Consider the following 72,089-nt stretch of genomic DNA (forward strand, 5'->3'; position numbering starts at 1 on the left):
CTGTTTATCTTCCCTATCTACCCTTTTAGTAGTCGCCTTGTTTATTTTTTCTATCTGAATATATTCGTTATATCCTCCCCTTTCATTTGCTATGTCGCATGTTAGGATTCAATCAGTTGTTTATTTTGTACTCAACCTGAGGCATTTTTTAAGTCAACAAATCAAAATTTGTGTTATGGTAAATCTATTTTTATCCGTAGTGCCCTATCCTATCTCGTATGTCGCTATACGTTTATTAATATTGAAAATACTGTGTAGTGCCCTTTCATTTAAAGCATTTTTTCTGTCTCAACAGCTTTTTTACAGCTTTTACTTAATTATATTTAATTTTGGTAGATGTTGGTAGTTCAGATTTCTTTCCAAGGTCTTTATATCGATAGATTCTTCCAATTGTAAATGTATGTAAAAATTTGAGTTTAACTAACTACGTTGTGAACGTAGTGATCCTACAGTGGGATATTTAGGCTATATGACAATTTTTCATTTCATTATTTTGTTATTAATAAGTTGTGATTGTGGAAATATATATATATATATATATATATATATATATATATATATATATATATATATATATATATATATATATATATATATATATTCTATTCTAACTTGTATTCATAGTTCGCTACTTGTGTTTTTATAATCTTGTTTTTATTATCTGCTATCGTAAAATTGAAATCCTCAAAATATAATTTATAATTCGAATGTATTATTATTTTTTCATCTATAGAAATTAGTTTCCTCATTAGCTCTTCGTTTTATGAGATTTCTCACCAGTAACAGTGAATACAGCGTGATTTTCTAATGAATACAAACAATTAAATATTCGATTAATCCAAACTGTTGGATTCAACATAATACATTTTGAAGGACAATCAGTAATCATTATTTGTGAAACTATCGATAATTGTCGAAAACGTTAAATTAAGGAAAGTATTCATTATTCCGAAAATCTCATTAAATTTTAGGTCGCCACAAGTCACACTTTTCCTATTTATTTTCGAGCAGTGTATTAAAAATTATATTGAGCAGTGTAACAAAAACTGGAATTTATCTGCGCGTGGATCTCATGCGCGTGAAAAAAATGGAACATGAAGAACAAAGGACTGGCGGCAGAGTGAACCTACTGATTCATTTTAAGCAATATACTGTGGTACAACCATCAAATACGTCACTGGAAATCCTGACGACTCTGACTTAGACTTATTAAAATCACACATAATATCTATAAAAAATAAACAAAATAAAATTATTAACAAATTTAATAACCAAATATTTTATAGAAACTCTATTAACACGAGATTGGATGAACTTTTAGAAAAACTAAATTCTGATAATTCAATTCTCATATCTGCTCGTCTTAACAAATTATCAGCTAATTTTGACAGCTGTATCATTCTACACAATGAGATAATAAACTCCAAAATATAAACGAATTTCTAATGAAACTTATTAGAACCATTACTTTATCTTAGCTAAATATCTCTAATATGGAATTATTCACTTTAAAGGAAATAATAGATCTTAAAGAAAACCTTTTTAAAATTTATCCCAGAAATTCAATCCCCAATAGTAATGAACATCCTTATGAACTTATAGAGTCAACAAAAACTTTAGTTTGTGTAACTTTAAATGCAATGATCACAATAATTAAAATTCCCATACTCCATGAAATTCCCTACACTACCTATATATATATATATATATATATATATATATATATATATATATATATATATATATATATATATATATATATATGTATATATCTACCCTATTCCAAACAAAGATCATGTTATGATTTTGCCACCTGCAAGCTACTATACAAATAATAAATGGTTCGACACTTGTATAGGACAACGCGACAACATAGTCTGTTTCAACCATGTACAATCCCAATGTAACATACCCAATGTAGATAATTGCATAAAAACATTAATCACAGAGAACTTTTTCCAAGAGACCAGCAAAGTCATATTGCTAGGAATAGTCCACCGGATGAGAATCCAGCAGATACAAATCAGTTCAACCAGCCTCTTGAAGACAGATATACCAAAAATGATTGAAGGTATCCAATTTAATAAAAAGACGTCACAAGACTATTCCATCTCAAAAAATGTTCCAATAAAATTAATACCTAACCATGAGATGAAAATCGAAAAATTAACAATCCCATAGACACATGGTCAAATCCAACCACTAGATACCATAGACGTACTACCCCGATTATCAATAGGAATAAGCACCACTTCTGTTGTAATATTTTTAACCATTTTAGCTTTCCTAATAATCTTCCTAATTAGGTTTCAAAAATCCTATTTGGAGAAAAATTACATCCTGCCCAGATCCAGATATTGGACGAGCTGATAGCTGAAGTAACCAAAACTTCGAGGACGAAGTCCCAACCAATGGAGGGAGGAGAAATGTAGCCATAAGCTCCCCTACTATTGAGACTCAGCAGATTCCGATGTCCGAAGTTATATAAAGGAAGAAATCAATATTTTTATTATTATTGTAATTATTGTTTCAATAGTCAATTTTAAATCTTTAAATGTAGTAGTTTGTAGTATTTTCAAAATTGTAACTTTTAATTTTCGAAATAAAGATTTTTTTTGGGAAACTTAACGTTGAAGAAACATTTCTATATATATATATATATATATATATATATATATATATATATATATATATATTGGCTCTTATCGACACATTGTTTGATAAATCTCTTGCCTTAATATTTCCTTTTTGTATTCTTGCTTTATATTAATAATGTTAAAACATAAATGCCACGTCATTGAGTGAAAGTCGATGCCAATTAGCGAAAGTTGCTGGTTTTCTTAAACTGCTAATCACTGACATGTAGTCTACTAAAGTTACGACTTCTTTACTTGCTCTATATATACTTAAAGGTATTTATTATTCTCAAAAATATTTACCCGAAATAAAATTTGTGACCTAGAAGTCAACTCTCACTATCTATAAATTTTATAAGCATTTATAACATTTTATAAGCATTTCTAACCTTCCATAACTTCTGTTGACACAACATATATATCTCACATTTCAAAGACTTGAAACCGGTCAAAAAATAAAGAAAATATAATGAAGACCATTTCCAGAGTTGTTATTTATTGTCAGACCTGTTATTTGTGATGGTAACATAGATCACTCTGCCTTGAGGGTAAACAACTTACTTTATTATAAGCTATCGTTAGATGATTATTCTGTCTCCGTTTTTATTTCTTTTGTTTCGTATATTTTAAGATATTGAGAAAATGTTTCTTAGTCGGTTCATTAAAATTATTGTTTTATGATATATGGCATTAATGCACGTTTTTAATAAATAAATTTAAATACATACATAAAAAGGTCGATCCTTTCAGGCCAGTTATAACTAGGGCAAAACAGTTTTTTATGTCTCAGTTCTTTTTTCTAAAAAAAAAATAAATATGTTTCTATACTTTTACTTAAATTTTTAGAATGACATTTTCTAAAAAAATTACATTTTCTTTTCATATAGCCACAAAAAATAAAATAACACATTTTGGTTTATTTACTAACAAACAGGTTAAAAAATTACTACCAGAATGAATGCTCTTATAAAGAATCTCAACGACTATGTCTTGAAAAAGGAATAAAACCATTCCGAAAGCTAGACAAAAAGTCATAAGAGTGTTTCATTAACATCCCGGCCAATTTTCTGACTGCAACCCTAATAAACTGTGTTGTTTGTATATATATATATATATATATATATATATATATATATATATATATATATATATATATATATATATATATATAATTTGTGCATTTTTAAGATCTCAATTGTAGGTTGTAATTATAGGTGATTTACCTGTATGTAAGGTAAAGTCTATGCGTCGGTGATCTATACTTGACAACTTTTTCGAGACATGCCAGTTAACAATTTTGTTGCTAATTTGTTCTAGTGGGGCTTTGGGAGGAGAGAAAGAGGGTAAAATCTCTTAATTCTCTATTAAGGCCCGCCGCCGACCACCTTATCCAATTCCAAGTAAAGGTAACGCACTGTGATAAAAGGTCGCTGGAGTAGTAGCGGCCTTAGCGCTTCCCTGGGGATACTAGGCGAAACTCCTTTGTGAATAGCTTTACTCGATCATGCGGTGCTCTGGCCGGGTGGATCTGTTACAGCCTTAGCTACTGGTGGGACTTAAAATAACAAGGAACCATATATCGAAAACAAAAGCAAACCCTTCCTCTCAGGTGTGTGGCTCTCCCAGAGGCCCCGCTATATCTGAGCCTGCGGTAGGCCCACTATAAAAATCTCCTCCTCACTACCATCAAAGAGTTCCCCATGGGGGCCTCCGCTCCCACCATCATCGAAGAGCTTTTTTATGAGAGCATTCGTGTCCCGAGTATTAGAGAATGGCCATCCTACAGGGGTTTCCTTATCCCATCCCTCCGTACTACCCTGAAGAGCTCTCTCTTAATACCTTCGACACCGCCTCTTCGTAGAGTCTTATTACAGCCCTTCTGGGAGCTGTAACGACGCTATCTTTCATCTGGTTTCTCGACCCGCTGCTGGAGGGCCTCTCCTTAAAAGGTGCCCCTTCTATCGGCAGCGATGTCTCGGAGGTAGGAGATGCAGGCAATTATCTCTCAGACCTAAAAACGGGTGTTAACATGTTCACATGTATGTTCTATACTCATCGTTTTATCAATAATGTCCTGATTTTTCTTGTTGATAAAGGTAGGTGCATTGCCTTCATTTTTAAATATAATTGCTTTTTCTAGAAATTAGTTAAAAATATACTTTAATCCGTCATCGGTCTTTTTATACGGTCACATACCATGTGATGTGAGTTGGAATTACAGCCGATGATCACCTGTAGTTGATTCCTCCCACAATAATCGATTACTTTTTGAACCGCCAGAGGAGAAGATCTGTTACAGCTAAATCACCGTCCCTTCTAAACAAAATAAAAAATTTTATCGGCTACTTCTTATTAATCATATTTAAACTGTATATTGATGGGTTTGAGATATTTGTCCTATCTTCTAATACAAATATATTACCTAGAAGCTGTTGATAAAATTATTTTTGTAATTTGTAAAAACACAAATTATTAAAACAGTCTGTATATAATCGTAATTAAAGTTTATTTGCAAATAAAATAACATCAAAATGGTTCCGCTTGTAAACATGAAAAATAATTTTCTTAACGTCCAATAAGATTTTCGGTCGGCTGGTCCGTTTCCGCTTTGAACCAGAAGTCGCGCGAACCGAACCGGATATAACAAACTGTAGTAGAGACAGTCGCAACTACAAAGAGATTCTTGAAATCTTGTACTGTTTATATTAAGGATGAATTTTAATCTTATACTCAAAAAATAATCGATACTACTAATAAAATTTAGTTTAATAATAATATTAAAAATTTAAAGACGGATTATGTATGTATTATTATTGGTCAGCTGCTTATATTTATTATTATTATTATTATTGATATAATATCTTTTCTATTTGAATATTAGGCTTTGGTTTTGATAGATATTTTTAAAAGTAATTTATGTAATATTGTATAAAGCCCTCGAAAACATTTTAGTGAATGTATTTTAAAAGTAAACAGGAGTAAATTTTGGGAACACTAATCTCCTAGCCCCAAAATACATAGGCGTGCATAATATTCAAACGCTACGTTTTATTTCATTGACTATATCACTGAAATGTTTTTTTTATTAATACATATATATTTTGACATTTCATTGGTATAGAAACTTAATTTTAAACTGTACATATATGTGAGATGAATATACTTTATTTTTTTTTAATGGGGTTATCCAATTATAAACAATTAAATTTAAATTTTCTCTTTATAACAATTAATAACTAATTAGGAATTCAATCAGGTTGTACATAATATATATTATATTAATACTTCATTTTTTTACAGCTTAAGAAATTACTCAGACAACTCTTACAGCACCATAAGATTATTTGATACTTCCCTGCCGCCAACAAACATTCATTAGTAAGTTCCTAATTTCTATCTGTTTTTGCATTAATTTCTAGTCAACTCTCTTTTACGAGCATGCAAATTGGCCGAATCCTTCCTTGAGTGTCAATTAGTTACTCTCGGGCATAGCCTGCTAGCCAAATTTCAATAACTCCCACAAATTTTGTATTGTGGTCATATTTCTTAATTTTTGTTGCATTGGCGACTACATCAGCCAACTCCATATTTTTGTGACATTGATGCATACCAAAACGCCCACTTTTATAGTATTTTGTTAAAGACTTTGGCATCTCGTTCGTTACAAAACAAATTACCAGATTAACAGGTTCAATGCGTACCTAATCTAATAGGAATATGCCAGGTGCTAGTAACTTTGTTTCAACAAACAGTGATAAGAGTTGGTTGTTGGTATTTTATATGATGTTTTAGACGTTATATGCCATATTTGGGAGCAAATGTTAGAAGGACGCGGATCCTCTCCGTTAGAACCACACTTTAAATTTTCACACCAAATGATAACGGATGTGGATCCGCGTCTTATTTTTAACGTCTAAAGGTTACAAAAAAATTATTCTTATCCTATCGGGGGATTCTTATCTTCTCTTCCCACTTAAGGGGTGTCCGGTACTGAGGGTCGTTTGTTTTGGATTTTCAGCCATTGTGGTGTCCTGGGGATATCCTTTACTGCTTTCCACATCTCAATGCCGTCGGCTAATTTAGCTCTTCCGCGTTTGGAGTCAATTTCTCAGCTCCATGGCAATAAAGTGCCCTACCACATGTCAGTTCTTCTACCTGTAGCTAACGTAGTTAACGTAGGTTTTGATCTTGTACAGCGATCAATGCAGAGCTCAGACTCGAAATATTAAACTGGCATCTATGTGTACATACATGACTGTCTCCAATACTTTTAGTCCCACAGCCATACATCACAAGTTTCTAGTTTCCGGTCACTCACATTTAGAGTCTTTGGAGTAATCGAAAAACAAAAACGATATTTTATAGACATTTTTTTGCCAGGCGATTGGGTGAAAGTTATATCCAGTATTAAAAAGAATAATAAATTTCAGGTATTTAAAATTACGTCTGAAAATTTTAAGTATTGTTACGTAAAAAAATGAGTCATATTAAAAACCTGTAAACATGTTTATTTCCTAATATGTTCTAGATTCTACGACCCTTCGACCAGCAGAAATTCCAAGTAATAAAAAACCGGTTCATTCGAAGGTTCCGGAAGTAGGCCCGTATATTCGAGGCAAAGCAGGTCAACAGCCATGGGGTTCGAGAAACAGCTGTTTTCGTATAACTATGACAGAACTTTCATTGTGAAAACAGTTAATTTTGAAGACTCGCGCTCTCGATTTAATTGTAACGTTCGTCAAATAAATTGATATAAATTACCGTGTGTTTTAATAAACTAAAATAAGAACAATATAATAAGTTATAAATTAATAAAGACAGAACAGTATACTAAAAAATTAGAGATGTTAGTTACAAACCAGAAAAAAGGAGAGCAAAATTCTTTAAAATGCAGTGGCTTATGTTCAATTCAGAAGATCCATCTAGAATTAATTTTAAATATTCTAATAACGAGAGTGTATTATTTAATTGTGTTTACGTCTCAAAAAAAAACAGACGTCTTTTGGATATAAAGAGAAGTCTTCTACTTGAATATCCTCTATCCTACTGGAATACCCATAGAGTAACTAAAATATAAAGACCTTCAAAGTCTTCTTCCTAACATTCCGTCGGCCTATCATAAATTCTACACAAACATGAAGACAAAAGTGGAGGCAATAGATCATGACATTGGATCGGAAACAGATCAATAGATCACCCAAGTGAAAGTTTTATGTTTTTTCGTACAAGCTTAATATTTGACATAGTGGACCTACTGACTTTTTTGTATAAAAAAAGATTTTTTTTGTCAATCTTTTACACATTCGACTCATTTAATGTATATGGTTCTAGGAATGATTATTTAAGTAAATAGAATATTACTGGTTAATAAAAAAACTGGTTTCATTTTTAGCTCAATTCTGTACAGATCTCAAAACATCAATTTTACACTTAGGACATTCTTTTTCTGAGCGACTCAATATTGTATACATAATATTAAAAATTAATTATAACGTAATCAAAGATTTATAAGAAATAAACATTAGGGATTTAGAGACTGATATAGACAAATTCCAAAAAAAATCAAAACATTTACAATACCCATATAAAATTATTTAAGAAAAATGTGTGCCTATCCTTTACTATACTTTTTTGTAAGAACTTGTCTAATGAAATAACACTGTATATGTGGTTTATGGTCTCATGAATCTTTGACCATTCCCTTAATGTGTCTGATGTAAGTGCGGTACTCTTAGATATTAAAGCCCTAATAGTAACACACCCTTTAGTTTGTGTGCGGTCAGAACAATTAATATTATTACCTTTTCGCCAAAAGTGGGTCTAGGAGTTTGAAAGTTTTAAGGGTCAGCTATATATTTAACCACCATGGAACTAATGAGAGGGTTCTTTGTAGGTAAAATACCTATGAAGTGTTTTAATGGATGATATTTATTTTTAATGAATAATAATAATTTCTCTTTTAAGTGTTCACACTTTATAAAAGTAATAATTTTGTTTACACAGATAAAAATTATTTTTTGGTTAATATCTTAATATCTTGGTAAAATATGATAAATAACACCCTCGAATTGTTTTTTCAAAATTTGCTTCCTTAGATATATAAAAAATAATGTCTACATCTGTAGACATAAATAGTCAATGAATTAAATTATAGAAGTTATTGAAGAATGAAAATACAGTAAAAAATAAAACAAAATGTAATTATGTAACATAAAAGGTAAGTATTTATTTTATATGGAAATTTACAAAACAGTTGCGATCTTTTTGGAAGCACAAATTCACCTTACATTTAGTGCAAGTCCATCTAGACTTGCTTTTGCAGCCAACATTCTTGCACCGTCCAGGAAGGGACACCCCAGTGTGCTCAGGTATATGGTGTTTCTTAATATTGTTCTGAAGCTATTTTCTTGTGGCATTTTAAAGTAATTACTATTTAAATGGGAATAAGCCACAATTAAAGGTTAAAGTATGTATATTGACGTTTCAATTTCCACTTCGGAAATCGTTCTCAAAATACAAACATTAGTAAATTAAACAAACTTTTTCACGAATTTTTCACTAAGTAACAGAAAAACAAAATTTGTAAATTTCCACGTAAAATAAATACTTACCTTTTATGTTACATACTTACATTTTGTTTTATTTTTTACTGTATTTTCATTATTCAATAAATTCTATAATTTAATTCATTGACTATTTATGTCTACAGTTGTAGACATTATTTTTTTATATACCTAAGGAAGCAACTTTTGAAAAAACAGATGATTAAATTGCAATATATCAAATCGAAAATATCTAATGGAACAATCACATGTGACATACAAAAGATTACAATTTTCAAAGAATACAAAAAAAAATCAACGTGATTTACACCCGTTACAACCAGTTTTCTTGGATGAGAACTGGATATAGCAAGCGAGGATTCCGCAAGAGTTGGCAAGACGGCAGTATTAATGCTGTTAGAAAGAGGACCCGGAGAAGGTGTACGATATATTGTACTCCATACGGATTTTAAAAATGGATTCATTGATAATTGCAGTCTAATTTTCAAAAGTGGAAAAAAAAACTGGAGATTATCATGATTCGATCAATGCAGAAAATTTTGAAAAATGGTTTGAATATCAACTTTTGCCAAATTTAGAAGAACTGTTGTTAATAATTATGGACAGTGCACCTTACCACTCTAGTGTAGTGGAAAAAAAACCAAATTCAAGTTGGATTAAACACTCTTTGGTAGAATGGTTAAAAGAAAGATATATACGTGTTTCAACAACCATGACGAAACTTGAATTATTGGAGATGGTAAAAAAGCATTTATCACATAAAGTTTTTAAGTATGTATTAAAAGATATTTAATAAATGTGATTATATTGTTTTATTCTACATATAAGATGTACTGGCACTTCAACATGGTCATAGAGTATTGAGATTGCCTCCATATCGTTGCCAGTTTAACCAAATTGAGCATGTTTGGTCAGATTCTAAAAGATATTATGATGCAAAAATAAGTTCTACAGGTACTGTAAATGAAAGTACTGTATTAAGTATTTGAAAAGAAGCATTAGAACAGGTATTTCAAGCCTAATAAAATTCGTAGATAATAATTGAATAATAATTGTGGTTAAATTTAAGGTTACACCAGAAAAATGGGAGGAATATGTAAGACTTGCAGAAGATATCATAAATGAATACTGTAACACAGCCAAAAAAATTTATGCCTGCCACATATCTCCTATAATTATTGATTTTAATGATCAGATACTGAATCAAATTGTGAATTCAGAAACGATATTGAGGAAATATGTTAAACTATTACCGTTATGGATATTTATGTGTATTAAAACGGTTTTTTTTTAGAATCATGACATTTTCTTGAAATGTAAGATATAATTGATGCCAGCCACATATCCCCCGTAAACATTGATTTTAATGAATCAGATTCTGAATCGAATTCTGGATTGTTTGAACTATAATATTCATTTTTGTTATTCATAAAAAAAGAAGGTAAACTTACATTCGGTATCTTGTTTTTTAACTAAACTCCATTAACATTATTTCATCTGCATACCGGAACTAGTAGATTAACTTAAAAATCAACTTCTTTACTATTTAAACTATTTACATTGTTTTTTGAACTAAACCTCAATACTCTTTTATTTGCACACCAAATCTGGTAGAATAACTCAAAAATCAACTGCTTCACTATTTAAACTATTTCCAATATTTAATGATAAATCTTCACACAATTAAATTATTGGCTGCCTCAGGAAATTATCGGAAAATTACTTATCCAAATATGACTGATTTCAATCGATGCTATTTTATCACAGGAATGTTTACCTTGATGCCTTGCAATTGCTAGTATAATTTTTTATCTCACAGTCAACGAGTCAACTCTTAAAATATTCTAGGAGAAAGCGTTATTTTAAATAAACAAACATTCCAATTCCATAGTGTTTGTAATAAATAATAATAAATCCATAAATAAATCTTAGCTAATTAAGCACTTTCCTTAGAATGTATAGAATAGGAATTATGACATTTTTCTGAAGCTATTTTCTTGTGGCATTTTAATGTAATTACTATTTAAATGGGAATAAGCCACAATTAAAGGTTAAAGTACTTTTATTGATGTTTCAATTTCCACTTCGGCAATCGTTATCAAAATACAAACATTAGTAAATTACTATTAAACATTTTACCCATCCCAATTTACTAGTGTTTGTATTTTGAAAACGATTTCCGAAGTGGAAATTGAAACGTCAATAAACGTACTTTAACCTTTAATTATGGCTTATTCCCATTTAAATAGTAATTAGGAATTATGACAAACTGGGACGGGACCTCTTATATGTAAATTAAATTTTTTTTTTGAATTGTTAAAGTTTTTATTCCATTTTTAAAAAAAATAACCTTTTCACATTTAGCCGATTACGATCCTGTAACTGTCAGATTTAACTAAAATGTCATGCCATAATTCTCGATTATCTTAAAATAATATATGACGTCAAAATTAGTGACGCACTGAAAGAAGGGTTTGGGACAGACTGTAAATAAGGTGTTCATAATAGAGTGTTTGTTAGTAATAACGAACTTAATAAGCCGTTTTCCTTTTGAAAAAATCGCAGTGCAAGCCTGGTGACTTCTGGTGTTTTTTGTCTATATTGTTCTGTCTACGACAAGGTTAGTATTTCTGGTTGCATGGATTATTATAGTTTTATACTTATTTGACTTATCCAGTTTTTGTTGGTAATTATATATAAACAATTCGTCCAATATTTTTAAAATAGTTCTTTTTTCTGATGGTTTGCCTCTTTTAATTTTTTTGCATATGCAAATTTATTCGTTTATGCTTTTATTCAGTTTTTGGTGACATTTGATAATTTTTTCTTGTTATTTATTTTGTTATAGCTGCCGATGTTCTTTTTTACGAATTCTCTAATAATTTTTCTATGTATTTTCGAAAAAGTAATCTCTAAGTTAAAACATTACTTCATCAATAAAACATACCTTTGCACATCGAGTTGGAATCTATGAAGAAGCTATGAGAATTTTAACGTGTGTATTAAAAACGGCGTCAGTAGGTGTGGCTAACGATCATACCAATATGGCGGTGGGATCAGCGCTGGACTCAATATTATTAACCCTTAAATTTGCAAAACATGAAATACGCGAAATAAAAATTTTTTCTGACATTATTTGTTGAAGTGGGTCATCAATTAATACATTTTCAGCAATAAACTTTTTTTTTAACAAATTTTGACTTTGATTTGTACGTGTGTATCTGAATGCACAACACCAAGAATCCATAAAACAATATGTGTGTATTACAATACACATTACCAATTTGAGTACTTGTGTTTTAAATCAATATTAGGTGGAAAAATGAGAGAACACCCAGGGCTGTACTGATTTATTTTGCTAACAAAAATATTACAATGATTACTTGCTCATACGAAAATCGTAAAAACAATTTCGTTTTGACACAAAACAAAGACGTGCGTCACATTTGGTACATTTTATATGTGTTTGGGTATTTACACAATTGCGGCATCGGCCCTTTGTAGAAAATTGTGGAAGGTGTCCGAAATTATCAAATCTTATATCATCTTCTGGCCGGTGTTTAAACATGGTTTTTATTCTTTTTTTTTTTGGAACAGCGATGTCCTCATTTGAAGGTCTTCCACGTTTTTTATTTTTACGGAGCAAGCTGTCGATTATGGAATAACGAAATTGTTTTAAAGTTTTTGTTCTTTTCTCCGGGTTTAGCAGTAGCATTTGTCTTTTATATAGAATCCAAGCGTTATTTACACAAATATCCAAGATTTGTGAAAATATTGATATATACCATCTGTGGGTTTTCAGTGAAGTTCTATATAGGGATACAAACATACCGGCAAGATCCATTCCACCCATATGCCGATTATACCCTTTAACTATTTTTGGGCACGTTATGTCTGTTTTTCTGTTTGATTTTGTTTTAACAAACCTTTTAATGGAAGATAACGGATATGCATCCACGTATGAACTGCAGAGTCGTACTACTCTATTGTCGAACCACTGAACAATTGCTACCCTCTGGTCATTATCGACCATTTGAAAATAAGAACCTCTACCTTCAGTTCGAAGTTCCTTTTCATCCTTAATGGGACAATGCCTCACTCTATTTATGCGTAAAGTGCCAAGTGAAAGTATTCCTTTAACATCGCGTAAATAGGATACAAGATCAGGAGAACAAAAAACGTTATCAAAATACAAAATACTACATATCGGATTTGAAATAGTTTTACTAAGAGCTATAACTACTTGCTCACTCATTCCAAAAGTCTCTACTTGTTCATCAAATGCGATATCTCGAAATGTCTGGCGAATATCATCGCCGCCATAAGGTATAAAATCGTAAACCATTCCTGAGATTCCGCAACGCAGAAACAATTTGAAGCCCCATTTCTTAGGCTTATTTTTGATATATTGGCGCCTAGAACCAGCTTTTTTTCCTTTGTAGGGAACCATCATTTTGTCGATGGACATTCGTCTTTCTTCTTGAATTTTCAGAAAATTGCGTCATACATGATCCATCACAGGTCTAATTTTATAATAGCGGTCGTCACTAATAGAATTATTATCGACGAAATGTAGATAACGACGTATTTCTTGATATTTTTTCAGTGGCATTATGTCAGCTATTTTGTCATATCTAAATTGAACACTCCAATAATCTGTGTAAGCTGGCATCTTTACAATTCCCATTGACAGCTCTATTGCCAAAAAATCCGTCAATTCGTTTTTGTTCATATCGATTGAGGTACCAGAACGTTGTTCAGAAAAAAGGTTACTTTGATATGTTATCATTTCCAATAACGCATCATCAAAGAACATTTTAAAGTAATCAATTGGAGATAAAATCTCGTCTGGAACTTGAAAATTATCCTCATCAATATCTACCGGGTAACCAAAAGGTTCCTCTGTCCAGTTGTATATTTTTTCTTTCTTGGATTTGTTTTTCTTTTGAACTTTTTGTTGTTGTTTGTTCTTCTTTAAATTGAGAGGTGTATCATCAAGCTCATCTGCTAAGGTTTCATCTACAACATACCCAATATGCTCATCTAGCTCGTTGTTTTTAGCACGTTCTGAATTTTCTACTTCTTCATTGTTTGCTTCGTTGTCCAAGATATCCTCGTTTTCGAGCAATACATTCGATAAAATAGTAAACTTAGATGAATTTTCTAATTTATCTTCATCAACACCCTCTATTACAGGATATGCTAAAGGGGCGGGCGGTAACATAATATATTCTTCATTATCACTTTCAATATCGGAGTCAATATTTCTATTGGGAACTAATATATTATACTCACAATCCTCCTCATCATTCATTTGTTGAGTTGCTAATTTTAATATTCTTTTTGTTCTGTTGGACGTCATAATCTGAAACAAAGACGAACTTGAAATTAATACCCAGCGCCCATTATTAAAACTTATTGGAATACATTTGAAAAAAATCACAAAATAAATTAATTTTATACAGTTAACAATTCAGCAAGTACTACCCTGGATACCTGCTACTCATCGTTCTTATTTAAATGGTCTAAAACCGGCAGTGTGTATTCAAATTCACATTTATTATTGTTCGTGTTATTAGCGATGTGAATTTAGATACACATGTTTTTTAGGCGAAGCTCACATTTTATCAAACATTAAAATTACGAAACTATTGACATATTACTAAAGGACAATGCTTACCTGATTCGATTTTATTCACAGAATTAAAATAACTTTACTACAAGTCACCACAAAAACTACCTTTATCTTGAGAAAAGTTGGTAAATTGAACCCGGCAAACGGTCGTTACAGAACTAACCTATAATAGTTGACAAATTTATTCCCGCCAAATATAAAAATTGCAACAGTGTAGTTATCTGTATAAAGAACAGGGGTGTATCGAAATACACATTGCTATATCTACGCAGATTTGGAGGTTTAAACTTTGTAAAAAAAATCTAAAATAGGTGTGTATTAAGATACACATTGTCATAAACATATGTCACATAAATTAATACAGTCAAATAACAAGTTGTATCTGAAAGAGATAATAATATAAATAATATTTTAAAGGGTAAAATGAATATACAGTATGAAATAAATGAAATACGTTAGTTTTACAACTTATATATTTGATAACTACAAATTAACTGACACTTAAACAAAGTTAGAAAAGTTATTATTAAAAAAACAAAAATTGAATATCTGCCGAATATCACAATGGAAATACTGTGTAGAAATAAAAATAATTATGTTGCAGTAGTTAATAAGATATTTAGGATTAAGATGTTTGAGTATTCTCAAGAATAGCACGATCTACCTTACTTATAAGATTTTTTATGAATACTATTAATTTATTCTCTGAAGTACGGGCCATTACTTTGTTTACATATTTGTATACTAACCTGTGCAACGTTATTCCTGAAGATTTTTTATTAACATTGCTTCTGCTACTGCAACTACGTTAAGAACAAGAAACCGTTATTATGCACTATCACAATGTAATATTACAGTTTTTATAAAAGTATTATAAAACTAAAAATATTTGAAAAACAACAAACGTAAACAATCATACACGATCTGTCAAAATGATTATAACAATATGGCCGAAGTGAGGTCGTTTTTTGTCACGTAATGCCCTGTCCAAAGATTCTAACTCGATGCATCTGCATTATGTTTACCACAAAACCTGTATATGCGAAGTTCATTCAATAACGTATAAGAATAATCCTAAATAGTTTTTTTTTTCTATTAAAATGATGCAACGAGATATGCCAGTTTATTAAATTTGCTATACTAGTATAATAAAGTTTGTATTATAAATACCACAATACCGGTTTATTTGTATAAGCAATAATTTTAATCGCCATATACATATATCCGGAATCCTGAGATCTAATCTCTCGGACAAAAAGGCAAAAGCCAAGAATTATAAAGCAATATTCAGCTTGTGCCACACCTAATTCGGGTGAAGTTTCAACCCAAGCCGCAAATATAAGGGACCTTGATTAGCATTGGCCTTTGTTTGTTTAATTACTTAGGGCCTGCAAAATACGGAGGTAGAAAATTAACTAGACTTACCTTCAAGTCCAGTTAACTAGATCCACTCAGATCACATCTACAGGGTACACATGGGTTAGATATTTTTCAGTAGCTCGTATTATGTGAAAGAAACAGTAACAAAAAATTGTGTTACTTATTTAGGAATACAATGGGTGTGTTATTATATTTTAAATAAGGCATATTTTAAAGTAAAGATATAAATAACAACAGCTATAAGAGATTATTAGAAAAAAATTAGTGATAAAATAAAAGAAGATAACAAAAGTAACCAAAAATCATTCTACAGAAACCTGAAAACTTTATAATAAAGTGTTGATGGAAAAATCGTATGGCCTCCATAATAATGTGTAAATGGATTGGCACTATTTCTTACGCAACTACATCTTAAGTTTGGGAAAGGATTATTAAATATATATAAAACTGTTTCTACGCATTTATTAACTACTATTGGATCTACTACTACTATACTGGATCACTTTACTAAATGATATTACTTATTTAAAGATTGACTACTAACGATCTATATATCTAATTTAATCTAACCTAATAAACCTAATTCAGTTGACCCCAATTTCTCTCTCTCCAACTCTAGACATGATCGTGCGTAGATGAATGTGTACTGGTCTTTACTATTAAAAATTACTCAAAAACTACTGTACTCAGTGGAAAACACACTCAGGGATAGTACAGACGCGTTATATTTGCAATTTAATGCCAAAGTTTACTAATAGTGAAGAGGGCGGTATCGATATAATATCTGATTAAGATTGCTGCCCCCCTTTATTGATTGGCGGTATACTTTGCTCAGGTCTGTGGATGTACCTAATGAATACAAATCTTTTAATCTTTTACCAATGGGTGCGCAAGGTGTCCCGAGCTTCCTTTACAATTAAGCAATTAATTAAATAGACATTATTTCAATTTGAATATTTTTAACCTGGTAATTATTCTGTGAAATATAACAATTCCATTGAATTTACTAAAACTCAACTTGATTTCAGTTATTTTATATTCATAAACGGGACTTACGATTCGATTTCGCTTAGCCATGTACTCAAGACTTGAATCAGAGTCAATTTTGTAAATCAGTCAAAATTTATAATTATTGGAACAAATTATTTTTATATTCTTAATATTTAAACATTTTAGCTAGCGTGAATGCGTAGCTTGTTAAATATTTTTCATCAACTGTGGCTTCTTCTTCTTCTTCTGATGGCGCTACAACCCTTTGTGAGTCTTGGCCTGCTTAACAATGTTCTTCCATTCTGCCCTGTCGGATACTTTCCTTCGCCACTGCCTGATGTTCATGGTTTTAAGATCCATCTCTACGTCGTCTATCCATCTTTTACGGGGCCTCCCTCTTGTTCTGTTTCCTTGGGGCTTCCATCTCTGGACTACTTTTACAGCTTGATTATCTGGCATTCTTTCTAGGTGAGCAAGCCAGTTCAGTCTTTGTGACTTTACAAATCTGACAATATCTGCGCTCTGCATTAGTTCATCCAGCTCGTGGTTCATTTTAATTCTCCACAAACTATCGCTGCATTGGGCTGGTCCAAACATCTTCCTTAGTATAGTCCACGTTTCACATCTATATGTGACCACTGGTCTAATTACTGTTTTGTAGATTCTCAGCTTAGGCTCACGATTCAGTAACTTACTTTTCATTAAGTCTTTGTATGCATAAAAGCACTTATTACCGCTAAGAATCCGTGCTTGTATTTCTTGACTGATGTTGTTGTTGTCATTTATTATTTAGCCTAGGTAGGGAAAAGTGGAGGCATATTTGTAGGTATGGTTGTCTACCTTCAGATTCTCATGTTCATTCGATTTTGTGCACTCCATATATTTTGTTTTGCTTTCATTTATATATAGACCAAACGTAGCAGCTTCTCGTTTCAGTTCTATAACTTTTTCGCTTAACACCTTTTTGTTGCGGCTTATTATGGCAACATCATCCGCATATGCGCATATTTGCATAGATCTTGTATTAATACAGCCGTTTATATCCAGTTTTCTAACAACAGCTTCTAAAGTTAGATTAAAAAGTGTTGTTGATAAGGCATCCCCTTGTCTAACTCCATTTTCAATATCAAAGGCCTGCGTCATATCTCCATCTATTCTTACCATAGCTTTGAAACCCTCCAGAGTCATTCGTATAATTTTAACCAACTTATTGGGTATCCCTAACATAGATAGTTGCTTCAACATTTTTTGTCGATCTACTCCATCAAACGCCTGTTTGAAATCGATATACAAGTTGTAAATAGGTATGTTATATTCAACACATTTTTCATGTATACCTCTTAACATATGTATTTGGTCTATAGTTGACCTCTTTGGTCTGAAGCCACATTGGTATTCACCAATAATCTCCTCCGAAAACGATTCCAGGCGGCTATATATAATTCCTGATAATATCTTGTAGATGACATTTAAAACTGTTATGCCCCTATAATTTTTGCAGAGTCGTTTGTCTCCCCCTTTGTACATAGGAAGTATGATTCTCACTTTCCAATCTTCTGGGATGACTTGTAGTGTCCATATGTGGTCGATTAGTTTATGGATACGTCTCCATAGCGCATGTCTACCATTCTTTATCAGTTCTGCAGTTATTCCATCTGTGCCAGGTGCTTTGTTATTTTTTAGATGTTTTATGACGTTTATCGTTTCTTCCAATGTTGGTTGCTCAACTAGTTGTTCTGCTGTGTGGTGAATTATCTCTTCATCTTCGTTTTGTTCTTTTTCTGGATTTAACAGCTCTTGAAAATGCTCCTTCCACCTTTTCATTATTTCCCCTTTCTCGCTTATAATTGCCCCATTTTTGTCCTTGCAAACTGTTGATCTTGTTGTGTATCCTAATTATTAAGGTGGTAATAAATTTCGCTTATTTGTCTCCGCTAGCTTAAGGGTCCTACAAAATCTACACAATGATAACAACAATGCCGTAATTACTAATAACAAAACATTAGATAAGTTTATCCCTTATAAACGCTCTGAACTCGTAGTCGAAAGTATTCAAAAGAGAATAGCAGCAAAAGAAATAGCTCTTTACGCTTTCGTTGACATATAGGGAGCATTCTAAATACCTCGTTTGAATCCATAAAAAGAGAACCATTGCTGACTTACTCATAGATTTAATGCTAAAAACCAGAATTATCACTGGGCAAGAATCTGTGACTGGGACAACAGTAAAGAAGTGCCCCCAAGAAAGGTTAAGCAGCTGGCATAGTTGTTGCAATTAGGGACAAGCCAGACTATTTCTAGTCTCATGCAAACTGCTCTTGACGAAATTAAAAGTTGGTGCTCAAAGGTGAGCTTAAATGTCGACACCAGAAAAACGACTGTAATACGTCAACACAATTTACAAGATTCAATTATAAATGGCATTACATTGGACTATCCCAAAGAAGTAAAATATCTAGGGGTAAACCTAGATTAACAACTCACCAGGAATAATCATATTGAAAAAAACTTATCTAGAGCCTTGGTGGTAAGTTGGACCTAGTTTTAATAAATTTTAATAAGATATAGATTAAATCTGTCAATAAATAGAATACACATATCTATGTTATTTTTTTTTTCTCTTATTAAATATATTTTTATTAATTCTATAAACAGTAGTATTTTTTTTGTTTTTTTGTTTAATAACTGTTTGATTTTTACTTCCTTATAAAACAAATCTATTTATGTTGTAATATTAAAATAATAACGAAAATATTTTAAAAAATCAGCTAGTAATTAAATACCTAATCATAGGTCCATTGGACCTACCCCGAGTAACGGCGTTCAGGCAGGTCGCATGCCTAAAAAAGGGATAATAACACTGTGTTAAGGCCCGTTTTCACACTACGTCTTATTGTACGTTTTGTGGGTCATATAAAACGTACACTTCCCGTCATATAAAACTGGTACACTTTTTTTCCCAATGTAAACCTGTGTTCAGACTGGATACAATGGTCCGTGAATCAATTCGTTGTTGCCATCACAGATAACGGAATTGTACAAAATCTAAATATAAAAAATAACGTTCAAAAATGTATAAAGTTTTTAGATAAGTATTATTTTTATCATTAAAAACCAAAAACTGTATCTAATAAATTAAATAACCAAAGATAGGGTTGAGCTAATATCCAAAATGTTTGAAGGGAACATTGGAATGCATCTACTGTAATTTTATACTTCAATTACCTACCGAACACGAACTGTATTTTGTGTCAATAAGTTTAGTAACAGGCAAACTACCAAGATTAAATTATTATTACAAGAACAATAAATGTGAAAAATTAACATTATACTTTATCCTACGTATTAGAAACTATAAAATATCCGGGACGAAAAAACGCTTTATAAAACGTGACAGTTACAATCCTATATCTCACTGTAATGTTTTATTATAATAATTTATTAGATTGATTATCATTATTTTTGAATTGAAATATTTTCATTAATTATAATAAAACACAAATCAATGTGTGGGTATTTAATTGAGATTATGGAAAATTACAATAGTAATAGGAGAATTTTTTAGGATGCATGTTTAAATAAATGTGACTGACTGATAGAGAATGCTCGATATTGTTTTAGTTTTTAGTATACTCAAAACTGGAACTGTCGCACAGCCCTGCTTTTAGCTGGTTTCATATAATATTTTCGTTGAACTGGCAACAGTGCCCTAGAAATTAGAATGACACATGTGACAAGATCAACGTACACAACTTAAAAAACACAATTTTTGGTTATAAGAGTTGTACCAGTTTTTTTATAACGCGAACGGTACGACAAAATGTACGTTTTGTCCAGTGTATACACACTACGTCTTTCTTTCCGTTTTCTACCTTATTTCTAATTCAGAGTCTTGAGTTGTGTGAAGTTTGTTTAGTGTTTTTTTTTATTATGGAGGAAACTATAAAGATACTACGACTGAGGAAAAAGGGGATGAAGAGGGAAAAGACAAGATGGTCAAGAGAGTGGGCTTTTAAAAAGAAGCCAGTATTCCCACGTCTCGTTACTAAAAGAGGCGAACCAGATGACTGGCGCAATTATTTGCGAATGAACACCTCAGCCTATTGTCAATTGCTAGAGTTGGTAACACCATACATATTGAAACAAGACACCTCATGAGAAAAGCCATTACATCCCATGAAAGACTCACAGCAACTCTCAGATATCTTACAACAGGCCGCAGCGTCAAGGACTTGGAGTTCACAATCATAATATCCAAACCAGCGTTAAGCCAAATAATTCCTGAAACCTGTAATGCAATCTACTTGGTTTTAAAACATAACTACTTAAAAACTTTTATACAATTCAATAAATTCCCCAAGAAAATCGTGGGTGCATTGCCGCAAATCTGACATTATTAGGCTTTTTTTGGGGAAAATGAAACGAACTGCAGTGGAACTAGTCATCAAATAAGTCAAGATCGGACGACTTGTATGAATATGTATTTTCACGTAACGTTTTATCCTATCAGTTCTCGCAAAACTATACTTCTCTCATCATTTCTACGATCTGACCTTGGATTTCATTCCGATTCGACAAGACGTACGTTTTGCTGTTTACATGCCACGTTTTATTGTATAGGATTTGTCCTAACCAACAAAACGTACAATAAGACGTAGCGTGAAAACGGGCCTTAACATTTTAAATCCTAAATAAATTTCTGCATCATAAGTAATAAATAGTAATGAAATAAATACATTGCCAGAGTTTAGCAGTACACATATTAAAAACGGCTTTAAATTGGATCTTTGCTTATATAAATATGTATAATTATACTTTATACTTTCGGAAACATTATAGAGTTTTGAAACGTTATGTGTACCGTTTAAACAACAAGTAACTCTCATTTTTGTTTATTTGTTTGTACATAAAACTCCTCATAGGTAATAAATGTATGCTAGTTGAAAATAGCTAACCATGTAAAACAGGTTTAGTAAAAAGTTTGCTAAAATTGGATTACTGTGAATGGTTGGCAAAAACTATGTGGCGGCCATAGAAACTCTCAGAACTGTTTTGTGGTAAAATGAATAATTAGATTGAAGTTCGCATTCTCTGCGAACTCTGAGAATTTCCAACCGCTAAATAGCTACCGACTAATTGCGTACACAAAGTAACGAACAAGAAATCAGTAGTTCCTCTTGTTTTGCCTTTGTTAAAACTTTCTAAGCAGGTAGAGAACAAACACATCCATGCACTAACTTTTTAGAAAACTACAGGGACCAGACGGAAAAAGCATTTTGTTTACTTATTACTTATTGTCGCGGGGATATTAAAATGATATATATTATTTATTTATAGCTTAAAGCTACAGATTATATTACAGTTTTTAAATCATATAATTGACAATCGCAGATCACAGATCAGCCTCGTAATACATTCGGCCCCATTACCAAAATAAATAATTATGGAGTAATTCCAGTTGCATTTAACAAGTGGAAAAATATCATCAAAAGCCATCTTCTTGTAGATTGAGCTACATCATAAGTGTCACATAATAATTCGTCCACACTTGATTTTGTTTTATTCTAAAATTGTATTATCTCTGGTTTCCTATTGGCCTCAGACGACACAACTGAACTTGACAACTGTTTTTTTTTTTGGTATATATGATAAAATGTCTCGTGTTTAGTATAAACAAATAAGCTATCATATTCATCTAAATTTTTTCAATGTAAAATCTGCCAGAATTTCTTGTCGATTTTTCCTTCTTTTATCTTCTTATGCCACTCTTATTGGAGATTGAAAATCATCAAGGCTATCCTGACCTTGTTTACAGCTGACCTAAAAAGTTTATTAGTGGTACAGTCAAACCACTCTCTCAAATTAAGCAACCATGACATTCTTCTACGGCCTGGATTCCGTTTTCCTTCTATTTTTCCTTGCATTATATTTTGAAGTAATCCGTATTTATGTCCTCTCATCAGGTGACCCAAATATTCGAGTTTTCTTCATTTGATCGTTGACAAAATTTCTGGGTCTTTTCCTATCCTTCGCATTACTTCAAAGTTTGTCACTCTTTCAACCCAACTTATCTTCAGCATTCGACGGTAGCACCACATCTCGAAACTTTCAATATTTTTATATTGTTCTGCTTGAAAGTCCAGGCCTCTACACCGTATAATAGCGTGTTAAATACGTAGCCCCCTAGCATTCTTAATCGGAGAGGGATGCTTATATCTCTGTTACAGAAGAATTTCCTCATCTTTATAAAAGTGGCCCTGGCAATTTCGATACGTCCTTTTATTTCATTGTTTTGGTCTCCAGTTTCGTTTATTGAAGTAGGTACCCAAGATATTGATACTTTTTCAATTTGAATGCCGTTCATACTAATATGTGCTGGTTGTGTCATGTTCTTACTGAAGACCATATACTTGGTTTTTTTTATATTGATACTTATGCCATAATTGTTGTAGGCAATATTTACATTTGTAAGTAATCGTTGTAATTCTTCTACTGTTCTTGCGACTAGTGCAGTGTCATCTGCGTATCGAATATTATTTACAACCCCTCCATTGATTACTATTCCTTCGTTTGCTTGCAAAAGGGATTCCTGGCAGATGCTTTCACTATAAACAATAAATAGCAGCGGTGACAATAAATGCATCCCTGACGTACTCCTTCACGTATTTCTATTGCTTGTGATATCCCATTTTCTATTTTGATGTTAGCTTTCTGATTCCAATATAGATTGAGAATTATTCGCAGATCTTTATTATCTTTGTCCTTTTCTTCATGAATGTCTCTTAGCTTATCATGGCGTACTCTGTCAAACGCTTTTTCAAAATCGATAAAACATGCATGTACTTCCTGATTAACGTCTAGGCATCTTTGTGTAAGAACATTCAAACCGAAGAGAGCTTCTCGAGTACTAATTAGAGGTTTTTAACTGGTTAGAGGTATTACCCAATAAAGACAAAAGTGCTGATTCAGTAATTGCAGAAATTAAGACAGTTTTTGCACGATTTGGATCACCTAATTTTCTTGTAACTGACAACGTACTATATAATAGTGGAAAATTTAGAAATTTTAGCAGAAATTGGATCTTTACTTTAATCTTTCGTAGTCCCAATTATCCAAATATTTTAATAAAAATGCGACAATATTAAATCCATTAAACAGGGACATGGATGTAACAGTCCTTGATTACTATAATAACACCTGGAAGTCTGCAAAAATCTTGATTTAACATGAATCGCCTAGATCATACATCCTGCAAGATGACAGTGGAAACATTATCAGAAGAAAGAGATCTCACATAAGATCATCAGTAAATAATCATGTTGTAGACTGTGGTGATGATCATCATTTGGGTGGCGATGGTAGTATATTACATGAATTGCCAGACAGTGAAGGTATTAAAATACATCAGGAACATCAAACAACAGAAGTTTTAATCCCTGATAATAATCATATACTTGAAACATCAAATCATAATAATACTTACTGTATAAGGTCAGGGAGACAAATTAAAAAACCTTGTAAGCTGAACTTATTAGGAAAAAGAAAAGAGGATGTGTGACACTCAGTTAAGTGACAATCATATTATTCATGTTGGTAACAAGATGGCATGACAGGAGGTGACAGGGACAGATTATTAGATTAGACAAGGTTGTTAGGTTAGGTTACTGGCATGTGAAGTTAATATACTTGTTGCTTATACAATAACTCAATACAGTATTTTTTTTATTTATTATACCTTCCATCGGGCTTATACAGCTTCTTATATTGTTCTACTCTTTTCGTTAAATTTTTTCTTAAATATTTTTGGTAGTTTCTTCTCTGTAATAGGCTTTTCTTTCCTCTTATGTGGTCTCGTATCTTAGTTAATACTATGTAATAGTCGCTATCTACTTCGTGTCCTCTGTGTACTTTTGTATCCATAACTTCTCTTCTTTCATTGCTTTCAACTAGTATATATTTACATATGGATTTCTTATTTCGACTTCTAACTGCTCTAGTATATATGTAGATTTCTTTGTGTTTAAAAAATATGTTAGTTATTGTCATATTGTTTATAGTACAAAATTTTAGCAGTATTTTTCCATTGTTAATTTTGGTCACTTCTTTAAACGTTTCTATACATCTAGTATCCATTGATTTCTTCTTTTATTCTGAGTCTACTGTTGAGATCCCCTGCAATGTATATTTCTTTTCTTGTGGCTGCTGTTGCAGTTGCTCTTTTATCTTCTGATACTTTGCTACATTTTAAGGTATGATTATTTTCCAATTTTACTATTTGCTGTAATTTTTTTTATCACTGCCATTGTTAGAATACTTATTTCTGCTGCCTCAAACTCCTGTACTAGTTCTTAGACTCTTAGACTCATATGATAATCCTTTAAAATCTTCAAATACTAACATGAATAGTTGCTTATTTTTATTTTCTAATTACAAATATTTTTAATAAGTACGTCAATAGTTTTTATAAACTGTAAACTATCCTCTGCAATATAAAAGAAAATAAATAAAAATGTTAAGATTATATTAGTTTTTAATATATTTTATTTACATTTTTTAAATAATTCATGTCACACCTAACTGTTGGTTAAGCTAACGAGCTGCTCGAAATAGTTTAACATAATAAAATTTAAAAGGCATCTATACCGATTTCTTAAACTAATTATTTCCTAGTTTAAAACAAACAATATAATGACAACTATTGTAGGTACTCCGCAAAAGGAAATACTCCAAAAAAAAAAATGTTTCGTGCTTTAACCACTATGATAATTAAATCTGAATTCATAATTTTTCCGCAAATTATTATATTTTTAGAAATTTCTGCAATTATATCTTCTTCTTTTTAATTAAAGTGAAAAAGCTACGCTGTTCATTACTTCAGTTTCCGTGCAAATGTTACGGAGAACTGTATTAAGGTTATGAAATAAAGTGCCTTTTCTGAGGCAGTGATATATCTGCTGTTAGTAAGTGTCAGTGTTAATTGTCTTTAATAAATTTGAGCCATACAAGCATGTTAGCACAACTCATTTAAAGTTTAATAAATTTTCTGCATTCCCGAGGGATTTTCAACGCAGTGTCATTAGTAATAATAACATTTAATAAAGTATAATAGGCAACACAGAGAGTTTTCGTTGGTAAATAACAAAACAAACCAAAATAACTTTAAGATCTTAAACTTCTTACATAATATGATCTTTTACAAAAAAATCCTAAAAAACACAAGTGTATGTAATAGACGTCTTCTATTCTAACCACAATGTAAAATAATAATATTTTTGGACAACTGACCTATAAATAAGGCACCGAATGTTATTTTTTAGTTACATTTCTAGATTTTTGTGCAATTATATTCAGCCATTTCAAATTGGCAACCGTTCAAGATTTAATTGCAACTATGTAAAAGAAGATAGGAAATGGTTTCTATTGCAACCGTTTAATCTATGTTGTTGATGTAAATAAAATATGAGCATTTTCCATCGAGCAAAAAGACAAAAGAGGGAATCTAATCGTTATGAAAAGGAGACCAAAAAAGTGGCCTCTGATGGCGGACATATCCGGAAATGCGAATGCGCCAAATTTAAATTTCATGACACTTCACAATAATCATACAGTGGTGTAGGGGTTCTAATTTATCTATTTATTTGTTATATTACATAATATTAATATTACATAATATTAATACATAATACACTTTTTTAACACTAGAACATAATAAAGTTTTAATTAAATAATAACAGTAATAGTCTAAAATGTCAAACAATTGTTAAAAAACTTCAATAGAAAATACAAATAATCTTTCATAATGTGACAGTTGGGACAAACAATAACATCAGCAATAACATAACCCAACTAAATTTGATTTCTTAAACAAGGAAAGAGTCTCTCTTTCCTTGTTTAATGTGGCCTCTCAAGATGGCACTTCCTGTCTAACAATATTTTTGCCCCCACTACCTTTACATTCCCTCTTTTGTCTTTTTGCTCTATGGCATTTTCACTCCAATAACTTTTGGAAACTAGTCCTTTAGCTACAGAAATTTTAATACAGAATAGTAGTTTTCAAAAAATAATATAAGCAACTTTAAAAAGGTAGTTATTATTTTAATAAATACAGGTTATTTGAATAAGTATTGTCCATATAGTAACTCGAGAAACCTTAGTACAAAATACGAAGCTTTAACCTAAAACACTTAAATTAAATATTCCTCCTTATCGAGATAAAGAGTGTTTTATAACAAATATTATAAAATGAGTTGAGCTCATGGTTTTACCACCTAAGTTTTTTTGTTAAAACTTAACAAGCTCGATCCGAAAACTTGATCAAGCTCGATCAAGAAAAATTGTTTTAGTGTAATACAATTTATAGTTTTAATTTTTATAAACTAAAACATTAGTATAAAAACATCACTTGAAATGGAATTTACTAAATCTAATAAATTGTATAAGTTTATTAGTGGCATAGTTATGACTCGTGTGAAATGAATGTTAGAAATAAAATAAGATTATATATTTTAAACATTACTTTTAAACGCAAATAACCTGAAAACTACATATGTACTCTATCATATTGAGACAACACAACAATTACGTAAAAAGTAACGAAGAATAAAAAACACGCTTAAATGATTATTACGCAGTGGTGTAAATTGCGAGGGGGGAAAAGAAAGTATATCTACAGCACACCTTTGGTAACATTAAAAACTATCTTTTTACACAAGTTAAAGTATCCTAACATGTGTAAACTGTTTGTCAAGTTTGGACAAAAAAGTATTGAAAGGTGTTAAAACAATGGGCTAAAATTATTTTACAATAATCATAATAAAACGCCCTGTATCTCGGTAAATAGGAATATTTTATTTTTAAGTGTTTTAGGTTAAATCTTCGTATTTTGTATTCAGGTTTCTCCAGTTACTATATGGACAATTCTTAATAAAATACCTTGTATACAACAACAATAAAATTGCAGAATACACTACCAAGATAAAAGTTTAAAACTTATACAAGGACCTAATAAGCTGTTTATACCAGAATAGTAGCACAATGCAGAAACACATACATTATCCAAAATAATGGAATCGGGAATAGCTGGGCAAAAATTAAAGCCAACATCTTTGACTCATCTAAAGAAGTTGTGGGTGAAAGAAAGATAAATAAAAGATAGTCTCTTCTAAAGTAAAAAACACCTTGATTCTGCATAGAAGTGAAAGAAAAATACAAAAAAAGAAGAAATCTTACCTGAAGTACATGTTAAATAAGACACTTCTCAAAAAAACATAAGCATTATTTTTATGGTTTACAAAAATAAGTTTGGGACTTTATGAGAAGTCAAAGAGCAGTTGTGGAGGAAATAATAGATCGGATACACACGGAAGAAGATACGTGGATTGACTATTTCAAGAAATTATATACAGAGGAACAACAAATGACGTTGGAACTTTATCACTTTATAATCACTAACGCCTTAAATGATGTTAAATTCTATAAATCCATGTATAAATAGTTGCATAGCTATTAGGCCTGTTTAAGTTTTTACTAATAAAACATATTTAGTGCTGTGAATTAACAGGTCAGGGTCGTTGTTAAGTTCTCAGAGAGGTCCATTCGGTGCTTGTCTTTCGTCGGTATTATAAATATACTGGCCACTGTCCAATCGACCAACATATAGTTTGAGAATTATATTTTTTGATTATTTATTATCTTAATTTCTAAAATTCCTAGTGAACTGTTTAAATGTGGAAATAATATGGAATAATGAAATATATTATGAATCAGTAGAAACCTTTTTGTGTGCTGTAGCTGCCGTTTTTTTTTCTTGATTGGAGTATAGACCACCTGTTGCTTCATAAGATAGTATAAAATGGTATGGGGTCTTAACTTGTAATATCGAATAGCTGTTTGTAGTCGGAAGTTTTAACTTTACCAGCCCTTGGTTTTGGATGTATAATGTATCCAGAAATTTAGTGTCTCATTATAAAAGTTGTTTTAATAACAGCTGCAAAACTGAATAATCCCTTGTAAATACTCTATTGTTGTATAATTATCACAGCTACCAAAGCTGCCAGGACCGGCATAATAGCACAACTGTATATAGGTATATATAGTCAGATCAAATATTATCATTCAAGCATAATGTCAAAAAACTCTTTTTATAAACATACAAATTTCCCATAATTATTGTTATTAATCATTATTTTAAGTCTCAACGAAGAAAATGTTTTGTGTGTGTTTTGTGTTTTATTGGCACTGGTTTTCACACTGGCCAGTCAATTTCATAATGATTTTTTTAGACTATAACTTATCACTAACTCAGGGGAGTAATGTGTAGTGTCTGTGTTGACTAAATGTCTTGTTAGTTTAGTAAAGTCGACTTTATTGTCTTTACAAAGAGACGCTAATTGTATCTGAACGTCGGAGATCCCTTCGGTGAGTACCGATTTACTCGTTTTAAAAGGTTCATATTTATTCATGTTGACTTGTTATGTTTAAGTTTTCCGTTTCATGTCTGAAAAAGTTGGTAGGAAATTTCTTTATTAATAATTTCACGAAAAAAAAATTATTCTTCATTAAAGGTTATCCATCACATAGAAATCATTAACCTATAATCTTATAAAATATTAAGTGGTAGATAGGAAAAATCAAAATTATTAATTAATACTGAAGAGAAAAGTGATTTTAAATTTAGATATGCAAGAAAATGTAATTTTAAAATGTTTGTAGGTATTAAAAATTATGTCCAAATTTAGATTCATGGCCTTCTAATAATTAAATAATACATAAAGTAAAAAGTAAATAAAAAATACTTTTGCATTTGTTGATTTTGTATATTGAAGAAGGTAAATTAGAAATAAAATTAAAAATTAATGCACCTACTGATACATCATTAAAAGGCGATAAATCTAAATTTAAAAATAATTTTTAATTCCTACAACCAAATTAAAATAACATTTTATGCTGCACCTAAATTTAAAATCCCTTCACTTTTAAGCATAAATCAATATTTTTGATTTTCGCTTTATACCACTTAAAATTTTATAAATTTGATTATTGATTATTGATTTCTATGCAATGCAGAAATGTTTATGAAGAATAGTTTTTTTCATAAAATTAATAATAAAGAAATTTCCCATTTGTTGCCAACTTTTTCAGACATGGTTTATACCTTACTAACAATTGAAACACTTCTTCCCTTACATGAAGTATAAAATATAATCATATTTAGCTATATGTATATACCTACATTAATTCATTTTTATTTTCACTTCACCATTTTATTATTTCACTTGCAATTTGTTTAACAAAACAAAAATTGTTTATTACTTTCAAAATTTGGATATATTTAATAAAGAATCGACACAGAAAATATAATAATTAATTAATTCTAATACTCCATCAGTTTATGTAGTTTTTCCCTTATTTATCTAGATATTTATTTAAATTAAATATGTAATGTAAATGACAAATAAAATATAAAATTCGTTAAGCCGGCCCTTTTTACTATTTACCTGAAGAGACAAATGCCTTTATGGCTTCGACTTTATCAGCGGGATACTTTTAAATTCTGCATAAGTCAGTTCTTATAATTGTGAATAAAGTATACAAGTTATTTTCTAGTAATTTTCTAATTATACTGTATCCAGAAATTTAGTGTCTCATTATAAAAGATATTTTAATAACAGCTGTAAAACTGAATAATCCCTTGTAAGTACTCTATTGTTGTATAATTATCACAGCTATCCAAGCTGACAGGACCGGCATATAGCCAAGTCAACTGTAGGTTAGTACATATAATCAGATCAAATATTATCATTCAAGCGTAATGTCAAACAACTCTTTTTATAAACATACAAATTTCCCATAATTATTGTATTCTTTTATTAATCATTATTTTAAGTCTCAACGAAATAAAAGCGCCCAAAATTATAAAGATCTCAATTTAGTTAAATTGACTGGACCGGTGGTGGAAATTAATAAGTTTTGGGAAAACGGGTAATATCCCAAACACATTAGAACTAACAAACCCGTATATACAGTTATAATGAGTAAACGTTTAACTTAATTGACCTATTAACAAATTACTTGGAATTTATATAACTTTCTACCTGTTACTAATCGTTAATTGTTTTTTAATTTGAAGAGAGTTGTACGATGACAAACTAACACTTAAAAGTCTGCTTCGACGGAATTGGTTGTAAAGTCGTTTGAGTGTTCAGTTTGTGCAAAAAAATAGTTGAGTATTGTAATAAAAGTGTTTATTTTTTTAGAGTGTGTACACTTGTCGGTGAATCCACGTAGTCAAATTTACCTTTATTGTATGAAACAATGTGGCGTCCCTGGAGTCCAGAGGATAATAGGGCAATTCTGCCAGTTAAAGAACCGGAAGCAAAGCGACAAGGAGGTGATTTCGTTCAAGTATTAGAACCTAAACAGCGCCAACGAATACATTTATCTACTGATGCAAAACAAATTATTGCTAATGTGTTTCAAACTCTTGTCGAAAAAAATATGGACAGTAACGAAGCCTTACATGAAACGGCAACTTTGACTAAAAAACCATTATCCACAGTCAGAAAAATTGTAACTAATCCTATTATACCAAGATTAATAAGACGGGATAACAGTATTTCTCGGAAGCTCGATCGTGCAGATGAAGATCTTATTCGTCGCAAAGTGTATGCCTTGTATGAAGAACAAATTTTACCCACACTAGATATATTAGTTGACAGGCTTCACGTCGACAACACTGAAATTAAGTGCGGTAGAACAACTGTTTGGAAGTGTTTGCAACGTATAGGGTTTAAATACAAAAAAGTAGATAAAAGACAGGTACTTATGGAATCCAATCGTTTACGGATATGGCGAATGGAATATTTAAACAAAATTAAACAGTGTCGTCGAGAGAATCGACCTATTATTTATTTAGATGAAACGTGGTTTGATACACACGATACGCCATCTAAAGGTTGAGTAGATAATAGTCAATCTTGTTCAACAAAAGCGCCTTCTAATAGAGGAAAAAGAATAACAATATTCCATGCTGGATCAGTCGATGGATGGGTTCCAAATGCCTTATCTCTATCAGCTAAAAACATCAGTGATTCATGTCTCGATTACCATGACAACACAACTTCAGATATATTTGAAGACTGGTTCAAAAATAAGTTAATACCCAACATACCCCCTAATAGTGTTGTAGTTATGGACAATGCAACATATCATAGCAGGCAATTAAATAAAATTCCCAGTTCAAGCGATACGAAAATAACAATACAGAATTACTTGTATGACAAAGATATTTATTTTCACATAGATAATACTAAGAAGGATTTATTGGACATTTTAAAAAGTTTCGCATTGAAAAAAGAATACTTTTGTGATAATTATGCCGAAAACATGGGTCATACGATTTTAAGACTTCCACCATATTACTGTGTATTTAACCCAATCGAACATATGTGGCATCAACTTAAGTCAAGAGTTCGAAGAAATAATACTTCGCCACATTTAAATGCATCTGTCCTGCATTTAATTGAAAAGGAAGTACTCAAAATTGATGCGAATAGTTGGAAAAATGCAGTCTCATATGTTATGAAAGCTGAGAATTCATATTTTCTTACATATAATATACAAAATATTATCATCAATTTAAAAGACGACAGTGATAGTGACACAGATTTAACATAATATCTATGTGATGTAATATTATTTATACTCGTTTTGTGTGTGTGTGTGTGTGTGTGTGTGTGTGTGTGTGTGTGTGTGTGTGTGTGTGTTTGTGTGTGTGTTTTGTGTTTTATTGGCACTGGTTTTCACAACCAACTGGCCAGACAATTTCATAATGATTTTTTTAGACTATAACTTATCACTAACTCAGGGGAGTAATGTGTAGTCTCTGTGTTAAGTAAATGTCTTGTTACTTTAGTAAAGTCGACGTCATTGTCTTTACAAAGGGACGCTAATTGTATCCGAATGTTTGCGGTCCCTCAGATGAGTACCGATTTTCTCGTTTTAAGAGGTTCATATTTATTCATGTTGACATGTTATGTTTAACTTTTCCGTTTCATGTCTGAAAAAGTTGGCAAAAAATGATAAATTTCTTTATTAATAATTTCACGAAAAAAAATTATTCTTCACTAAAGGTTGTGCATCACATAAAATTATTAATCAATAATCTTATAAAATATTAAGTGGTAGATAGGGAAAATCATAATTATTAATTAATACTGAAGTGATTTTAAATTTAGATATACAAGAAAATGTTATTTTAAAATGTTTGTAGGTATTTAAAATATCCAAAATGTCCAAGTTTAGATTCATGGCCTTCTAATAAATAAATAATACATTTAAAGTAAAAAGTAAATAAAAAAATACTTTTGCATTTGTTGATTTTGTATATTGAACAAGTTATCAGTTTATGTATTTTTCCCTTAATTATCTAGATATTTATTTAAATTAAATATGTAATGTAAATGCCAAATAAAATATAAAATTCGTTAAGCCGGCCCTTTTTACTATTTACCTGAAGAGGCAAATCTCTTTATGGCGTCGACTTTATCAGCGGGATACTTTTAAATTCTGCATAAGTCAGTTCTTATAATTGTGAATGAAGTACACATGGAATAGACTCCAATAGTGGTTCTTCATATTTTTTATCAATTCAATTCAATTTATTTTTTTTGGGGTCCATTTTAATATCTCCCTTTTCATTGTATTTTTATATTAAATAGTTATATTTTTAATTTTAATTTATCATTCTAATATAACAAAATTGTTAAAGAATTTTATTAATTTTGTAAAGAGTACTCTAGGGACTTAAAATTTTAGCTTAAACCTTTCAAGGTTTATTTTTTATGAATTTTTGTTATTTTTTCTCTCTTTGTATAGAACTACCTTGTCATTTATAAATAATTAAAATTTATTTGTTCTGTACCATACTGATTTTGCTAATTTTATTTACCAATAGGGTAAAGGAAGGGGAGATGGATCAGGAGGATAGTCGGTCCTCTAGGTATATCTGGCCATGCTTGGCAACTGGACAAGTCTATCCTACACCGTTGTATCTTTTAATATAAGTTGCTTAAAAGACGTCAGTTGTAACTCATCGTTGCTTACTTGTAGAAGTGTTATTTAGGATAGTTAAAACTGCCACGCGTGATTTTTTAAATTTCATTTTTAATAAAAAAATAGGTGAGTTAGACCGATTATTTGTTAGTTTATTATTGAACTATATTGTAACAGCTACTGCTGTAATCAAAATCAGGTCCAGATTGTTCTTTACTACTGTTGAAGCTTATATCGTTAGGAATGTAAAAAAAAACTACAAAAAGTAGGCTTTGAACTTACTAGAACTGAAGTAAGAATCGCTGCCTTTAACTTAGTTCAGCAAATGGGGACTTTAAATAAATTTAGTGTAGAAGAAGATAAATTTTAGATTAGAACTCTTTTTGAAACAAAGACCTGGAATTTCAATTAGAAAATTTGAGAACACTTCAATTGGACGAGCTTTAGCAATTTCCAAAGACACAGTCGATAAATACTTTTCTGATCTCGAGAGAATTATGACCGAATATAATTTTTATGATAAACCCAGACACGTATTTAATACTGGCGAAACAGGATTACAACTGGATACTAGAGCCGGACAGGTTCTAACCAAAAAAGATTTAAAATGTGTTCCTAGGTCAAGTCCTGGGGAAAAAAATGTAACGATCAGTATAATAGCTTGCTGTAGAACGGATCTTGCCCTTTAAGGGAAAACATATAAGAAATAGTGGCATTATGGTATGCCACCGAGTTCCAAGATTAGAATGTCGAAAACATCAGTATACGTTAATAGTGACATTTTCGTAAAATGGTTACAAACACATTTTTTGCCAAAAAAGTCGTCAGGTAAAACCTTATTAATAATAGATGGCTACACATTCTATACGACCAACCTGAATCTATTCGAATTTGTAGATCAAAACGAAATAATTTTAACAATAAAAGTTTACAAACGCAAGAATAAAACACAAAAAAAAACATTAATAATTTAAGAACAAAAAAGATGCAGGTAATGATAGGATACTAAATTAATTATTGAAATATTTTGAAAAAAAAAAAATGTATAAACCGACCAAATTCATTAAGAAGATTTTAAGACACAATACAATTTAAGTGGAATGGAATTTAACCGAGCTAATCTTATAGTGAGCTCTAAAAAAAGTGATGAGAAACAACCAGAAAGCTACAGAAGTATTAATTTCTACCCTGAAACTTACCACATGAATTTTGCAAGAACGAATAAATCAGCTTACAAACTTATCAGATGAGCAACAAGGTTTCCGTATGGTAAGGTTGTGTACAGGTGCAGTATTCGTTGTAAAACATATTACAGAGAAAGGATTGAAACACCCGCATTCTCCGCTTTATTAACTTAAAGAAGGCATTTGGTAAAGTAAGACTTAAATAAATAATACATCTATTGTATAATAAAGAGATCAGCTAAATGTTATAAAAAAATTTAAAAACGTCTATCAAAAACAATTATTTTTAAGTCACAATAGATCGAGAACTTAAAAAAACCCTAGATATCAGAAATGAAAAATGAAGCAGAGGGATTGACTAAACCCTGTGCTACTGAATTTAATTATGGATCAAGCCATTAAAAGCATTTTTAAAGAAAAGGACTGTACGTTTTAGAAACAATACTCGACATGGCCAAAACACAGAGAGTTCTGGAAATACCAGAAATTAGAATACTTAGAAGATTTACAGGAAACACGTTAACAGAATTAATAAGAAGTGACGAACTCAAAACAAAATAATATGTATAGTGTATAAAAAAGTGGACACTAAATAGAAAAAAAAAATGGAACAATGACATCAGTAGAATGGTGAACAAAAGAGACGTTATAATAGTAAAGGACAAATCATAAAGTGGTAGAAAAAGTATTAGCCGACCGCGAAAGATATGGAGTGACATTCTTCCATAGAGGCAACAACGCCCCAATGAACAAGCAAAATTGCTTAGGTATATAAAGGAAAAAGAAAGATAATAAATCTATCCTTTGGCGGTATAGATATATATGAACTTATATCTAATTTATATGTAACAAAAACGGTTACAAGAAGTGGGTAACTTACAAATCTCTGAAATGGTGGAGGAATTCACCAGAATAAAGATAGCCGAAATAGGGATGGCGGTTTTTGACAAAACACCGGTTTTCGGTTATACCGGTTTTTTTTGCTTACGGTTTAACCTGGCGGTTATAACCGGCCAAAAAAAACCGGTTTTTCCAAAAACCGGTTTTCGGTTTTTTTAATCCAATAGGTTACCAGTTTGCACTTTCAGTTTGCTTCTGTATTTATAAAATAAAATAAAATTTGAATTATGGTTTTGTTTGGAATAATTACTTGAGAATAATAATTATGATTGGGATCCAAAATAATACCTAACCTAATCCTAATCACCGTAAAAACCTAATAACTGGTTTTTACTTTAAAAATAAAAAACCGGTTATAACCGGAACAAAAAAACAACCGATAAAACCGGTTATTGCGAAGTAAAAAAACCGGTTTTCGGTTAAAACCGGTAGGTTTTTCCCATCCCTAAGCCGAAAGCCGAAACAGTCTAATACAGAACATTCGCCAAAATTTACGGCAGACCTAATAAGCAAAGACAGGAAAGCAGTCAAACCCAGAGTAGGTCTTCTAACAGGGCACTGTAATCTGAAAAGGCACTTGAAGCTGATGGGATTATCAGATGATGACCTGTGCAGATTCTGTCAGCTCGAAGAAGAAACAGCAGAGCACATTCTATGTCAGTGTGACAGTCTGGCAAACGTGTGGTTCTTTGCATTATGAGAAGAAAATCCACCGGAAAATAGCTACATGGAAGGTACAGTCTCAAAGCTATTAGACTTTTTAAAAAGGGTTAGGCTAGAGAATGTTATCTAGGACTAGAGGACCACAATAGATCTGAAAAGGTCGCAGTCGAATAAGCCAAAAGGCTACCTCGCTAAATCTATCTATCTATTTATATGTAACTTTCTTTTTAAAGATATTCTTCTTCTTCTTCGTTGACATAAGCTACTTTGCTTGCTTATTGGTATATATATTGGCTTATATAAACGACTCTTGTGTCCGCCAATATACTGATGTGATTGTTCCATTATTTTTCTTAATTTAATGTGACTCGTTTATACTCATTTATACGCTGCACATTATACTTCTGATCTTGTCACTTTTCGTTCACGGTAGCAACTTGTAGAGATCCACAACGACCTATGCCGTATAATTGAAGCCTTTGCAAACGTTCTGGTGTGTTAGAGGTATGCATTCTTTAGATGAAATTAGAACAGGTATGTAAAAATTTACAAGAAAATAAAGAAAAGAAATGTGGATACGTAAAACGTTACGATGACTTTCAAAGTTCTGGATTTTCTGTTTATATATAAACAGAAAATAGAGAAACAACAAAAGAAGCAAACAGTTGTCGTAATGGCGTCCAAAATAATCGTAATAATCATATACACAAAAACAGCGTTACTTTTCCAGCAACAAAAAATATTGAAAATTAGCAACAAAAGTAAATCACCAAACCCGGATTTCCACGTGAAGGCTCTGTCGTATATATCACAGCATCATTTAGGATCAGTCAATATCAGATAGTAATAAACACAGTTGTTATAATATATATATATATATATATATATATATATATATATATATATATATATATATATATATATATATATATCAAGTGGTGATTCTTGAGGGTGCAGTCAATCTATTTGGTCCACAAGACAAAGAAAAACTCTTTGACTTACTGTCAAGCTTTCGAATATATTTTAATTCTTTTTAAGACATCTGTGAACAAATCAATATAAAAATTATCTAGTTATAATTATTAATTGTCTTACTTACTAGTCGTGAGATTACAGTTTATGTTATACTTTATAAAACAAAACATTACACATAAATTAAAATTTAAAAAATTTTTTTTTTTTAAATAACTATACTGTCACTATATATGTCATTGACGTGGTTTGATTAATATACATGTTATGAATAAATATACAGTTACTTTATGTGGAAAGCATAACAAGTAACAATAGTTTTTATTATTATTAATTTAACTATCGATGAAAAATAAATTAATCCAGTCAGTTAAGCTTAAGCATAATATGAATTTTTTAATGTTGGGATGTCGATAAAAATGAGATTATGATGTTATGCCAATTTTTTATTGATATGTTAATATCTAACAATAAATGTTACTTAATTTGTCAATATCTGATTTTCTAGTTATACATGTTTTATTTTTCTGTATATGTGTCATTTCTAAAAATAACCGTTTCTGTTCATTTTTCTACCTCTCTAGAATTGAAGCTTGTGAAAAATTAAATGTGTGATTTAGATTGATGGAGTGGTCGGCAAGTGCACAAGCTTGTGATTTGTTTGTTTTTACATCACTTTTGTGAGAAATAATTCTGTTGTGTAATGTGCGAAAAGTTTCTCCTATATAAATATAATCACAGTCTGAGCAAGGTATTTGATACACTATTTTAGAACTTTCCTTGGTTGTTAAAGGATCTTTAGTTTTAGTCTATAAATGTGCTATGGTTTTAACATTTCTAGTGGCAATTTTTATGTTTTCTAATCCTTTAAATAATTTGAGAAGTTTTGGTGTTAAGAATGGAATATAAGGTAAAGATCCAAAAGTTTGTGGTGTTATTGGTATTAAGGTGTTAATTGTTAGGCTATTGTTTATTTCTTGGATTGATGTTTTTACTGTGATGTTTTTTATTGTTGGTATTGTCGATCAATGCGATGGAGGTTGGAGAGTTTGCAGTAGTAAAAATTAATTTATTGAGTAGGCCTACGGGATAAGAATTTTCCATTAGTATGTTTTTTAGTCCCTTTAAACTATGTTCTCTATATGTTAGATGAGTTATTTTAGTTACTCTGCTTTTTAGTCCCAAAATTAAGTTTATTTTTATTTTTGTAGGATGTTCCAAATAGTAATTTATGAATCTATTGCTAGAAATCGGTTTTCTAGCAATAGTTTTTTTCAATAGATTCTCCCAATAGTAAATTATTAAATTTTATAACATTAATTTTAACAAATGCATACAATTTTAACAACGACTTAGTAATTAAAGACTCTTTTGTTTTTAGTAATTTCATAAATGATAGAAAAATTCCAGAAACATACATTTTAGTAAGTTTTGATGTGGTATCTCTATATACCAACATTCCTTCTTATTTAATTCTAAACAGTATAGAAAAACACTGGAATGAGATCCAATCACATTGTACATTCAATTTAAATACATTGAAAGAAATATTATATTTCATTTTTGATACCAATATATGCAAATTTAATAACATTTATTACAAACAAACATCAGACACTCCTATGGGAAGCTCTTTATCACCTATCATTTGCAATTATGCTCTTGATGATCTCATTGAGGAATGTTTAAAAATAATACCTTTTCATATTCCATTTGTTAAACGTTTTGTAGATGATTAAAACCTAGCTGTACCCATTAACAAAATAACTAGTCTTAAATATTTTTAACAACCAATGTTGCAAATTACAATTTACTGCAGAAAGAGAACAAAATAACAGTTCTCGTTTTTTAGATATGATTGTCCATCGCACACATGACAATAGTCTCAAAACAGAATGGTATCAAAAACCGATTTCTAAAAATAGATTCATATTACTATTCGGAATATCCTACAAAAATTAAAATAAACTTAATTTTGGGACTAAAACCAGAGTAACTAGAGTAACTCATCCAACATATAGAAAACATAGTTTAAAGAGACTAAAAAACATACTAATGGAAAACTTTTCTCCCGTAGGCCTACTCAATAAATTAATTTTTAGTACTGCAAACTCTCCAACCTCCATCACATTTATCGATAATACCAACAATAAAAAACACATCACAGTAAAAACAGCAATCCAAGAAATAAAAAATAGCCTAATAATTAACACCTTAATACCAATAACACCACAAACTTTTGGATCTTTACCTTATATTCCATTCTTAACACCAAAAAACTTATATAGGAGAAAGTTCTCGCACATTACACAACAGAATTATTTCTCACAAAAGTGATGTAAAAACAAACAAATCACAAGCTTGTACATTAGCCGACCACTCCATCAATCTAAATCACACATTTAATTTTTCACAAGCTTCAATTCTAGAAAGGCAGAAAAATGAACAGAAACGGTTATCTTTAGAAATGACACATATACAGAAAAATAAAAAATGTATAAATAGAAAATCAGATATTGACAAATTAAGTAACATTTATTGTTAGATATTAACATATGAATAAACAATTGGCATAACATCATAATCTCATTTTCTATCGACATCCCAACATTAAAAAATTCATATGCTTAAGCTAAACTGACTGGATTAATTTATTTTTCATCGACAATTAAATTAATAATAATAAAAACTATTGTTACTTGTTTTGCTTTCCACATAAAGTAACTGTATATTCATTCATATAATATGTATATTATTCAAACCAACATAACAATGACATATATAGTGACAGTATAGTTATTTTAAGAAAAATTTTTTTAAAAATTTTAATATGTGGGTAATGTTTCGTTTCATAAAGTATAACAGAAACTGTAATCTTACGACTAGTAAGTAAGACAATTAATAATTATAACTAGATAATTTTTATATTGATTTGTTCACAGATGTCTTGAAAAAGAATTAAAATAAATTCGAAAGCTTGACAGTAAGTCAAAGAGTTTTTATTTGTCTTGTGGGCCAAATAGACTGACTGCATCCTCAAGAAGCACCACTTGATATTTAAATGAACAGTCAAAAATACCACCATCTTATATATATATATATATATATATATATATATATATATATATATATATTATATATATATATATATATATATATATATATATATATATATATATATATATATATATATAAAGGAAAAGGCAGTTAAGATTTTATTTCACGTACAGGGGAGCTTGCGCATCCGTTTATACGTGTTTCGGCCCAATAGGCCTCATCAGAACGGCTTTCGCAAACGCTCTGAACGTGAAATAAATCTTTTCTGTCTTAGGAAGCAACTCTAACATGGCTTCGTATAGACGCAATGTAGCAACATCTGATAATAAAATCGTAGACTAATTTTCGAAACCAAATTCAAGAATTCCGCTTTAATCTGTGCCTTCTAAAAATTGCAGCAAAACAGACGTTGATAAAGATGTTAAGAGAGACATGGGGAATCTAAAAATTGCATTCCACAACATATCTCCTCAACTAAGCAAAATTCTTAGCGATGTGGTTTCTATTACTCGTACAGAGTACATATATATTATATATATATATATATATATATATATATATATATATATATATATATATATATATATATATATATAAGTATATATATATATATATAAGTATATATATTTATATATATATATATATATATATATATATATATATATATATATATATATATATATATATATATAATAGTATAATAACATTACGTAGAGCAATATTCTCGGAAATCAAGAAACGTTAAAAAATAAAGTTTAATCCAACGTTAATGGAATTCTGGAAACGTTCGGGAGAGAAATCGAAACTGGAGACAGAAACAAACAACAGAATATGATATTATCGTGAAAGTTATAGATAAAAAAAGTAGATGCCACTGCCACCCAATATTCAGATGGATCGAATATGTACAAGAATCAATAGAAAGAAAACAGATAGATCTCGTCTTAGCCGGAGAAAAGACAAACATTTAGAAAAAGAGAAAAAAAAACTAATTACAGCAATTCCTTTAAATTTTTATTGACTCTTTTTTGAATTTTATTCATTTTAGTTTATAGAATTAATTTTACTTTTTATTTTAAATCTCTTTGGCACAATAAATCTAATTAATTTACGATCAAGTTTATTTTTTTTTATATATAATTAAGAAACTACTTATAACTAAGTAAGTTATATAAGTAATTAAGTAATACTAATTGGTTATTTAAATACTGATATAGTTGATCTTAGTTTAATAAAAATTATATAACTATCTTTCTAATCTAACTATATCTAACTTTCTGCAGTACTCCTTCTTTAATTTTTAGAATTATAGAAAGTTATGTAAACAAGAAATGTTCATTTTGATAAAAATTTCTCGGCTGGGTTTACAAAAGTGGTTCAAGCAAATATGCACCAGCTCTATTTCTATAACAAGTTGAAATATTAAGTAGAAAAGCTCCGCATAATCAGCTGAGAAGCTCTGCATAATGCCGCAACTTGAAAAGTCAAACGGAAATTGAGGCAAACAAGCTATAGAATAAAAATACGTGACCTCAGAATCCTTATTAGACTCGATGGCGAAGACGTAAACACTTTTCATTTTCATTGTATTTTTATTACTTACTATTCTTATCCGCTTTTCTTTTCCAACGATAAAATTTGAAGAGACACGGAAATCTTGAATATCTTATATCAGTCGAAAAATAAAGAAGGTAAACTCGAGTATTTGTATTATAAAACAATAAAATTAAAATTAGAGACGACGTATAATATTTGAACATATCGCTCATCGACTTAAATACTGCCATAACCCCGAAAAACGCAATTTTACAGGAGACGCGAAACAAAGTTTGCTATTTTTTTTAATTGTTAATTTCTCGCTCTTACAACTTACCAATGCTAATTTTTGCCTTCGGTTTTATTCAAGGATGTTATACATTGCTATATTGACAATGGGACAATGGCATTAAAGAATTTGCTGAAAAATATATTTTTGTGGGTTATGACACTATTGTTCAATGTGTTTTCTCCTAAAAATTGGTAAAGGATATCAAGTTTATAATGTCAAATAAAAAATATTTTGCTTTTAATAGTGAAATTTATTCATTTAATAGCTACAAGGACCAAAACTAAGAAATTTTACAATATACATATCTTGGTATAAAATTTACCTTTATGTAAACGTAATTTTTAACCTATTTAAATTTAATTACATGCCGTTTTAGCTCTTAGTTATGTTATTGTATGTTATTTGTTAAAACATTTTTTATCTGTTTATATTTAAAATGAAATAAAATAATGCCTTTAAAAACAATAATGCCAGAAAACAACTCTTTTTAGTTTGGAAGGATGGGTGAAAGTATGTACGTGCCTTAATAGCACATTACGTGAATCTTACAATGCTTTAGTATACGCGTTCTGATATTTGTTGCAAAATATGTTGTTTTTTACACATACCTATGAAGTGCTAAAAAAACCATTTTGTAAGTTTTTTCAAGGGCAATAAGATCATTTAAATTATTTTTTTAACTCCTATTTTTGAAAGTGTTGTATTTGAAAGGGCTTTAAACGAGTCACTAATCACGAATGTATGCAAACTTTGAACACCTATATCTTAACCAATTTTTGTCTTACATAAAGAAAAAGATATCAAAATATTTAAAAAGCAAAACTTGTTTTGTTTACTTATTCAGATTTTTTGAATAACTAATACTTTTTAAATTCCTTTGAAAAAAATGCATTTTTTCAAAATATCAAAAATTTTTGTTTACTTCAATACTATTTTTTTTTCAAAAATAAGTACCTTGAAGCAGTCAAACTTACAGATCACATAAATAAAATAAATTGCAAAACGGTAACGATTAATTTTAATTAAGGTGCTATTTAGGCGGCTATCTTTATAATTTTTTAGCAAAAAAAAGGGACCAACTTTATTTTAAGAGCGACTTGCTATTTTTGATGCTAGAAACTTTTTTAAAAAACAAAATAAGGCTTTTTTTAAACAAGTTTATATTAAAAACTACAAAAAGTTTTGATGTGTGTTATCGGTAAAGTGCTTTATTTTTTTAGGTATTTCACGTTGAAATATTTGATTTGGAATTTGGACAAATCTGAACCTACTTTTACGAGCTACAACTCTGCTTCTACTGGACCTGTAGACGTTTAAAATACACAATTTTTTTTGTCTTTTTTTAAAAAGCTCTGTTTTTGTTAGGAATATTTTTTTTGATAAAATACTTACTTTTTGAGTTAGTTGTGAAAAACGGTCTGAAAACGCCTTTTTTTTAGAAAAATGAACATTTTCACTCGCAAATATCTCAAAATGTGTGAAAAAACTAAATTAAACAAAAGTTTCTTAGAATAACTAAATTTATTTATTTCCGGACTTATTTTAAACGTATGTTTTTTACCCCCAAAAAATGGTGGCTTTCACCCCCCAAGTAAAAGCAACTTTGGGCTCAAATCCAAAAGTAAAGTAGAGGGTAAGAGGAACCTAAATCCAAAGTTTCAAGCAAATTCCTCGTGACAAAGAAAAAAAACTTCAAAATGGTCATTTCCATTCATCCTATGACTTTTCAGCCCAAATCGAGCCCTGGCCTTCCTCATCAAACCTCTTTATCTGTTACAGTGTGTTGCCATTCTTCGTCACGATCAACTGACGTTCTCATCCACATCATCCTTCCATCGCTTTCTCGGTCTTCCAATAGTTCTCTTTCCTGCGTTCTTGTATTCAACAGTTTTTTTTTGCCTGTTTTCTTCTATCCTAAATACATGGCCTGACCATTGAAGACGCGGTAGGCAGCAGTCTGAGATAAAGGAGATTATTTATATATATATATATATATATATATATATATATATATATATATATATATATATTTATATATATATATATATATATATATATATATATATATATATATATATATATATATATTATATTTCATAATTATATCTGATTCGCCATCTGTTGTTCTCATTTATAGCGCCTAGTATTTGTCTCAGTACTTTTCTTTTAAAGGTGTCTATCAGATTTACATATTTTTAAGTTAACACCTAAATTTCACAGCTCACTATGGGGGACAAGGAAGGAGTCTCCACGAGATCAATATTGATACATCAACTACAAAGTAAATACTATTGGCGTTCCCTGGAAACGGCTAGACGACTAATCCTTCCAACACCGGACCAAACCAAATCAGATAGCAAACATCAAGCCACAACGGTTCTTCTCAGAGCCAACACTGACAGTAGCGAGCATAAATATCGAGGGCATCACTACAGCCAAACAAAACATCTTATCAGAATTCTGCAAGAACACGAAATGTGAGGTATTGTGCATCCAGGAAATCCACAGAGACCTAACTGCAGCGAGACCGAAAGTTTTCGGTATAAAACTGATTGCGGATATACCACACAATAAGCATAGGAGCGCGGTATTTGTTAGAATTTAAACCATAGTCTCATCTGTAAGAACAACAAATGTAGACGGTATAGAGGTAATAACCACTGAGATCGGAAAATGCACAATAAACTCGGTATACAAGCTCCCAAAACAGCCTTTTATATTTTCACCCCCAACTATCATCCAATTACAAACCAATCAGCTTATACTGGGAGACTTTGACAGATAGTTTACTCTAGGGCTATGCAGATTCGGACGCAAATGAAGACGCAGTAGAAGCGTGTGCTGAAACGAGTTGCCTCACGTTAATCCATGATCCTAAAATTTCACCATCTTTTCAGATCAAAGTTTGGAAAAGAGGATATAACCCGGACATCTGTTTTTCAAGTAATAGTTTCAAAGACCGATGTAACAAAATAGTATATAGCCCCAAACCAAAAACTCAGTATAGACCAATTGGTATAAATATCTTTCCAATTGTCAGACTACAAGTTATTCCATTTAGAAGGAGATTTAACTTTAAAAAGGCAAACTGGCAAAAGTATGCAGACATTTTAGATTCTGAGCTGCTACGTCTTGAACCAAAAGTAGAGAACTACGAAAAATTTGTAGAGGTGCTCAAAAACGTGTCTAGAAAAGCTATCCCCAGAGGATGTAAACAACAGTATATTCCCAGGATGTCCTGCGAGTACAAAGAACTAATGAGAACATACGAAACCCTTTATTCCACTGATCCTTTTAACCAAGAAATTGTTGACTGCGGAGCAGTACTACTCCAACAGACAAGCCAGACAGGAAAGGTGGATTGAGACCCTGGAAAAAATGGACATGACACATAGTAGCAAAATAACATGAAACCTTACAAAAAACTTAGCGGTGATCCACAACAACATAAACCACCTTGCAAGGTTACAGCAAACCAAGTCGCTGCTCAACTCCTTATAAATGGATGAACTACGAAGTGATATATGGAGCTAAACACTAGAAAAAGATTGGATTCGGAGACAAACTACCTAGGAACTGCTTTTACACTAAAAGAACTCCACGACGGTATAAACAGGTTAAAAACAAGAAAGCTGCAGTGGTGTGGATTATATATGCAGTGAGCAAATAAAGCATCTAGGCCAAGAAGCAAAAAACTTTATAACACGTGCTGCAAAGCCTGCGAAATTCCAAAATCGTGGAGGAAATCTAAAGTAATAGCGTTGTTAAAACCAAGAAAGGGCCCAGATAATCCCAGTAGCTACAGACCTATTTCGCTGTTGTGTCACCTTTTCAAACTATACGAGAGATTCATACTCGCCACATTAGAAAAAAATGTCGACAAGCACTTCATCCCACAACAAGAAGGATTCAAACCCAGCACATCTTGCACTGGTCAAGTCCTCGCACTAACAGAACACATTGAAGAGGGCTTTGAAGAAAAACTAATAACAGGGGCTGCTTTCGTAGATTTGACAGCAGCCAATGGCACAATAAAGCCCAAAACATTGCTCCGCAAATTATACGACACTCTCAATGACCACTATCTGTGTAAGATATTCCTTACTGCAAAACAGACGTTTTTTCGTTATGCTGGAGAATAAAGTAAGTAGGTGGAGAGTTAAAAAAAATGGCCTCCTACAGGGAAGGGTTTTAGCACCAATTTATGCCAACCGAAACCAAGCAATTTCTCTATGCAGACGATCTTGCAACATGTGCTTAAGGAAATGGTTTCGAAGAAGTGGAGGAGAAACTCGAAACTGCCTTAAAAACAATGACAGCGTACTACCTCCAGAATTCTCTGTAACCCAATCCCTCTAGGGAATGGGTTACAAAGAATCTCTCTAGGGAAAGGAAGCCACGCAAAAGCTCCAAATTGCGTGGACTGGTAATAGATTAGAACACACAAACCAACCTATATATCTTGGAGTAACTCTGGACCGGTCCCTTACCTACAGACAACATTGCATAAAAACCAGAGGAAAAGTAACAACTAGGAACAGCATACTCAGAAAGATAACGGGAAGTAAATTGGGTGCACTTCCTGGCGTTTTAGAACAACGGCACATGCACTATGTTTCTCAACTGCTAAATATGCGTGTTCCGTTTGGGGCAGATTTGCCCACACCAAACAAGTGAATACTGCGCTAAATGAGACATGCAGTATAGTAATGGGGTGCATGAAACCAACGCCACTCTTAAATCTATATAAAGCAGCGGTTTTGCAGAACCCTCAACACTCAGAGGCGTTGCTTAGCACATAGAGAAAATTAAACATATCGCGGACGATCGTGCAGGATGAACCGCCTGAGTATTTTCCTCTTCCCCAATAGGATAAGAACGGGGGATGCTCCAGTAAAATTAAACATGGCAAAATGAAGAAAGATAGATCAAGATGATGTGAACTGTGACTGTGGAGAAATAATATAGAATATGGAACATCTTCTTACATGCAGAAACTGTCATCATCGTTGTATTATCGAAGATTTATGCCTCGCCAACAAAGATGGAACGGACGTACCCCGATACTGGTCCAAAATTTTATAAATGACATGTTTGGACACGATACAGTAAAGTACAGCTCACTATCGGCTGGAACATGGTCTTGTACATTCGTATCTTAGCTCTATGATGTACGTCTTGTAATCTAAATATTGGGCTATAGCAAAGTATGCCGTATTGGCTGGAAAGATTCTTTGGCTAAGGTCTGCATCGTCAATGTTGTCTGTTGTCTTTTGTGATGTTAACTCCTAACTAGAGAAACTTATCTACTTTTTTTCAGTTATTAACTATCAGGTAGAGTCATGTTGCTCTTTCTGATTGAGTTTTTAATAGGATTTTAGTCTTTTTTCTTTTATCGATAGACCTATTTGTTTATCATGTGATTTAAGTTCCGTATACGTATTCTCACCTGTTGCTTTCGTTCTGCTCATGATAATTATGTCATCTGCATATGTTGCCAGTTGGACTTATTTATTGATAAGTGTGTTGTTCCTAACATACTAATGTTTTTCTTATTAAGTATTCCAATCCTAAATTAAACAATGTTGGTGCCAGCTCATCACCCTGTTTTAATTCTTCTGTCGGTCATTTACTGGCGTATAATATATGTATGACGAAATTTAGTGCAATTTTTAATTCATATAAAATCAATGCTGGAAGGTCTTATGAACAAAAATTGTAAAAGTATGCGGATTAAAGGTTTATATTCCAATATTTTAGTACTACAATAATACAGTAATATTGTAAGTGAAAATGCCCGCAAGTAGTCTATTACTGGTATTCGTAAAATAAAGAAAAATAATTTTACTTTTTAGGAAGTTTTAGAGCCAAAAAATAATACCATAATATTAAAAAATCAATAAATAAGGCTTAACAAAAGCCAAATATAATTATATAACAATACCTTGTTACATGAACCTGTCATTCTCTGTGCAAAAACGAGCATATATTAGCCTTTAATTGAATATATTGAGAGAAGATATGTTGGCTAACAGATTAGTTTCAGTCGTACAGCTTACTTAGTTTTTGTGGAAACAATCCGAGACGCCGAATTAAATAGTTTAACTAAATTTCTGAGATAACCGAATGCAATTAATTAGCCCTGTTCCACTGCGTCTTAAAGTGGAACATCCAAACAAGACAAATTGAAAGAATTAAACTTTTCCATTTCCAGTTTCCTCTAATGCACTTTATTCAACGTCATTGACCACCTAAGCGATATTGTGTAGTGGAAAGTCTTGGAATTTATTGCTGTGTTCAATAAAGCTAATGAAGCTCAGGGATACATAAATCCACGAATAAAAGTACGGAGGCAGCCTTGGTAAGGAATAAAAACAACAAAACAACGCTGGATATGAGGATAATTTATCATAAACAGAATAGTTGGCTTTCCGGCGACAACCTAGAATATATTTTGGAAATTGGACTTCGTTCGGCATTTCGATTTACTCGAACTTTAATAAAAATTTAATCAATGCAGTATTTAGTAAATGTTTCGTTCTATCTTAAATTTATCGTAAGTGCTAAACTGACTATAAAAAAAACGATAATGCATTTTGTCTTCTCCTTTTAGTATTCTCACAAAACAGGCAAAATTCAATACAAAAGTATGTTACATTTTTATTCTTATACTAGAAATAATCCTAAAATGTTTAGTTGTGTTTTAAATTTTTTTATTAAGAAAAAACATACCCCAAACATTCTGTCGTCACCCTTGCCGTTAAAAATAATGCAGTCGTCTACTTCATTTGTAAGATTTTCCTTCTGTTTTGTCTCTTGTACCGATAGTATAGGGAGCCGTATTTACGTAATTCTTTCGAAAGTAGTTTTAGAGCTATTTTATTGTACCTCTTACATTCCAAATTACTGTTCGTTGCAAGATATTTCGGATTTATTCTTCTAGGTATAGTTGTATACAGGGTCGGGCTTATTTACTGATACATTTTATCAAAATTACTGCAATCCCACAAAGTAAAAGAAAAATACATATACGCAATACTTTTATATTAAAATACACTACTCTATTTATAATGTTTTGGAACTGTAAGTATTTTTCTTGTAGTTTTTTGACATGCTCTATACATTTTTTTCAATTATCTGCTGTAATGTTATTACATTCGGTCTTAATTTAATCTACAACAGTCGAAAATGATTTAGGAGAATTATTATTTTTCCTCACATTACTTTTAATTTGAGACAGCAACAATTCTATTGGATTCAGCACAGAATAGTAAGGAGGTAATCTTAATACTTTATGGCCATATTTCGCAGCTAGCCTGTGGATAACATAATTTTTTTCACATTTAACCAATTTTGATAGTTCTACAAGTTGTTTTTTTGTGTAAGAATCCACAAAATATATTTCATGTTTTGATAAAAATTCTTGAAGTTTAGCTTTGTTTGAATTAGTGTTTGAAATTTTACTCTTTAGTCTACAATGATACGGAGCATTATCCAAAATAATAACGCTATTTCTTTTCAACCACTTTTCAAGCAAAGAACTGTCCATATCTTGACAATAATCTAAGCGACAATCACTTACACTCTTAGCAGAGACTAATAACGCATCTTCTACCCATTCTGATTCTCCCCCACATTGTAAAATACAAATTTTCTTCCCTTTAGAAGAAGGAACATTGGTGACATTGGGAACATTTTTACTACCATCGGTCCAACATTTTTTAACTATATCGTGGGTGTCGAACCAAGTTTCATCCAAATAATACAAGTTCTTTCCTTCACTCCTAAAAGATCTTAGACTCTCCAAATAATCAAACCTCCGCTTTATTAAACGGCTGGATTCTATAACTGCCTGCTGTTTATTTACTGTTTTAAACATAAAACCATTAGATTTTAAAAACCTCCAAAAAGTAGTTTTGTGACACTCGGGGATTATTTCTTTGTTTCTTAATTCACTCAAAAGTTTGTTTAAAGTGGTAAGTTATTCACTGAATACATATATTGTTTCCCGTAAAGATGACAAATCAAAATTTGGTAATACTTGATGGGCACCAGAATCCTTTCTTTTTTTTCGCAACACTGAAGACCTAAGAAGAATTATGTGTTTTTTTTTTGATGAATTAATTAATCGGTAAGTATGATTAACCTTCCTTATATCGAGTGAGGAGAATTCTCGCCCCAGGTCTAACGTTTTTATTAATATCTGTAACTAGGTTTAATCAATAGCTTTGACGGTTTAGGACATTGGTAGTTAATGTATTAAGAGCACAAAGAAGTAGTAAAACCCAAAATACCGCGAACAGAAAATTAAATATTCTCGTGGATTTCGCGGAAATGTATGTGGGACGAGAATTCGCCCCACGTGGTATCGAATGGACTGGGCTAACGTCAACTAATCTATTTTAAGCTATTGTGAATAGAATAAGATGAGTCAAAGTGATCGCCAACATCTCTAGAAGATAAGCAGATCTAGAAGAAGGTATCGAATGTTTTCACATTCTACAAATCTGATTTTATCAGTTTAGACGAAAGTTTTGGAAAATGGTTACTAATGACTGTACTAATTACTTGTCATGATGTGCAGTCGCATTATTTACATATTAGCAGTTGATTGTAATTTGTTTTATTTATCTTTGAAATTCCATTCTTGTTGTTACTTTTATACTTTTAAACTTTTATAGTTGCCCTATTAGCATATTTTGTCTAGATTCTTCTAATCACTTTCTAGTTGGGATTGTTTCTTGTTGGGAAGAATTTAGAAAATGTAATTAGTCCTAAGTACGTCTGATATCTGATAATTGCTAATATTACCTGTCTATTTGGTGAATTTCTGAATATGTTTTTCTTCTGTCTTTGATTTTTAATTTGTTGAATTGGTACTAAACAAAGTATACAGACAATAAAGAGTTAAAAAATGATAAGATTAATGAGATACATAGAATCCTTGCACTTAAAATTAAACCAAACTGCTAGGGCAAGAAGTCGCCCCACCTGGTACTTGTCGTTTTAAAATTCACCCAGTATTAGGAAGCGGCGGCTCGCCAGGTGAAGTAGGTGATGGTGAGGTTCACCAAAAAAATATAATTAAATTGAGACAAATAAATAAAAAATAAAAGCAACATTAGTATATCTAAATTCTGAAATCAATTATTTATTCTCTTTTAATTAATCTAAAAATTAAAAAAGGCAGCTAACTTTATTATCGGTGCGGTAGGTACTTGACGGTCAAGTCCTGACCTGTGTCACTTGCTGTGTAGTGCGTATGATTCAGGAATAGGACGGTGAAGATTATTTTTGAAATGCGAAATTCATCTGCATTAGCGTTCACGGTTGCCATGGCAACGTGACGTCAGCTTGTCCCAAGTGATAGTTGAGAAAAATAGCAAGTGCAGTGCCGTTGAAAAATATCTTATTCGTCTTCACGCACTGGCCACTAGTTGCATGGATTCCTATTTAGTATTTGCAGCGACAATATTTTAAAATTTAGTCTATTATATAGATATTTTTTATATAGTATAGTGTATAGTATAGTATTTATAAGTTTAGTTTAGTCACAGTATTAAGTTTATTTGTTTAGTGCACTTTATTAATACATTTCTCTGTGGTTTGTTTCGGATTTCGGATATAAAGTGTTCTCGTGGATTTCGTTTGGACAAAAATAATTTTAGACAGACATCAATCCCATTAATGACTTGATGTGTAATATATTAGAGACTCCGTTTAGGCATTGGAAAAATGAAGATAAAAGGGATGTTCTTTTACATGGTCGACCAACCAGTATTTTAAACATAGGACTAAAAAAGGAAGTTAAAAAATCAGGCAAGTCGTATAACATTAATTTTAAGTCTTCTTGGTTCACAGAATACAATTGGTTGTGTAGTAGCACAGCGTTAGAAAAATTGTATTGTTGGCCATGTCTCCTCTTTTCAAATAAACAATCTGTGCGGAATAGAGACGGTTTTGTTGATTTTTTGAATATTAATAGATCGATGCATAAGCACGCAGATTCTGGAGAGCATTTAAAAAACCAATTAATGTTTAGAAATTTCGAACAAAATCAAAATACGATTGCCGATGCCTTAAAAGAAAACGCTAGATTACATAAACTAAATTTTAATGAAAATGTTCGACTAAACAGGATTTGTTTGCGGACAGTTATTGACGCAGTTTTGTACCTTAGCAAACAAGAGTTGTCTTTTAGGGGACATGATGAGAAAAGTGACTTGAGTAACAGGGGTAATTTTAAGGAGTTATTAAATCTGTTAATTGTTCAAAGCCCTTTGGAAACTAAAAATCATTACGAAAAAATTAAAAATGTTTTTAGTGGAGAATCAAAAACAATTCAAAATGAATTAATTGAGTGCATTTCTGGTTACATAAATGATAATATTATAACTGAAATTAAAAACAGTCCATTTTTTTCCCTCCAAATAGATGATACTACTGACATAACGCAGATGTCGCAGTCTTCAATAATATTAAGATGCGTAAATTCTCAAGGACTATTAATTGAAAGGTTTATGGGATTTTACGATGTAAGTGCCGGTAGAACAGCTGAGCATTTATTCACTATGGCTGCGAATAGGCGAATATGTCGAATTTTTTTGCAACTATTACCGGAATCCCATCTTTTTTTCATAGTTCAGCAAAACGATCGTACGCTCTTGCATCTACATCGGCTAGACGTATGCCAACAATTACAGAGACAAGATGGTCGTCTAATTCAAAATTAATCAGTGTAAAATTTTTTTTTTTTTTTTTTATTAGAATTAACGTGTCTCAACATCTTAGGTCATTGACACGGGAGCAAAGGTTTACAATAGTACTTACAAAGTTATGATACAAAGTTTACAATTGTGAAGAATAAAAATATTATGTAAATTATATTTTGTTAAACAATTGAGAAGACTTTAAAAAGTCTATTAGGCTCTTGAGTCGGCTTGAACAGTTCAGAAGTTCTTCTAGACTATGGGTTATATTGTTGGCAATGCGGGTGGCCTGGTAGTGCTGACATTCTGTGAGGATGTGTTTGACGGTGATAGGAATACCGTTGCAGTGAGAGCATAACTGTTGGTCTGTAGAGGACATAAAATGACCGTGTGTCAAACGTGTGTGTCCTATTCTTAATCTTCGTATTGCTATCTTTTCTTTTCTGTTCAGAGATGCTAGGGATAAATAGCTGTAAACATTAGGTTGTATTTCTCTGAGCTTTGTGTTTTTGGTGATCCAAAGTTTCTGCCACTTGTCTTGGATATTCCTTTTGAATTTTGATTTTAAGCCTTCTTGGAGCTGTATGTTGTAGACAGGTAGGTTGGATGTAGATGCTTCTTTTGCAGTGGTGTCAGCCATCTCATTTCCTTGGATGCCGATATGAGAAGGCACCCATATTATTGTTATTGAAGTCCCTCGGGAAGTGAGGAGATGGATCGATTCTAATATTTTTTGTACTAAATGATGTTGATTGTAAATATTTTTTAACGAATGAATTGCGGATAAAGAATCGGTACACAGAGCTACACTTTGATGATTGTCAAAAGGGAACTCGAGAGCTTTTGAAATACTAAAGAGTTCTCCTGAAAATACGCTACATTCGTTTGATATTCGGTATTGTCGCAGCACTGTATCAACTGTAGTGACAGAACAGCCAACTCCATCTGCGTTTCGGGATGCATCGGTATAAAGCACCTTTTCATAGTGGGATGTATTCACAATATCTTTGAAAGCTTGTCGAAAAAAGATATTATTTGTTTGTTGCTTATTAAATTTACAGAGAGAAGTGTTTATAAAAGGAGGTGTTCTAGACCATGGCGGGGATTCTGATTTTATAGATGCAATTGTTTGAGATAATTTTGTGTCTTGGCACAAGGGTTGTAGGATCTGTGGGATTGAAAGTATACATCTGGGCGAGATTACGAGTCCAGGTCTTGGCGAAGTCAGAAGAATAAATACAGGGTTAGTCGGATTCGACGAAATTCTGCTAGCATAAGATAGGAGTAGTTGCTGCCTCCGGAGGTAAAGGGGGAGTTCAGGAGATTCACAATAGAGACTTTCAGCGGTACTGGATCGAAAAGCTCCTAAGCAAATTCGGAGAGCAGTGTTGTGAACAGAGTTTAAAGATTGTAATAAATTATTGGATGCAGACAAGTAAACTATACAACCATAGTCTAATTTGGATCGGATTATAGCTCGATATATTTTGAGTAGTACACTTTCATCGGCACCCCATTGATGGTGGGACAATGTCTTTAACAAATTCATTCTGCTTAAACAGATTCCTTTTATTTCATCGATATGACGTCGCCAGGTGAGTTTGTTATCGACAGTTAGTCCTAAAAACTTGTAATGATCAATTGACTCTAAACTTACTCCGTTTAGTGTTATTTTGGGTATTTCTGTGCTGTTGTATCTCCTGGTGAATTTAATTATTTTGGATTTATTGGAAGAGAACCTGAAGCCAGTTTTCTCGGACCATGTAGTAAGGGACTCGACAGAATTTTGTAATAAAGATGAGGTTGCACCTGTGGATTTTCCTTGGCAGTATACAATAAGGTCGTCTGCGTATAGGGCAAATTTAACAGGAGATTTTATATGAGAGCAAATATCATTGATGGCTAGCAGAAAGAGGGTAGAACTCAGAGTAGAACCTTGAGGTACACCATTTTCAGTGACATATTTGTCGGATAATACTCCGTTAACTGTGATTCTGAAATTTCTGTTATTTAAAAAGTTGTTTATAAAGCAAAATATGTTGCCCGTAAGATCATTTTCTACCAGTTTTTTAAGGATAACCGACTTACATGTTGTATCGAAAACACTTTCTATATCAAAAATTACTGCAATTTCGTCTTGCTTGGAGGCCATAGCATTTGCTATATCTGTTTGTAGGATCACTAAATTATCAGTGGTGCTTCTATTAGGTCTAAAACCTGATTGAGCAGGGTTAAGGATATTGTTTTTTTCTAGATACCAGATTAATCGCTTATTGATCATTTTTTCCAATAATTTGCAAAGGGTACATGTTAGGGAGATTGGCCTAAACAAGTTTGGAGAGTTGGGAAGAGAGCTGATTTTTTTGATAGGAAATATAATGGATTCCCTCCATTTGGAAGGAAATTCTTGTCGGGACCAGATTAGGTTGTACAACGCAAGCAATTTGTTTATGGTTTCTTCATGGAGATATTTGAGGAAAATTGAGGGGATGTCATCAGAGCCAGCAGCTGAGTTTTTTGTAGTGGATAGAGCTAGAGTCAATTCTTGTTTAGAAAAGGGTAGGTTTATTGGGTTGGAAATATCGTTAGTTTTACCACTTGCGATGTTAAAAGAGTGTAAAGGAGACTTATTTTGGTTTAGCGTTTTCGATTGAAAGTGATGCGCAAAGATCTTGGCAATACTTTGACTTTGAGTCACTATTTTGTTGTCATGAATTAAAGCGGGGATTTTGTAGGTGGTGCTTTGACCTTTCATATGTTTAATTTTGTTCCAAACTTGGCTTGGAGGTGTGTCGGAAGAAATAGAATTGATATAAAGGTTCCATGAAGTCTTTTTGCTTTCCTTTATGATACGTTTTGATTTAGCTTTAGCTAATTTAAACTTGATAAGATTTTCATTAGTTCTTGTTCGTCTATATTTATTCAGAGCTTTCTTGCATACACGAACTGCTACAGCACAGGAGTCATTCCACCAAGGAACTGATTTTCGTGTAGGTTTAACAGAATATTTTCCTATATATTTTTGAGCGGAGTTAATTATGCAATTAGTGAACTAATCAACTAAGTGGTCTATGTTATATTCATATTTAATTGAATTGACTTGATCTCGGACGTTTAGACTGAAATTCATCCAGCCCGCTTGTGCAATACGCCATTTACTTATTGGGTTGTACGATTTGGGTTTATTGTCTGAGATTAATATAGGGAAATGATCACTATCGAAAAGACTATCTAGAGGACACCATGTTAGAGATGGACCTAGTTTTGGATCACAAAGGCTGAGATCGATATTTGAGAAAGTTCCTGAAGATATATTGAAGTGGGTGCTACAACCAGTATTGAGTAGAAATATATCTTCATTGCTAATTATGTTTTCTATAATTTTTCCTCTGCCAAATGTGCTGTTTGATCCCCACATTGTGCTGTGAGCATTAAAATCTCCTACGAGGATGAATGGGGGTGGGAGTTCTGCTATTAGTTTAGAAATTTCTGTATGATTTATCCCCATATTAGGTGGTAAATATATATTGCAAATAGTGATTTTATGAGGACACCAGAATGAAACAGCTACTACTTCTAAATTAGAAGTGATGTTAAATTTTTCGGAATATATATCTGACTATATAAAAATAGAAGTACCGCCACTTGCGCATAGGGTTGTGGATCTAATCTGATGATAGCCTATGTAATTTTTTAGGTGTGGATTTTGGGTTTCCTTTAAATTTGTTTCTTGTAGACAAAGAATATCTGGAGCGGTTTCTTGAATAAGTTGTTGGATGCGTTCTAGACGGGCGTAAAACCCATCACAATTCCATTGTATTAAAGAGAAAGATTATTTTAAAGAGTTTTGGGAGGCAAGGAAAGTATCAGAGTAAGATTCATCGTCACTGGGATCTGTTTGTGAAAGACATGGTAATGTTATTGTATGGTTATTTTCTGCAGATTTAACATTGCATTGATGTCTGATTTTTTTCATTAATCGTGTAAATCTGTTTTTTATTGTTCTTTGAGAAAGATGCGGGTAGATAGAAATCAAATTGGTAAGGAGTGTATTGATGTCGTTTGTAAACTTTAGGGCCTCATGATAGGGGTCACTGCTGCCTTTAGTATTTTCTAAAAACGCAAAAAGATCGTTTAAGGAGAGTATATTGTTTTGTGGATTTTTGTTGTAATATTCGGTAATGTCAAGTTTAGTAATATCAGAGATACTGGTATCATCCGTTTTTCGCTTTTTCTTTTTGGATTTTCTTTTAGTTAATTCATTAGGGATATAAGGCGGTTGCATTTCAGAGGTTTCAGCTAACGGAGTTGTAGGAAGACTAGATTCGTCATTAAGTGATTCCGAAGGAGGTCTTTTTTGGTCTATTACTGGAATGTCTTGAGACGATTGGACGCTTTCATTTGTATTCGTGTTAGGTTCATTGTTAGAAATGGGAGCTCGGGTTTCTGACTGTATAGGAATAATGACCGATGAAGGATTAATGCAGTTATTTGCAACATGTCCTGTTTGCTAGCAGATAAAACATTCCATTCTATCTGTAGAAAGAAAAATTCTATGTTCATGACCATCATATGGAATAGTTATTGATGTTTGTAGTTCGTAGTTATCCGAAGGGGGAAATATATAAACTTGGCGCCTGAAGCTTAAAACATGACTGTATTCATCTCCAGGGATACCTGCTTTGAGAAACGATATGGGGGATGCTAGTTGTAAGCCAAGACTTTTTATAGCATTTTCAGCTAGATCATGAGGAATAAAAGGTGATATATTTGAAATAACAATTCTTTTGGTTGGAGATATAAGTCTCCGAATATTTAGTGAAAATGTATTAATTTGAATGAATGGATGAGACTTTATCAATTTTTCGACAAGTTCAGAATTAGATAAGTAAATACATACCCTATTATTCGATATCCTGAATGCGAAGCAAATGTTCTTGGCCCCAATGATAGTTCCGATTGCATGTACATAATCGTATAGCTTTAGACTATTCTCGGCATGAAGAACTACGGCCTGATCCTTTTTTGGGAACGTTGGTCTAGGTGCTGATTTTACTGCAGCCGTATAAGATATGTTACTGTTGGTGGTTGGGTTTGTGTTGGTTACAATTTGGTTTGTTGACATTGTTGGATTTGAAGCATCCTCGTAGTCAAAGACAGCTTCTTGCAATTTGTTTGTATTCATTGTTGAGTGTCAGAAGGCGGCAACTTATCATACACCATAGTGATGGAAGTTGCCTAGATATGGAGCAACTAGTGTAATGTCCAAAAATGTTGTTATTTTCTTGTAAGGTTATAATGCACTTAATGAAATATTGTTTATACAAGTTTAGCGATTATATGCACCCGCGAAAGTACACGTATATAGTTACACTGCACTTTGTTATTGTCTGGAACAAGTATAAATCGCAAAACAAGTTTAAAAACTATTATAAACACTGTAAATTACGAGAACGGCAAAAACGATGTTTACTCGTTCAGGCACCGAAGTGGAATACCAGTGTAAAAATTGAAGACTGGAAAAAATTAAAAGAGGTCTTTGATAATATAATGAATTCTGAAGAGTCAGACGGCAGATCAGTTCAGCTGGCTAAAGGTTTTTTAAGAGATTTAAATGATTTTGAGTTCACATTTTTAGCAATAATTTTTAGCGACATTTTTCATATAACAGATATTTTATATGATGTTCTTCAAAAAAAATCACTAGATATTAATTTTTGTTTAAACCAGATAAGGAGATCTCGACAATTAATAAGTGACAAAAGAAATGAAGAATTTTTTAATTCTATTTTTGAAAAAGCAAGCACAATGACGGTCATTAATACTTCCAAAAGGTTTAGGTGTGATGATAGTATGAGCAAGAATGCAATTACTATTCAATACAGAGCATTATTTTTTGAAATATATGATCATATTTTAATGGAAATGGATATACGTTTTCAGGATTGTGATAAATTAAAATTCATAAGCTTAGCAGATACAACAAAGTTTGAGTCATACAGTTTGACCTTCCCTTCCGACGCTTTTCAAAATTTATTTGAGTTTTATGGCACACAATTTACTAAACATCAAAGACTTAAAAGTGAGCTCTGCCTTCTTTATGCCGACGAAAATTACAAAAATGTGAATTTGCAAGAATTGGTTATAAAGTTACAACCAATTAAAGACATTGTTGCAGAAGCCTATAATTTGTTTTGTTTAATTCTGACAATTCCATCGACAAGTGTATCTGTAGAAAGAAGTTTTTCGTGCTTAAAAAGGTTAAAAACTTTTACAAGAAACACTATTTCACAAGATAGACTATCCAGTTTGACTGTTATCGCACTTCATAAAGAACTGTTAAATGAACTTATGCAGAAGCATCCTTTCTACGAGGATATTATTGATAGATTTGCCTCCCTAAAAGACCGAAGGATCGACTTGGTTTATAAAAACTAGGTAAGTCAGTTCTATTAGTCTATCTAATACTGCTTTTTTTGTTTAAGTATCTCTTCACCCTCAGTTCTAGTATCCTCACCATCATTATTCCGCAACCTTTTGCATCCACTTTTGGATATAGGTCTCCTCCATATCCATTGTTTTCTATCTTGTGCCATCTGTATCGAATTTCCCTCTGTTTTTCTCAAGTCATCCATCCATCTTTTTGGTGGTCTACCTCGGTGTCTTTTATCTTCTTTAGATCTCCATTCTATGAGTCTTTTCGTCCACATCATTTAAACGTGCTACATGTCCAGCCCATCTCCATTTGGCCTGTGCAATTTTTTCTATTACATCTGTCACTTTAGTCTTCTCTCTCTCTTTCATTCCGTGAGAGGTTGTTAGTCCTCCATTGCAGATTTGTAGTTATTACACCGACTTCTGTTCTAAATGAACGAAAAAAGAAAAATGAAGTTATTTTCAAATAAACTTTCTCTTCAAAGAAGCCCATTTAAAGATAATTTGATATTAAGTAAACATTATTCTTTTACCTAAATAAAATTCCAAGAAATTTTCTAATCTTTGATAAACACTGGCTTTACGTACCTAAAAATTTGTAATGCTGAATTCCAAGCACAAATGCAATTAACTGATTAAATTTAAATAGGTACACAAAATTATGCTTAAAATTTTATTTACCAATCGTTAACAACTTAAAATTGAAATAGGTACCTGGCTACACCTACTTTGTATCATTTAGTGAAGTACCTTTAAACTTTGGATAAAATTTAAAATTGAACCTAATGTAACGAAAGACAAAGGGTGAATATTCCTTACAGCATTAACGGAGTATAGTCATTTTGTGCTTGATAACGTCCCAGTCTGTTAATCTGGGGAATTCTATCCGAATTATCTTTCAACGTATAGTACTATCTGTAACTTCCCCTAGTAATTTTTTCCTTGTTTGTGCTGTGCATTTTGCTTTACCGAATTCAATTCCTTAAGATATCTGATTTTTTCTAATTGGCTTACGCAGTTTCTAGTGTTTATTTGCTGTTGTTCCATTTTCAGATATTTCTATCTATTGCTATATTTTTAAACTTCATCTTGACCTATTTTCCTTTTTGTGTATTTTCTTTTTCTATTTTTATAAAATTTATTTGTGTTTTTTGTTCGTACTTGGTTTATTTATTTTATTGTGTATAAATTTAAATTTATATTTATTTACTAATTCAGATATCTGACAATTTTTTTAGATATTATAGGCCTATATAAAGAAAATCTATATGTACTCTGTATAAATTTCGGCGTCTTTTTAAATTATTAACAATTTAGTGTAAAAAAAATACAAACAAACAAAATTGTAAAACTATAGCAAATTCAAAATAATCAGTTTGTTTAAATTCATCATTATGCGGTTTAAAAAAAGTTAATATACCATATTAACATACACAATATTAATTACCATACACAAATACTTTTGTACACACTCATACATGCATATTATTACATCAATTCGATTAAACGCAAACATTATCACGCGGGAAAACCTCAAGCACACAGGCTGCTTACGTCGAAAAGGACAATTCTGCGAATAGATCGAATACAAAAGATACAATTTTCCGTCAGCAAATATCCACAGAAAATTCTTTTCTCCTCCAATAAACATGATATTTCCCTCCCGAAATAGAATTTAGACCATCAGAATATTCGTTGCCAAAACTTTAGAGCCCAAAACAGAACACAAACTACCTGTTCATCCTACAGTAAACTATTCGTCAAATATCTTTGAAATAAACTTCCTCGTATTAATTTGCTGACTATAGCGAACAACGAATTTAATATCCTTAAGGCAAGTATATATTGACTTTATCTTAATATTAACACACGGCGATTAGTTTTTGTTATTTTCCAATACTTTCACATACTACCTTTTTTTTATGAAGAAATAGCAACAAATTCCCGTAACGCAATATTATAATGTAATAATACAAAACAAAAAAAATATATAAAATTACTGAAAATAGTCGTAGAAAAAAAATTAGCTGTCAAGAAATACATGTCGGGAAAAACTAATTTTCTGCTGATAGTGGTTTCTTCAATTAATTAATGAGGGCGATGACTTCAGCAATTTTTGAAGAGAAGCTTTTATACTAGCGCTGTATTACTTTTTTCTCTATAGTAAAATGGTGAGACGAGCGTCACGGAACTAACGCCACGAAAAGGCGTCACGAAGTAGCGGTCCTTAAGATTGATTGACTACTTTCGATTAATTCATTTCTAGTCATTATATTTATATTTATTCTAAGCAGGTTTATACAGTGTGGAAACCACTTATGGAATAAAATTATTTGTGTCTTTATTTAAGAAAATAATAAAAAACGTTGAGATACATTAACTTTTAAATTTAATGTGCTCTTTTTAAACATAAATTTAAATGTACAGGGTGATCCACGCAAGTCTGGCATCGTCCATAATCCTTATTTTTAATGAAACACCCTGTATATTTTTATATTTTTAAAACATTCTTCACAACCTGATTTAAACGAACTAGCAGAAAATCCAATGTCAAGTTCACGTCAAATTGCACGTCAAAATAATGTGAGTCACACAACTATCCTAAGGTATCTCCATGAAGAAAAACTTCATCCATATAAATAGACTTTTGTACAGGAGCTAACAGAAGACGATCCAGATCGTAGAATGGATTTCTGCGAAAGAATGATGGATAAAATTAACACAAATGAAATAGCTCTTGGCACAATTCTTTTTTCTGATGAATCAACATTTACATTGAACGGAGAGGTAAACCGACAAAACTGTAGATATTGGTCAGCAGAGAATCCTCATTGGATGCGTAAGACACACACTCAGTATCCTCAAAAGTTGAATGTTTGGACAGGTATTATAGGAGATCATATTATTGGTCCTATATTTGTAGATAGTAATTTGACAGGGGAAAAATATTTAAGCATGCTAAGAGACGACGTTCTTCCTCAGTTGGCTAACGTATATTGTTCTGAAGCTATTTTCTTGTGGCATTTTAAATTAATTACTATTTAAATGGGAATAAGCCACAATTAAAGGTTAAAATACGTTTATTGACGTTTCAATTTCCACTTCGGAAATTGTTCTCAAAATACAAACATTAGTGTTTAAAACTAATGTTTGTATTTTGAGAACAATTTTCGAAGTGGAAATTGAAACGTCAATAAACGTATTTCAACCTTTAATTGTGGCTTATTCCCATTTAAATAGTAATTAATTTGGCTAACTTATATCCTAATCCAATAGATCCGATCCTACCGCATGAAACTGTCTGGTTCCAGCAGGACGGTGCAACACCCCATTATGCGTTAATGGTGAGAAATTACTTGAATAAAATCTTCTTCAATAAATGGATTGGGCGAAGGGGTACTATTGAGTGGCCAGCTAGGTCGCCAGATCTTATGCCTTTGGATTTTTTCTGTGGGATTATCTCAAGAACAAAGTACATGCAACACAATTAACTAGCATTGAAGACCTCAAAGAAAACTACAGAAATACGAAATATTTCATCTCAAACTTTAAACAAAGTTCGGGATCAGTTTTTTAGGGGACTGTGTTATTGCCAGCAACAAGGTGGAGTACATTTTGAGCCTTTATTTTAATGTAATCCAATCAATTACCTCGGGTATTCTACGAATTAACTGTCTTGAAGAAAATTATACTTAATTTCAAAATTTCACATTGTATTATTCATAACAGACCCTACATGATATAGGTCGTTGAGATCAGGTTGTTAAGGAGCTTTTAAAAACAATAAAATATACAGGGTGTTTCATTTAAAATACAGATTATGGACTATGCCAGACTTGCGTGGATCACCCTGTACATTCAAATTTATGTTTAAAAAGCGAACATTTAAATTTAAAAGTTAAAGTATCTCAAGGTTTTTTATAATTTTCCAAAATAAGGAAACAAACAATTTTATTCCATAAGTGGTTTCCACACTGTATAAAAAACTGCATGAAAATAATACTACAACTCAAAAAATACAAACATTAAATGAGATATAAAAAATTAAAAGAATATCTTTATTAAATTTATAAAGAATTTATTAAATCATGTTTAAATTTTTGTTACACTTATCGTTTTAAAATAATTCCTAAAATAGTTATTTCAGTTTTAAAGTGAATATCTGGATTATAAACTAATTAAATTTTAGACATTTAAACATAAAGGTGTAGTGTATTGGAAACTGATGTTTACTATGGTCTTCGAGTAAGCATAAGGGTATTATTTAAAATCTGACTATAACTGTTGCATTGAACTGTTTATATTGTTTATCTTTAAATCTTTCTTGTGATCATTAGTTAAACAGTAATACATTTCAAGTTACCTTTCGCTTTACGCCAATTTTATAGGCAATTAGTAATACGACATGGTGTGTTGTTGTTATCTGGATAGTGTTTAGTGGTTACAACAATTATGGATATTCCTAAACCTGTTGCTTTTGACTACAATGGCAACAAAATTGAACAAAATACTTCAACCGTAACAAAATCAATAATGTTACCAAAGACGAAGAAAACAATACTTCTTTAACTTCTTACACTGCTGCAGCTAAAAGAAGACCTTAATTGATTTCTCTCAAAAAAAGAACAAGCAATTATAATGCACTCTCATCCTACGCTTGTATTACTGGGCTACGCTAAAGAAGTTGGAAACATCGTTAATTCCAAAAATGTTTGTTTTGCACCGAAAATCTTAAACAACCTATTGTGTATCTACTTATCAAGAACCGAGTTTTTAGACCAGCTTATATTAGAGCATTCCACTGTACGCGTAAATTTCGTTGAGCTAAGTATCTTCTTCTTCTTGATGTGCCTATCCGTTACGAATGTTGGCGATCATCATGGCAATCTTTATCTTATTTACAACAGAGCGGAAAAGCTGCACAGATGTTGTATTGAACCAGATTCTGAGGTTCTTTAACCAAGAGTTCTTCTTCTTCCCGGACCACGTTTTTCAAATATTTTTCCTTGCAGGATGGCTTAAAGGAGAGTATATCTGGATTCATTTCGCATAATATGTCCGAAGAACTGTAACTTTCGAGATTTGATGGTGGTCACTACTTCTCGATTCTTATTCATTCTTCTGAGGACCTCCTCATTTGTGACTTGGTCAGTCCACGGGATCTTAAGCATTCTCCAATATAGCCACATCTCAAATGCTTCCAGTTTTCTACACACATCTTCGTTCAAGGTCCACGATTTAACACCATAAAAAAGGACAGAGAAGACGTAGCATCGCAGCATTCTTACTTTTGTATCAAGAGAGAAGTCTTGAAGAAGGCCCCCATCCGATTAAAGGTGGATCTAGTTTTTCCGATGCGTGCTCTAATCTCCTGGTTGTTGGTCCATTCTTCATTTATTATGGTGCCGAGGTAGTTGTAGTGCGTCACTCTTTCTACAGGGGATTGATTGACGTAGAGTTGACCTTCTGGTATTCTTTTCTTGCTAATTATCATAAGCTTTGTCTTCTTAATGTTTATATTGAGTCCATATTTTTGACTGTAATATCTGATTTTGTTCATAAGAACTTGCAGGTCTTCTAAGTTGTCCGCAAATACTATGGTGCCATCTGCATATCTGATGTTGTTTAGCTGGCAACCATTTAGTAGAATACCTTGTTTAGTTTCGTGCAAAGCTTTGATAAATATTCTTTCAGAGTACAGATTGAACATTAGAGGAGATAAAATACAGCCTAGCCTCACTCCATGCATGATCTTCAGATAGTCAGTGTGTTCACCTTCAACTCTGAGATTTGCTCTCTGATTCCAGTAGAGACTTCTAATTATTTTCAGATCTTGGTTGTTAATTCCTGTTTCTTTTAGTATTTTCTTAGCATCATCTTGGCGTGCTGTACTCGATCAAACGCTTACTCGTAATCAAGAGCTAAGTATAAAAATACTAATTTTCCCAACTAAGAGAATAGTGATAGAAAATGTCTGTTTATCCATGTCTAATAAGGTCATAGAACAGGAACTTAAAATTTCGGATGTCAAAATGTGTTTTAAATTATTAAAGGCATATATCCCTGGAGGAGTACCCAAATATTATGAGTTTTGGACGTCAAGTCTACGTTACCCCAGCTACTGAAAACTACGAGCTTCAAACGTCACTATTAATACAGCATGAGAATATCGCATATAGAATATTCTTGTCCACAGATCGTATGGAGTGTTTCCTTTGTAAACAGCCTGTGCATATAGTAAACAAATATTCTATCACAAATACACAAACAACCTCATTGCCGCAATCAAATAATTTATCATCAACATTGTCAACAACTACAATAGTTGATACAAATTCTGAGCATCTTCAAACAACTACATTATTACCAGCACCAGGTTACACACGAGTGCATTCATTACCTAACTACTAATGACACAATTTCTCTTAAAGACTAGGCATTCCGACCATGATGTAATGCCTCCTTCAGAGCACTTCTTTAGCATTGTAAACCAAAATAAGCTTAGAAGAAACCTATAATGCAGTCAGCAAATGAAGCTATTCTATCAGATAATACAAAGACAATTGCGTTAACAGTTGATTAGATTATTGCATTCCTCGAGAAATCATTTGGCAACGGCAACCCACTAATGAAAGCTCTGCAAATTACTACAGATATACAGGCTCGGATGGACGATATGTATAAGATAAATTCTTCTTTAACAGAACGATCTACTAAGGGTAGAGTTACTAAAACAACAAAAAAATTTAAGAAATATTTAACTCAGATACTCCTAAAACTTTTTACCTCAACATTTTTAATAAATTCTGCTATGAATGGCTTTCTACTTTAATTATATACAAGTTTTACAAAGAAAATTTTTTGTTTGGGTTGGCCGCTTTTGAGTTATTATGTGTATGTTATAACCAACAGTAGGAATCCAAGCTCCCTAAGTATCAATGATTTTATTATACAATAAATAAAACTACGTATAAAAATTAAAGTGATTCTTTATTGCGATAAAAACTAAAAAACATGATTTAGGGTGACGTGCAACATCGCACTTGTTACATCTGAACGCTGCTTGCATATGACATACACCACACCTTGTTTGTTTTTATTAATAAATGACGATATGGTCTAATATATCGGACCTTGACCCAATATGTGTAACTTGACTTTCTTTTTTGAATGTCCACGTTTAGTATTTTTTTTATACATTTCCTTTACCCTGACGCTACGTATCTTCTTAATCCAAGATGAACCATGTTTCCACCATTATTTTTATGCAATTGCCAGACATTGATTGCGCTCTGCCATTTCAAGGCAGTGCGAAAATAAACTAAAGTATCATCTTGCTTTTGATATCTATTCTGTGTAAGCTTATGTTGTGGTGTGCACGGTCTACTCCGTCCATATTTTCATCATATTTTTTTATCATAAATGGCTGTGGGATGTGTATACTTTTAGGTATTTATGTCAATGTAGTTTTCGTCTCCGGAATCTTCGTCGGTATCATATTATTTATCGTATGGAGGGAAGACAACAGTACCATCAGGTAATGAATACGGATCATCTAGATGTTCAATTTCATCTAATAACTCATTGAAAGTCAACGGTTTCGTTCAATAACTAAAATGTTGCAAAATTTTATGACTGAGTAGCCTGTTATCCTACCGTATGTGATAACATACAGTCGTTTTTGAGGATTATTTTTCCCAGAAAAAGGAATAAATGTTGATAACAGTAATAACTATAGTAAAATATAATGAAAAACGAAAGTAAATGTTACAACTTTTTGAGAAAATAGTACCATAATATGCTCAAAATACTTACTTCTTTTTATCCATTTTGTATTTACCACGTGCGCTAATATTTATTACAATCTTTTGACAGCTTACTTAGATAACTGTTGACTGTAGATAAATGCAAACTTAAATGCATATTTAAAAAGCAGGCTACGTTGTGACACCTATTTAATAATAGTAAAAGTCGAATAATACAGGAATTTGTAATGTGTATGTTTAAAGGACAGTAGGAGTATGTTGGTTAATTATAGAGTATAGCAACTCTGAAGTATCACAATCATTCTCTGGGCAAAACTCTACCTTTTAATTACTTAGTTATATATTTTTACAATAATTCAATGGAATTGTGTGGGATTCTATTCGAGATATGAAGGATCCCAACAATTAATCGCAGAAATAGAGGAAAATTTTATATGTTTACAAGAGACTAACTTTAAAGATGGCAAAATTGGATAACTTAAAATCTACTAAGGATATCATTGTTTAAGCAAGGACTACCTAGTATCCAGCGGCAGCACCTCAATTTTAGTTTCTAAAGATCCGTTTTCTACATATCACATATTTACTACTAGCATTCGCAGTCTCCATCTGGTGGTCCAGCTAAATTACGGCACGTAGCATTTACGTAATACCACAGAACTACAAATTTTCAGAAGAGTAACTGTATGATCTAGTCCATTAACTCCCCATTTCTTATCTTCTTGTGGGCGACTTCAGTATTATGTGGGGTTCTGATAAAAAAATTGAAAAAAAAAGTCATTGAAAACATATTAAATTGTTTTAGCACATGACTCTTGAGCTTTTCTGATCCAAAGTCATAATCTCTACTAAACTGGCATGTCCTTGATAGTCTCTTTAATAGCAATCACTTTCCAATTCTGATTTCCAACAGCGATGATAAATTAAACAATTATTATGTAACCAAATGTCAAATCTTCATTGCAGATTGGATTGGCTTCTGCTCGTATCTCGAAAAAAACTTCCACTTCTATCCCTTTCTGATGACGTAGAAAAAATCTCTAAACCTTTCTATCTACTGCAGCTGAACTACATATTGGCCAGACTTCTACATCCTATATAGGAAAGAAAGTACCATTGTGGAATAAGAATTGTGAACATCCAGTTTGTCAATGCAAAAAAGCATTAAACATATTTTGTGCAATTTAAAAAAAAAACTAAAGGCCTGAGGAAAATACGTTTTAAAAGAAAACAACAAAATTTCATGGAGACAATATACTTTGTCACTAAAATCCATCACCCCTTCTGCCCAAGTATGGACGAAAATATGATAACTGGAAGAAATAAAGCGAAGAATAATCCTAGCAAACAAATGCTATTTTGGACTGAGTATGAGAAGCAGAAACTTAAGCCAAAAAACAAAAACAAACCATATACAAAACCCTTATAAAACCAGTATTGACATATGGATCGGAGACATGGACTATTTAAAAGGCAGATGAAAACATCCTGCTTGAAATGATGAAAAGGAGGTACAACTACGAGATATATCACAGATATAAACATATATTTGATGGTAAAGACGTAGTATCTCTTATAAAAATAGGAAGACTAAATGGGCAGGACATCTGGCAAGATCACAGCAGAACAACTCTCCTAGAAGAATCCTTATGTCACCTGTGGAACCTGTGAGAAGTAGAACTATGGGTAGGCCAAAACTCAGATGAAGGGATGGTGTAGATGAGGATGGTAGAAAAATAGGCGCAGCAAACTGGCAGCAGTTGGCAATGGATCGAACTGACTGGAGTAATAGACTGAGGAAGGTACAGGCTCTTTTATAGGGCTGTAGCACCAACGATGATGATGATTTCATCACAATTATTGTCACTCTCAAAGTTTGTTCTCAAAAAAAGGAAATTGGTTTTTTTATTACGAAATATCTCATGGGTCTGCAATTAGCTAATCTGCAATTAGCTAATCTTCTTATTTTTCACATCGACTTTTCTATTTATTATTTGTTTTTTCAACTCGGCAGTTCCAAAAAATTCAGTAGATAGCATTCGCGTAACTTTAAATTTGTTTGTTGTCCGACATGTTTCCATAATTTTTATATAATCCTCTAACAGATAAAGTCGTTGTTGATATTTTAGTGCACACTCCACGTCTAAAACATCAGAATCATTTGGTATAAAATTGTGGTCTGATATAAAGAAACGTATGCCACGTCTTTTTAAACAAGAATGTGAGTGCAACTCAGCTTTAAGAATTAATGTCAGTTTAAAGTTGCAGTTTTGACAGCCTCAAGAATTCGACCATAAGATTAATTCAGTTCTGTTATATTGTCAGGTATATTTTCTTTATTATGCTTTATTAAGCATGAACCTGGCTCCGCGACCTACCTCCTTTTCTGAGTATTCTATGGAGCCTCCAAATATTTTGCATATTTGGTCCTTGCTCCTCCATGTCTCTTATGTGGTTTTCCCAGCTTTCACTGAGGTGTTGTTGTAGTGCTGTTTTGGCCTCTTTGTTTAGCCTATTTGCTCTATTTTTACCTGCCTGGTTCCTTGTCCTTCTTGCTGTCTGCTTTGCTTGTTCCTTTTCTCCTATTAAATATTTTATTTCTTGTGGTATATCCTTAAATCTTCTCGTGTGCATTTCTACTTCCTCTTCTTAAGTGCTGTTCCTGAGTGCTTGTTAGATGATGTTTTACAACTCTAGAACTCTGTCTTTTATTTCTCGTTGGTTGTTTATCACTGGAACTATGTTAATTTGAGCGCTCACGAGTCTTTTAAAGTTTTTCCACTTTGCTTTCTTTTTAACTCTTTTGATTGTATATTCAAGCAATATGCGTTTAACAGAAAATTCGCTCCCTAGTCATGATGTTCTTTGCTCGCACTCCGCTATTTTTCTGTAATAAGTGGTTTTACGTAAAATGCTTTCATTCTGGTATACTTGACAGATTTCAGCTTTAAGTACTCGTACGTAACTTGTAGATATTTTTTTTATCTCCAGTTTATACGACATATTAAAGTGAAAATATCAAAATATATAAATCTCAACTGACAGTAAACATAGTCAACAGACTTTTAGTTTTAAAGGCAACTTAATATTATTTTGTTTTTTAATATTAAGCCAATGAATTTTGCATCAAAACTTTAAGGACATATTTTAAAGAAATAGGTAGTAATAAACTTAGGCGATAGTATTGTAAGAAGTATGAGCTGTCCATAACATATTTTGTAGTTTCAACTCTGTACATAAGTACATTGTTTTTTGTAGGAAATAAATTCGAATTTAAAGTAAACACTAAATATAGTGGAGGTTGAATATTGTCATTGGGTTCATCTCCATTTGTCTAAGGGGTTATTAAAGATCCAGTGTATAGTTGAAATAAAACCTTTTTAATAATTTTTTAGTGATTTTTTGTGTATTTCAAATAATTTTACAATATGGTTTTAAAAGTAATTAAAGAATTCAATACTTTTTGGTAAAAAAATTCTAAAATATGTCAGTTATTATTTATTTTTCAGGATTTGGTTACGTTGTTTGTCAAACAAACGATCCATTATACACTGATTTAACACCCATAAATGTTAATAGCAGTTCAGTCAATCTCTTTTTGGAAGTTGATTTTCATTTTGCTGGACTGTTCTTAACAATACATCAATATTAGGGTAATGACAGATAGGAAAACTTTCCCGAGAACGGTTAGAAACTCAATATAACCCCCATAAGATTGCACTCAGAAGCCATTATAAGTTTACAACTCACTTAACCGCGACCCAAACCATCATTTTCGATTTGCTTGGAGTTGGAAATTTGCATCGGACCTTTAATTAAAAAGTCAACAGGAACTTACGCGTATGAGTTTATACTGCTTTGATCTCGTACATAAAAAAACGGTACGGAACTTTTTTCATTATAATATTTTTTATAGTTCTCACTTTTAAGCCTTGCATTATGAACAAGGTAAGAGCAATTCAGATCTGGCATTTTATTAATTTTAATAAACATGATAGATAAAATAACTATATTACAATAAAATGGTCCAATCGAAAATACACGTTATTTACGAAATAAGCCACAATTACATAAGTTCCGACTTGTTTAAAACAAAAGTGGCTAACAGTAATTTATAAAACTAATCAGATTCCGAATGTTCGAAAGATTTCCGCGTTTAGTACAATTAAACCTAAAGCTAAGATTAATACCATTACAAAAATTAATAATATACTTAACATTCTTCCGGGTTAAACCGCGTCAATTATCATTATTCCCAGCTTTCCATATCCGCTTTGATGTCTTCTTCAAGTCTTTGAGGTCTGTCTCCCGAGCCCCCA

Source organism: Diabrotica undecimpunctata, chromosome 6 (genome assembly GCF_040954645.1).
Source record: "Diabrotica undecimpunctata isolate CICGRU chromosome 6, icDiaUnde3, whole genome shotgun sequence".
Taxonomy (NCBI): domain Eukaryota; kingdom Metazoa; phylum Arthropoda; class Insecta; order Coleoptera; family Chrysomelidae; genus Diabrotica; species Diabrotica undecimpunctata.